At 43.7% G+C, this 72,089-nt stretch overlaps 2 protein-coding genes across 2 annotated transcripts; both read right to left on the reverse strand.

The window, feature by feature from the left end:
- Window positions 1-448: 448 nt before the first annotated feature.
- gsg1l (gsg1-like) lies at window positions 449-41,576 on the reverse strand. Its single transcript, XM_085404771.1, has 5 exons — window positions 39,018-41,576; window positions 20,858-20,905; window positions 7,868-8,020; window positions 4,798-4,909; window positions 449-1,965 (listed from the first exon to the last, which is right to left on the reverse strand). The coding sequence occupies exons 1-5, from the start codon at window positions 39,352-39,354 to the stop codon at window positions 1,605-1,607; spliced, it is 1,011 nt and encodes a 336-aa protein (XP_085260897.1). The 5' UTR covers window positions 39,355-41,576; the 3' UTR covers window positions 449-1,604.
- A 7,941-nt stretch (window positions 41,577-49,517) lies between these two features.
- Window positions 49,518-52,817, reverse strand: LOC146672235 (uncharacterized). Its single transcript, XM_085405370.1, has 2 exons — window positions 52,160-52,817; window positions 49,518-52,090 (listed from the first exon to the last, which is right to left on the reverse strand). Exons 1-2 carry the CDS (start codon window positions 52,815-52,817, stop codon window positions 49,518-49,520), a joined length of 3,231 nt encoding a protein of 1,076 aa, XP_085261496.1.
- Window positions 52,818-72,089: the final 19,272 nt, after the last annotated feature.

The following is a 72,089-nucleotide window of genomic DNA, read 5'->3' on the forward strand; positions in this document are numbered from 1 at the left end:
CGCAGGAAGGAGTGAACTCAAAATATTATGTTTTGCATATTTAGCGTGGCTGTTTCTGCTCATTGGACCCTACTACAGCAGCTTTGCATGACTTAGCCCCGCCCATCATAGATCTGAAACAAACTTTTAAACCAAAAAAAGAAGATTTGAACAACAGGTGGGCGGGGCTTCTGTATTAGGAATACCTCCTCTCTGTCTTCAAAAACCAACAGGTGGTGTCACAGTAACTACGTTCATCTTTATACTGCCTGTGGTGTAAAGTGTGTTCACAGCCCAGCACCCACAACAAAGAAAGTGATAAGAAATCAGTAATTAAGTAACATATTTGTTACATTTTTAAAAAAAATGTAACAAATAATGAGTAGTAATTATTCTAAAACTGCATCAGTTGTGTCTGTTGAAAACAATTTTAAGACAAGAAAGTTGTGTAACATATTTGCGTTTTTTAAAATATTTTAATGACTATTTGAATATTTAAAAATCACGACCATCCCAACTGCAAAGCGATCGCACTCCATCGAAGTGGACTCGGGGGACAAACATGCTCGAGCACGTCAGCAGTACAACTCTGTCTGATATGACAAGTAGCATATGTGGCTAATGTTAGCTAAATTAGATATTGATGTTCCTCTACGGTGGCCCTGAGGTGCAAAACATACACATACACACACAAAAATTAACTGTGAATAAATTATCGTTACTGCTGAACAAACCACAAATAACGTTTATACTGTGTATAGTCCAATAACAGGGTATGCAGCTGTTCATACATTTCATAGCAACAGTTTGATAATATTCATTTTTCTTGGATTTTTTTTAAAAAAAAAAGTTCCACGAACAGTCATGTTTGACCATCTCCTTCAGGAGGGATGCGGCGTAATCAGAAATCTAGTTTTAAACACAATTACATTTGATTCTTAATTAATTTGATATAAATGATTAATAAATTATTCATGATGTTTTTTTAATTATTATAATTTTAATGTAATTCTTTAATTCCTCCCAAGAATCTTTTATTTAATAAATAAATAAATAAATATATATTTTTTATTTTATTTTATTTTACATGGATAATATTAAACAGTTGGCGGACACATAATTGTGTTTGCCAGAAAGTCCAAGAAGGATGTTCAAGGGTGTTTGCTGGTAACAAAGCAGAAACCTTAATGAAAACATTCTTGTATTTTCTGAAATACTTCTGTGTTTTGGACTTCAGGGCCACAGTAATTTCCGCTTCTTGCTACAAGGGTCGCTATTCAGCAAAGGCTTTCACCATTTTTCAAAACTGTGACGATGTATTGATGTTAAAATACTACACACAGCACCTCAAAATAAGCAGGAGAACGCCTACTTTCACCCACAGTCTATTTCTCACACTTTACACTGACTTTCACTTCACACACAGCGAGAACATTTGTATTTTCTTTTTGTAATCCATGTTTAATCTGCCTTTTAGTTGTCCTCTTAAAACAGAAAATAAGTTCTGCCTCTGCTTTCAGTTACAGTGGACAAACTAGCGGCCGGGTCCACATGTGAAGGTGCAGTTCACCTCATCGTGTAGCCACGCCCACAACCCAGTCAATCCCCTCATTCCAATGTGTGACTCAGCACTGCTCCTCCGCCAGTGAGTCCGTGTTCTCCCCCAAGTCTATTGAGGCAGACCCCGCTCTCATCTTCCCGCGTCCCGGTCCGGGACCTGGACCGGGGCCCGCACCGGGCCCCCCGACAACAAGCCCGGCTCTGGTGCCGCTGTGGCCGGGGTAGACCTCCACGGTGCTGGAGATGGACTGGAGTGAACGGTCCCGGAAGTAGTGGAAAGCTTCCTGGTCCAGGTAGTTCTGCTCCTCACGCAGGCCCTGCTCGAAGAGCTTCCGCTTGTGTCTGAACTCGATCACAGTCTTGGTGTAGGAGTTGAGGGTGGTGACGGAGGCGGCCATGCAGCAGGTGAAGGATCCCCACGCCATGCTGAGTGGAATAAGAGAGAAGAAATCAATAAGTATGAAATATATCTTTGGAACAATGTAATTAGAATTTTGAAAGCTTGAAAGAAGAAGGCAACGGGACTTATGTAGGTCACATAGATTGGGCCTGTGGTTTTACCCTTAACCTCCAGTGACGGTAACTACCCACACCCCTTTTCAAACCGTGGGTTATGTGACGACTCGCATAGTCAGGAGTGGGCCAACCATCATCTGGACCACATAGACAGAAACAACGCCCACTAGGAGTCGATAGGAACCCTTGACCTTTTGTGTCTAAAGAACCGTCTTGGATGAGAGGTGAAACATCTTCACCTTCTACCAACACAAACTACCATGAACCGAATGACTGAGAACTTGCACACTTATAGATTTTTTTGCTCCTATTTAAAATAAAATAATCTTTCGATTCAGCACAAACAAATAAGGGCATCGTTTGTTCATCAAAGCTCAGTCCCCCAGCCTCCAGGTCTGCTGGGGAACACCGATGTGTTCCCAAATCGACCGCGAAATGTAATTCTGAGTTTTTCCATCTTCATTCCTTCAAATGTTAGCAGGACGATGATCGATGCTCAGCTACCTCAGAGTGTGTGGTGACTCTGGAGAGCCTAATGTTGAGCAAACAGTGTGGGAAATAAATGCTCTACAGCACAAAAAAAACAGGCAGAGGTCTTTAAACACGCTGAGCAAGAAAACCACGAGATAAAACAAAATGACGCATAAAATCCATCACTTTTTATCTTGGGACAACAGGAATCCATAGTGTGATGTAATTTGGATAATACACTATAAACTCAATCACTTTTCCTTCTCTTTTGTAGGATTATGTTTATAACTGAACCATTACTGTTCCTCAGAGGAAGCAGAGAAACTGTTTAAAGGCAAAACCAAATAAACAATATGAAATTACAGCAATAAATCTTCACGTATAGCACCGCAGTGAAGCATATAACAAGTCACCGCAACGTAAAACATATAAATTACCCTCAGTCGATGACACCGTTTCTTTATTTCTTTTGTTTACTGATTACATTTCAGTTTTACACCCGATTACTGTTGGAGCTACAAGCTTATTATAGTCAACGTTTTAGTTCGTTAACATTTAATATTACAGTCTGACAAATCTTTGATATGTTTATTAAGTATAAAATGAATATTTGGCATATGTCCTCCAAACACAGTAATCATTAAAAAGACTAAAACTAACACTGAACTAATAAAAATGAATTTGAAACCTCTGTAGAAACTAACTGAAACTAAATTGAATTTTCACACCAAGCACCAGACGTTTATTTTTAAGCGTTTTAAAAGGACATCGCTTTACATCCAGCTAGCACCTGTCAGTCAAAAAGGCCACGCCCCCAACTTTAAGCCTCAACAATTTTGTTTTTGTTTTGTGTGTGTGTCTGTGTTTGTTTTTTTGTTTTAAATCAGACTGTAAACATGTTTGTTTCGCTGTAGTTGGACATTTTAACATGGGAGTCTATGGGGACTTGCTCCTAAAGCCCCTGCTGGGCACTAGAGGAACTGCAGTTTTTACTGCCTCCCTGAGTTTTGTTTCTCACCAAATCCCTCCTGAGCATGTCTGCTCCATCAGCCACACACCGTACCTCCACAAGCTCCGCTGCCTTTTCTCAGGGGATTTTTCTTTGTCTTTAAATATGATTCAAATGAAAACCAAAGAACCAGAGGTAGATGTGGTGGGGTTATTAAAAAATATCCAAAATAATTTGGACTATAATGTCTTTAACAACATAAATGAAACAGACTCCTCTTACTGCAAAGCATAAAGAAGATCCTCACAGTAGAGGCGTAACAGGGGTTACGCTCAGTCCTGATGAGTTTGTCTGAACGTGACACAGAGGTTGTTTCCCCGTGAAAAAACACTCGGCCTTTTCTGTGTCTTCAGCACAAACTGTTCTAAAAGCACAGAGCTAGAAAACCTGCCAGCGACCTCCTGCCAGCAGATGAAGAGCTGCTTTGTTTGTGTTTTTTTCCCGTCTTCATATTAAGCGTTTTCTCTTATTTCTATAACACTGCTCGTGCTAAAATCAAATTAAGGTTATTGCTTTCAGTGGAGCTTTAAGCAGAAAGTTTGAGTGCACATCAAGCGTCCATCATCGTTTCATTCATCCTGAAGGAGCGTTTTGGCCTTCTGTTCCAGCAGAGGTTAATCCTCATCCTCCTTTCCACTTTAACGATCCTGAATGGCTCCCTCGTGGTGGTAAATGGAGGCTTTCGCTTAAATGACTAACACTGAAAATCTTTCTATTAACAGGAGCAGGTGTTCTCGTTCCAGGTGTTTCCCTCCTTCTGTCCTGCTTTACTCGTGTTTGGATGAAATCCATGTTTGTGCTTCTTTATTTCTGCTCATCTGTATCACTTATGCACCTCTTTATAAAAGGCACAGTCGCTTCTTCTCTCTGTTCAAAAAAGGACTTTGTTGGAACTCAGCAGCTGCAGCTCAGCTTTCAGCAGAGAGCAAAGACAATTATTAACAGCAGCTCCCTGCGTACCTGCAGACCACCTGCTGACAGGCTGCTGTACACCTCCACCAACAGTCATTACAACGAGGTATTTGGAGACGTGATGCGTCTGTCTGTGAACATCTATGTGTCATTTTGTTGAATTCTTACATAAATATGGACTCTGTGGCCTGTCAGACACATTCCATTCTTCATATCAAATATTTGGCAGCCATAACATGAAGAACTTTAACATCTTTGACAGACAGTCATTAAACGTTATTATGGACACAGGTTTAATGTTGGGGTGACGCTAGTTAGGGGTTAATGTGTGTGGGGGGCTGTGGACTGACCAGAAGGACCATCCATAGTCCCAGCTGTGAGGCCTCCAGTCTTCAGGACCCAGACTGACTGTGATCTGGAACACCTGGGTGTACATCATGTGGGCCACCATACCCAGAAGACCTGCAGCGCGCACACACGCGCGCACACACACACACACACACACACACACACACACACACACACACACACACACACACACACATGAACAAATTCATTATGGAAACCATTAAAAAGGGGCTTTTAAGACACAAACCGATCAAAACATAATATTGGAGCCAAATTTACACACCGTACAGCACAGTCAGTGCCCCTGTGCAGCCATGGTAGCAGCCTGATACTGTTGCTTAAATATAATATGAAACTGATCTGCATGTGCTGTAACAACCCCCTCTGAGCAGGCTCTTGGTGACAGTGGGGAGGAAAAACTCCCTTTGAGCAGGAAGAATGCGTTCAGGCGGATCTGGTTCTGTGAAGCCGCTGAGACTGATTTCGGTGAAATGTGGAGACCTTAATTTTTAATGACTGAATCTCAGTCTGTAAACACATTTCAACATTAAATGTAATCTGATTACAATCAGTAGGTACATTTTAGTTCAGTTTTAGAGTCTCAAAGTCATTTCAGCCTCATCTTCACTCAGATACTCATCTCTGAGGTTCAGCTGTGACAGACATTTTTCCATCCCTGTGATTGATTACAACACGACCAATGATTGATCACTGATCAGTGTGTTATGTGTCTAAAGCTTTACAGGATCAGGAGCAGGAGAACGACTGTGTGTCAGCTGCATCACTGCCCACAGAGTCAGACAAATGAACACTACAGACTTTATTCTAAGCTGATAATAAACCTGTGACATAAGTGCTGTCTCCGTCCTTCCATACTGGGGACTAAATGATCATAAAAGTGCTCTTGTTAAGGACAGAAAATAACAATCTAATGTCCAGTGTTTGACTTTAATGTTCAGGAACTTTATAAATGACGAAATGAGGGTCAGACAGGCGCTTCACATTTATCCATCAGTAAATCAAGTAACAGCATGATTTATTCTAAGGCTTTTTCTGGGGGGGCTAATTGAGTTTTTAAAAACTTTTCTGGACGCATAAACACATTTAAGCATCACCATTAGACAAAATGTCTTTAACACATTAAATATTCCTGTTTTAATGAGTCCTCTTTAGTCCCAGGTCAGTTCAAACCCTGTGAGGACGGCTTGGAGACACATTAGTGTGTTTTCTTGCTCTTACATAACAACAGAAACCCTCAGCACGAGACAGTCTGCCACCATAATTACCACAAAGCAAAAACAACAGTAAATCACTGCAGCCCAACAGTAATGAATCAGAACACATGTAATGATCATAATTAGTCATTATACAGAATCAATTGAATCAATGGGCGCGCTCGGAAACATCCAATCAATTACAGAGAGCGACACAATCAGTCAGCAGAATTACAACAAAGTCAAAACGCCGCGGCGCAAACGAGTCGATGTGACATTAACAAAGGCGTTATACATCACAATCACGTGTGTGTGTGTGTGTGTGTGGGGGGGGGTTTATGCTCCATATTCATCAGCTTTAAGACACCCACCATTACTTTTTATTTATTTATTAGTAAATCAAAGCTGTTTGTTGATGTCTTCACTTTTAATACTCCATATTTGTATTCCTGAACTCCACTGGAGCAGATTTGCACGAGTCACAGTTTAAATTTTCAGCTTCCTCTGATTGGCTGGCCCTTGTATACGAAGAAGGTTGAAGAAGAAGGTTGGCTGGGTGGGAGGGGAAAGGCGGAGCCTGGTAAAACAGGCGGGAGCCCTCATCAGGTGGCTGGGTTCAGGCCAACCGCTATAGGTGGCATCCAATCAGGACGCCACCTGGGTGCTCTCAGACAGCGAGTAGGCCTTTGGGTAGAGCCACAACTTGCTGGTGAGATTATGTATTGCATTTAGCACGAAGAAGTGGAAAACTTTTTAGGGAAACTTAATTTGTGGCAGTGATAAATAGTTTATGTGGCTCACAGTGGGGTGGGGGCTCTTTGCAGAAGTTTGTTTTGGGCTCCTGAGAATGCAGGGCTCAGGTGTGGAGTATACACGTTGGTCTCCTTAGATGTAGCTGCAGGTCTGAAAAGTGAAGCCGATGTAAAAGTGCTTTAAACCTGCATTCCATTTAGTGCCCACCAGGGGGCGACCTCTGTGGCTGTAAAAAGTCTGAGGCAAAATGACCCTGGCTTCTTTTCTCTGTGACCTCTGTTGCTTATTTTAGGTCAAACTGAACAAATCATCAAGTGTCTTTTGTAAATGATCAGAGCTAATGATGTGTGATTGACAGCTCCACAGACAGATCCGGCCCTCGCTGGCTACGCCTGGTTTTTGGAGTACGTGAGCAGAGGGAAGGCCTGGATTTTTATCTCTGCTGTGTAATAGTTTTCAAAATGTCAATTACCTTTCCCTGGTGGAGAATGAGCATGAGGTTTTTACATAATTCAGAGCAGAAGTGTCACTTGTGATATGAAGTGATTAAGGGAGCGTGCTTCAGAGGTTTGCTGCATAAATGCTGTAAAATGTGCCGCTGTCCTCTGAGAGGAGCAGAGTGACGGACGCATCGCCAGCTTCTTGTGTAAGAGGTTTAACGTAAATTGGGGAAAAAATCCCTGGCACCGCCACATCCGAGGCTGCCATGGGATAACCTCTGACCCTGGACGACCTCACAAATCTGCCTCAGGCTCTGTCCGCTCTGCTGCTGATTCTCACAGCAATACTCAGAATATATGTAAATGATGCCCAGTGGTGTTTAAAGGATGTTCCTGATGCCAAATTTCACTGGACACGAATCATCTTTTGCCAGGAAAATCAACAGAGAAGAAGAAGTGAAGAATAAAAAAAGAGAAAAAATGAGGAGAGGGACTAAGAGACAAAAAACTAAAGAGTTAGATGAGGGAAAAGAGAAAAAGCAGGAAGAGGAAGCAGAAGAAGAATTAGAACGGAGGAGGAAGAAGCAGAAGAAGAAGCAGAAGAAGAAGCAGAAGAAGAAGAAGAAACGCAAGAAGAAGAATAGGAAAGGAAACTTGCATCTTACCGGACAGCACGGTGAAAACGGCGGCGAAGGCGTTGAGTTTGAGTCCGTCGATGACGTTGCTGGAGTGGAAAAGCTCGAGACACATGAGGCTGAAGCCGACCACCAGCAGCAGGATGTAGAGCACCTCGGACACCACGGACAACCACAGCACGCCTACAGACACCAACAGACCGCTCAGTCAGACAGACCTCACATAGATGCGTCCCGGACTTCTGAAGCTACGAGGGCTCAAAACGCTGGAGAGAAACTTTGTCTCCCATTTGTTCCAACTTCAGCCATTCATTCATCTGCTGTCCAATAAGCCACAAACCTGTGATGAAACTTTGATGAATTCTCGGATAATGACACATCTCTCCTCTGTAGTGAGGACAATGCACTTAGAGCTCAAAACAAGGTGAGGTTATTTGTTTCTCATCATCCCAGAGGAGGACAGGAAGGTGTTTGAGCCCTCTGGTCATAGACAGGGAAAAAAACCCTGCAGAGCTCAGAGAGACATTATAAAGGATGATGAACAGCTGTTACAACCCCGCTGTACCGTATGACATTTTTAAAGCACAGAAGAGATGTCATCCTGTAGCAGAAGCTGCCCTTGGGGTCCGCTCTCACTACCACGCTTCTTTTCTCCACACGTATTATTTCTAAAAAGGCAAAAAGCTCCTCACGACACAGAATTAAACAGGATTATCTGCTCCTCTCCGCTCTGCTCTGCTGAGGATGAAGAGGAGGTAAAATTACAACCTCCAGGCTGAATTTTCAATTTGAATGTCAGTGAGTTTTGGTGCGGCGCTTCAAAACCCCCAAACTGGGAATATTGATCACTAATTTTGTCTTTGCTCTTTTCTCTAGGCAAGGTGGCAACCAACTACTGTTTCCTCTGCATCAGGATGCTAACCTTTCATCCATGTCATCGTCTCCACGTGGACATATTTCTTCCAAACGGTCTAAAAATCATTTCCGACTCCTTAATGAATCTTAACGAGCATCTTTAACTTCAAACAACTGCAAAGGAGAAGCCAGACTGTGTATTTCATGTGGTAGCACTGCTTTAAAGTCAGGGAACGACACTTCCATCCACTTTAGCCAATACAGATCTTTTGAATATTGGCACCATGGAGATAAAGAGGAAGAGTCTGTGTGTCTCTGCTTAGACTGCTGTCAGATAAGCAGGAGAAACCTGTTCGCATTCCAGCACAACAAATTTAGTTTGTTTGTTTTGTTGTTTAGAAGTAAACAACAGTTATCGGGTGCACTGACATCACAGTTCACACGAGCAGTGACACAGATAAGGTGGAGCTCAGTCATGTGGAATGATCTCAGACTAAATCAATCCACATCAAAAGGAAGGAGGTGGCGTGGGCATCTGACTAAAGTGCCTCCTGGATGCCTCCTAGGTCAAGTGTTCCTGGGAGGAGGTCCTGGGACAGACCCAGGACGTCTCTGCTGCAATGGGGACCTGATAATTGGTAAAGGATGGATGGATGGCTAGGGTAGACAGACAGGTGGAAAAGGTGGAGGGATGCATGAACGCATGAATAAAAATACCTGATGGTCAAACTAAAAGAGCACCTGACTGACTCATATGACATCTGCTATTGAAGCGGAAACCAGAATCTAGCCAGCTTTATTAAGCATCTAAAGATGTTATTACCTGAAAATATAATAAAATATATAAAGAATAAATTGAACCTAAATGCACCGGTGCTTTATATGTCACGAGCTGGTGCTGCGAGACTCGTTGGGCACAGATGCCGAAGGACGCCTTGTGCTTGTGGAGATACGAGCAGGTTTGACGGCTCAGCAGAATCTGACACCCCGGAAATGAGAACAGGATGAATATCTCCCAGTACGAGCAAGGCCAGCGTGCCCTGTGTCAGTTATCAGTTCAGCGCACAAAGTGTCTTCTACTCATGTGAGTTTCTCCCAATGTGAAGTGTAAGTGCTGAGAGGAGGAAAATGAAGCACATGTGCAGCGACAGCCCAACGCTGACACAAAGAAGCAGCTCGGAAACTTTCTCTCTCATCAGCCACACGAGCAGATTTTATTCAGATGCTTCCGAGCTCGTCCTGCATCAATCCGCTTATTTAATCACATCAAACTCCCAGCGAGAGATGAAAGATGACAAGAGACGCTGCTCTGACTCGAAACCCTGTAACCGGCGTGACCCCGCAGGTCGCACGAATTTGACTCCACGCTCTCTGATTTCTTATTAGCCGCCGCTGTAATTTCCACACAGTCGATACAAACAAATTCCAGAGGTATAACCGCCTGCGGGGGAATTCAGAGTGCAACAATATTGACCAAAAACAATTTTCTCCCCTGTTTCTGTCTTATTGAATATGCACAAGTAGACTGAGCAGACTTCATTAGACTGAAGGCAGAAAATAAAATGTGCTGTGAAGGACTAAACCAACACTTCCTGATAACAGGAAGGAAGCAGCTCATCAGACCAAGTCTCATGTAAATGATATAATTACACCTTTAATTACTCTGTGCGCGCGAGTGTGTGTGTTTTCCTGAGCTTGTCAGTGGTGTGTGAAGTCAACAGTTTCTTGGGTTAATACATTTCATTTTTTGGGTTTTAGAGTTTTAAAAAACATTTTCATGTCATCAAATGCAAATTCTGATGAATTAATGCTGCTGTAACAGTTTAACCTGATACTCGATACTTGGTTTTACCTGCTGTCACCCCAGCAGGTAGGTTTGAGTGTTCCAAAGGGATTTGTGTCTTCTCCTGGGATCAAACTGGGTTTCAGTTTTATCACATTTTAGGAGTTGAAAGTGTCCAAATTTGGATGAGAGGGTGGAGTGCTAAGTGTTCGGCCAACACTAACTAGCTTAGTTATCCATAGACTGTATGGGAGCAGGACACAGACAGACAGGCCTGCTCAGTAACTTCCAAATTAATTCCTGAAATTCCTAGAAACTGGAGACTTTTGGATGGCCTGTGAGCACAGTACCAGGACCAGCTACAACTATAACCACCCGCTTCACCATCCAGCTGTCAGCCATTAAGGCCATGCCCTTTATTTCAAGCATCGAGTTTCCACGAACGGTAAAATTATCAGTAATGACCAAACATTTAATGTAAACATTTAATGACCTTTTGTACAAGGGTGTAAAAATATCTGTTTCTGCCATTGGTGGAGACTGACCAGTGACTGAGTTTCTGACCAGTTATCTAATCATATTACCTCTAATTTGGCTAATATTTAAGACAGTTGAAAAATCAGGTTCATTTATTAAATGTATCCAGGTTTTGGAAAATGACATTTTTTCCCTATTTTGCCTCAGTGCAGACTTTCAGCTTTCATTCAAGACATTTACCCAAAGTGCTCCACTACCTGTTCGGGCATTGTAGCCGTTTTTATAAACAAGTCCCCATTTTTAGAGGACCAAAAGTAATTGGACAATAGCCAAGCAGTTTCACTGCCAAGCGAGACCAAGTCCCTCATTATTCCATGACAAATTAAGCAGATTAAAGATCTGGAGCTGGCTTCAAGTGTTCACCGGAACTCTGAATCCAACGTCCAAAGAGATATCAGTGGAAGAAAACAAGGCCATTAGTAAGCTGAAAGAACAAAAATAAGTCTCTCAAAGATGCAGGAAAACCTTTAGATGTGACACACTCAACAAACTGGTTAATTCTTAAAAATAAAAATAAAATGCATTAGTCAGCTCATACTGAAAAGAAAAAACTTTTACAACAACATGCAAACCATGGATTAGACTCAAGATCAGGCAAGTCAGAAAACATCTAAAGAGTCGGCAGAGTTCTGGAAAAATGAAAGAAATCTTTGGAAAGATGAAGAAATTATGATGAAATTATAGCAGAATGATGGAACAAGAAGAGAACGGAGAACATCATCTGAAGCAGAGCACATCATATGGCGGAGGTAGTGTTATGGCACTGGACTGTGTGGCTGCCAATGGCACCGGGTCACTGGTGCCTATTGATCACCGACTGCTGATAGAAGCAGCAGAGCTCAACTTCCTGTTCAGATTCAGCCAAAGCTGATCAGGCAGAGCCTCACAGTGCAGATAATTACCCAAAGCAAAAGCAACTCAAGACTTTCCCAAGGAAACGAAATGAGATTTGATGGCCCAGTTAGCTTCCTGATCTCAACCCACCAGCTTTTCAGTTATTAGTTACAAAACTGAAAGCTGAGAGACGCAAAAAGATGCAGCAGCTAAGGCTGCAAATTTACATTTTTTTTTGGAATTTAGTGCAAACGTTCGCACAAAATAAGTCTTGGGACCAAAGACGATAACTACCCACACCTTTCTGACAAATGTAACTTGGCAAATAAGATGAGAGCAGACAACGAAGGGTCTCATGAAAAGTTAAAAGTCTGTTTGCATATGAAAATAAACAGAAGTGGCCCAACAGCTGAACCTCTTTAAACTCCAGGATGTCAGACTCATCTTACATCGTGGATCAGATGCAGCACACTTTGATGTTAAGTGTCAGTTTAAAGAAGTTTAGCTACACATTTGATCCTTCAGATATTTTAATATAAAACATTTCTATAGCAGATAGAAAAAAAACATTTTAATCTATAATCGAATAACTTTTGTGTAGCATAAAAATACAGTTAGAGTCCAAAGCTTATTCCTTTCGATGTCCAGTGAGGCTGAACTGGAGTCTTTGCTGGGTTGATTCTGGACCCCGAGCCTCATGTTTGACACCCCTGCTGTAATCTTTTCCTATGGTACGCACGTCTGAGTCCCAGTCACAGTTTTCATAATTCCCTGTTCCAAAGAGTTTATATTAGTTTACAGCACCCATGCAGTCACCACTGATAGCCAGCTACATGTTCGCGCATCATCTGTATGTTTGATCTTAATGACACACACAGATGTAAAGAAAAATAAATGGCGTTTGTCATGTCATCTCTCAAGTGGGTCTGGTTCTGCTGGAGTGGGCGGGACTTGAATCCTGGCTTCGATTTGCTCTCGCTGACTCTTTCCGTCTAATCAAATTAAGAGTTGTTTTTTTTGTTTCACTTTTCATTAAGAGCAGACTTGGATCTGACTGAGGAGCAGCTGCGTGTTATAAAACCCAGCAGCAGGCATGTCGGGCCCAAAGGAAGGCAGATTAACATATCGTATCCTTGTGTGGGAAGCAAGGTCACCCCGCTCAATACATCATATCATCCACCTCTGCTCCATGCATCACTCCTGCTCTTCCAGATGGCATTAACAGATGAAACCATCGCAGAACTTTCATTATTAACTACCTGCTCTGCATGAAGCAGAGAATTAGAGGCAACGCCCCACATGCACCAAAATATTCCCTTTCTTCTGGATGCTCAAATATTCCTTTCATTCGCTGCAGGATATAAACAACATGAAATAATCTGCTCTTATCTGCAGTTAGGATGAATCTTGATGAGCTGCAATATTCCCTCATTATTCAGCATCCTCTTCTTAATATATTCTGCACTTCATTTGGGTTTAAAAAGAGTTTAACGTTATACAAGAGGACCTTCTCATGAGGTAAGCCTTTCATGTTCTGGTCAGGTTACAGTCGGCAAAAGCAAACTTTGGAAACGTTGCTTAAAATCTGTCTAAAATTTTGATGTGAACATACGGCCACATCCTCACCTTTGTTAGGCGACAGGCTCCAATAACTTCCATAAATCACCAGTGACACCACACAGGAAAAGACTCAGCCTGTTTCATATCAATTAATAAGTGTCACTTTGCCTCTTCCCCCTCCTTTGTCAATATAATAACGATGACGGCCTCAGGATGCTTCGAATGAATCTCAGAATCTTAAAATCCGAAGACCCAGTTTAGAGATGTATTCCACTATTTTCCTCATTTTCCCATTTCTTTCTTCAACTCATAGATCAACTATGACTTTCCTTAGATATATACTATCTACAGATGTGCTCCATTATATTTCAATTCCAGCTGTGACAGCAAACTTCTCATTGCATTTTTCGGTGGTGGGAACTGGTCTTACACTGGTCCCAGTTTCTAACTAATCAGTGCTGTAATGGTGCTGGTATTGCTGGTTTAACTAAAGTGCCTCTAGAAGCCTCTTGGTATCGCATCATGGCTGCAGTTTGACAGTTATTTAGAAGCTCTTGTCTAAATATTTGGAGAAAAGAGACATAACTTTTATTTTGATCTACCAAATACTGCAGTTCCTTTAATGTCCACTAGAGGCTCCAGCAGTAAATCTGCAAAAACTGTTTTAGTCACTTTAGTTCATTTCTTAAATTTCTTTCCTTTTTTAGGGGTGCGGCCTCTTGGCAAGACCCTGAACTGGACCTCTGGACCGTGTTTGTGCTGTTGGAGCCTTTTGGAGCATTTTTAATGACATCATCTGTCCAATAATATGGCCGCTGTGAGGTGACTAACAGGCTGTCCAAGGAGTCTGAGCTCCAGTTATAGTGAGTAAAATTTCATGAATTTAACTGGATGTTGATTAGCACCAGGTAGCAGGTATCTGTGTCTATTTGCTGCACCCATACGTCCAAGGATCTGACACGCTACTCACGACAGCTAACATTAGCCACCCTCTGGTCCAAATACAGAACTTCGGTATTTTAAAAACAGAAAAATATTAAATTGTTCGGGGAAAACGTGAAAGATGAAGTTTAAAAGTATCCAAGGACTAAAGTCCAACCTTTATATACAGTCTATATATTTAACTGTCATCTCCTGCTACGTTTGGTAAACTGAACATATAAATAAATACACACTCTTTCCTCTGCAATGACGGCGGTAATGACTGGAATCTTCTAATCACAAGTTTTAAAGTGCTTTGAGTTGTTTTTATAATTAGACAGAGGGGTTTGTGGTAAATGCAGTTTAAAAAGCAAAACAAAAATGCAGCTATGTTACTTTTGGAAGATTGCATCAATCTTACCTGCATGGTACCACAAACTTCAGCACCAGTTGTAATTACAGAAAGGGGTCAAAGGTTAGTCCACGTGACCTTATTTAAGGTAGCATGTCCCAACTCTCCGCATACTTCCTGTAGAACGAGCTTTGGAAAGGCAGTTGCAGCTCTACAGTCTGGCCGAGCAGATGTCACAGTTTATGTGGGACATTTTTATTCAGCCTCCTTGTCTGATGTATTCAGCCGATGTCCCACATTTTGATCGGCTTCAAAGGAATTTCACTTTCCTGCAGTGAGTTTTATTTCCTGATGGATGTGAAGGAAGCAGTAAAGTAGAAGTTAACCTGGGTTTTGCAGCTTAACAGTGAAAGTTGCAGATCACCATGATTCCAGATGGATACGATGGAAGATACCACAAAGACAGTCAAGTGAGCAGGAATACTGAGACACTGAGTTTTGTCCGCTGACCTGACAGAGATAATTGGAAGCAGGAGATGGCCGTTAGAACATTTATGGAAGGCTTCCAAGCTTGAGGTCCATAGGGTACATCTCAAGGAATCAATTTTCTCACTTAATGACAGGATAAAAAAATGGCAGAAATGAATATTTTGCTAATCTAATAGCTTAAAAAAAGAAAAATCCCAGAGTATTGTTTGATACGATTAAGAACATTGTCTCTCCTGATATTCCTCATGTACCAGTCTATACTAAATCTGATTGTAATGACTTTTTAAACTATTTTGTTAATAAGGTCGCTGCCGTCAGGTCGAATATTTCTCCATCATCCTCTCAGTATCACACGTGCTTACCTCTGATACCTGCTCCTCTTTTACTCCTGTTACCTTACAGGACATCAGTGTCTGCTTGGTCAGATGAAACTGACTTCAAGCCACCTTGATGTACTTCTTCGTTAGTGTGTTTAACTCTATTGGCTCCTGCATTCTGGAAATAATTAATACTTCTCTTTATACTGGCTCAGTTTCCAGCTATTTTAAACAAGCTATTGTTGAACTAATGTTAAAGAAACCTAATTTGGACCCATCTCTTCCAAGCAGTTACAGGTATTTTCCAGTCCGGGTTCTGCAAATTATACTCCACTGAAACCGCTTTGCTTAAAGTGTCTCTGATGGCAGCAGAGTCAGGAGAGTACAGCGTTCTGGTTCTGTTGGATCTCAGCTCTGCTTTTGATACTGTTGATCACAGCATCCTGATAAATAGGCTGAAGGACTCGTTTGGGATCACTGGTGTTGTTTTAAATGGTTTATGTCGTATCTATCTGAGAGATCCTTTACTGTCTGTATGAATAATGTGTTGTCTGAAACATCAGTTCTGCCTTCTGGGGCACCTCAAGGATCCGTTTTAGGTCCGATTCTCTTTTTGCTGTATATCCTCCCTCTAGGCCAAATTATCAGACGTTACATATTTCTTATCATCTCTATGCTGATGACATTCAGTTATACTGTTCTTTCAAAGCTTCTGAGTTTTATAAATTGTCGTCTTTAAATAATTGTCTGTCTGAGATCAAACAGTGGTTAAATGACAGTTTCCTCCAGTTAAATGCAGATAAAACAGAAACCTTGATTATTGCACCTGATCACATGCTCTCAGAAAATAAGCAGCACTTCAGTTTTTTTAGACCCTTCATTTCAGTCGCGTCTCAGAAACGTATATTTGACGGTTCAATGTCTCTTGAGAAACACTAAACAACTTGTCCGGAACTGTTTTTATCATCTAAGAAACATTTCTAAACTCAGACGTGTGTCAAAGGCAGAACTTGAGATGATTCATGCTTTTATCTCTTCTCGTTTGGATTATTGTAACGGTCTTTTTACTTGTCTCAACAAATCAGCTCTGGATCGCCTTCAGTCTGTACAGAATGCAGCGGCAAGACTTTTAACTGGCACAAACAAGAGGTCACACATTGCTCCAGTTTTGGCTTCTCTTCATTGGTTGCCTGTAAATTTTAGGGGTAATTTTAAAATTTTAGTTGTAACTTTTAGAGCTCTGCACGGTGAAGCTCCCCAGTATATCTCTGACCTGCTGAAACCTCATGCTTCATCCCGAGCACTTAGGTCGTCAGGTCAGAGGCTACTGGTACTAGGTTTAAAACACGTGGGGATCGGGCTTTTCAGGCTGTGGGACTCCCTGCTGTTGTCGTTACGCGGTCTAGACTCCATCGACTCCTTTAAAAAGCAGCTGAAGACATTTTTATGCAAACATTTTTTTTCACTGTTTTATATTATTTTATTTGTATTTCTGAATTTATTCTGAAGCACTTTGTGATTTTTATCTGTGAAATATGCTATATAATTCTATTGGCAAGATGGCGGCGCGCACAGACGCAGCGGCCCGGAGCTCCTACACTTTTGTACTTTTGGTGGTACTGTGTATTATTTCACACAGTCTGGGGTTACTTCAATACAACAGAGATGATCTACTACAACTAAGCCGTGGAGATCTTCAACTAACATCCGAGTATCTCATCCCCCCGGAGATCGTTAAGCAACCCCCGGGGCTACCCGCAACAGCAAGCCGCAGGAGGAGACGTTGCGAGCGGAGGCAGAAGAGAGGCAGGCGGGGAGGCCTGTGGGCACGGCTAAAGACTGGTCCGTTTAAACCACCACTCCCGATCATATTCCTCTCCAACGCCCGTTCAATCCGTTACAAACTGGATGAAATACGACTGCAGATCGCCACTCGACGGACTTTTAATAACTGCTCGTGCATGATTTTCACTGAAACCTGGCTGGACAGCGCCATTCCCGATGCGGCTATTGATCTAGCAGGCCGCACCGCCTATCGAGCCGACAGGTCTGCGGACTCGGGTAAGAAGACTGGCGGGGGGCTGTGCATCTATATTAACAACTTTTGGTGCACGAACGTCACGGTAACGGAAAAACTGTGCAGTACAGAGGTAGAACTGTTGGTGTTAAAGTGCCGTCCATTCTATCTCCCTCGGGAATTTTCTGCCGTTTACATCTGCGCTGTTTACATTCCACCAGATGCTAATGCTAAGCTAGCGTTAGCACAATTGAGCAGCAGCATCAATAACAGCCTGGTAGCACACCCGGACAGTGTCTTTATTGCGGCTGGGGATTTTAACCACGCAGACCTGAAATCTGTACTTCACAATTTCCACCGTAATGTGAAGTGTGCTACCAGAGGAGATAGAACGTTGGACCAGGTGTACACCAACATGGCGAATGCGTACAGAGCCCAGGCTTATCCCCACCTGGGTCTGTCAGACCATCTCTCCCTTCTGCTACACCCAATATACACACAAAAGATCAAGAGCACTGGGATTACAACCAAAACCGTGAGAACATGGCCGCAGGATGCTATTCCGATGCTTCAGGACTGTTTCCACTGCACAGACTGGGATGTATTCAAGGTGCAGGACACTGACAATCGTGTCGCATTGGACAGTTACACCTCCACTGTCTTGGACTACATCTGTTTCTGTGTGGACAATGTAACAACTTGGAAACGATTCCGTGTGTTCCCTAATAATCCACCCTGGATGACACACGGAGTTCAACAACTTATTCGAACAAGGAACAACGCTTTCAAATCCGGGGACCAGGAGGCATACAGTGCTGCCAGGGCCAACCTGAGAAGAGGCATCAAGACTGCCAAGCAGCAGCACAGGAGGCGTATCGAGGCCAGGTTTGAGAACAACACAAACCGAAGGCAGGTCTGGGAGGGCATCAGGGCTATCACGGACTACAAAAGGAGAACACCATCACCCTCAACCGACAGTTCTACTCTGGCTGAGGATCTAAATCTCTTTTATGCCCGTTTTGATAGGGAGAACACCGACCCTGTCCTGTCCCCTCTCCCCTCAACCGATCCTGCTCCAGTCCTGAGCACTCATGAGCTGAGGCGTGTGTTCCGGAGCATTAACACCAGGAAGGCGGCCGGGCCGGATGGAGTGCTGGGCCGGGTGCTAAAAGACTGTGCTGCGGACCTGGCGGACGTCTTCACCTCTATATATAACACCTCGTTGTCCTGTTCACTGGTACCATCATGTTTCAAAGCAGCAACCATCGTTCCCATCCCAAAACAGTCAAATGTCACATGTCTGAACGATTTCAGACCTGTGGCACTCACCCCCATTCCCGCCAAATGCCTGGAGAGACTGGTCATTAAACACATCAGAGCTGCTTTTCCACCATCCCTGGACTCGCACCAGTTTGCATACAGGGAGAACCGGTCAACCGAGGATGCGATCGCCACAGTGCTGCACACATTACTGAAGCACTTGGAACACAGGAACACCTATGCACGGCTCCTCTTTGTAGACTACAGCTCGGCTTTTAATACCATCCGGCCATACAAACTCCGTCCCAAACTCCACCAACTGGGACTTAACTCCTCTCTGTGCAACTGGATTGTGGACTTCCTCACTAACCGTAGACAGAGTGTCAGAGTGGGTAAGAACACCTCTTCCACCCTTGTGGTCAACACCGGTGCCCCTCAGGGGTGTGTTCTGAGCCCTCTGCTATACACTCTCTTCACCCATGACTGTATTTCCTCCTGCGCGTCCAATCTCATTGTTAAGTTTGCAGATGACACTACAGTGCTCGGACTTATATCCAACAATGATGAGACAAACTATAGGACAGAGGTGCAACAACTAGAGTCATGGTGCCACGACAATAACTTGGTCTTAAACACCAAAAAGACCAAGGAGATCATTGTAGATTTCCGGAAGAAGGGTCATAATAACCATCTGCCTCTCTTCATTGGCAGTGAGGCGGTGGAGAGGGTGAGCAGTTTTAAATTCTTGGGGGTAACTGTGACCGAGGACCTGTCCTGGGGCAACCATATCACCTCAGTTGTACGGAAGGCCCAACAGCGCCTCTACTACCTGAGGAGACTGCGGAGCGCACACATTCCCAGATCTCTGATGTTGAACTTCTACAACTGTGCCATCAGCAGCGTTCTGACGTATGGATTTCTAGTGTGGTTCCCCAGCTGCACCAAGGCCGATCAGCAAGCACTCCAGCGGGTGGTGAAAGAAGCTGGCAGAATTATTGGAACAAGTCTGCCAGAGATCAGCAATATCTTCCCCACTCGCTGTCTGAGGAGGGTGCACAGTATCCTGCGGGACCAACATCACCCTGCGCGCCACCTTTTCCATCTGCTGCCCTCAGGGAGAAGGTACAGGTCTATACAGGCCAGAACATCCAGACTGGCCAACAGCCTGTATCCACAGGCTGTGAGGCTCCTGAACTCTCTGCCCCCCTCTCACGGACAATAACCATATCCAACTTCTTAATAGCAATGAACTGGTCTGCATTGGTGCATCATATCTTTATTCTCTTCCCCCTCCTGCCCCCCCTTTCTTAAATAGATAACTATCATATCTGATATCATATCTCACAGTACAATAATATTGAATGGGTTGCATTGTTGTACTTTGTCATGTTTCTCAGGTCTTTGTCTGAATTTCTACGAACACTACTTGTTATGTTCTCATGTTATTGTTAAGGATTGTCTTATTGCATTGGAGTCACACTGGGTTAAATATGTACACTTGGGTTTTAAGGGGTATTTATTATTTTCTTCTTCTTCTTCTTTTTTTTTTTCTTTTTTTTGGGGGTTGTATTGAAGCCCCAAACGCAATTTCATTGTTCTTGACAATGACAATAAATAAATACTAACTACTAACTAACTACTAAATAAATTTTACTTACTTACTACTTAGTAGTTAAAAGAAGTTTAACAGTTTCAGTGATATAAAAAGGGAATAAAGAGTATATGCAGGAAGAAGAAAGAAACTTCAGCTTTTATCTCCAGAGAGAGTTGGAAAAGTCTCCTTCAGATTAAAATCACAAGGTAAACACCAAACCTGTAACCTCCACTGTGAGTTTATTTCAAGTTTGATATGTCAAAATGACCATGCAGCGTTGGTGACGTGTCCCACACAAACACGCTTGTTATTGTCATTTTAGATGTGAACTCATAACACACAAGGGCACAGCAAAAACGAAAGTGTGTGTGTGTGTGTGTGTGTGTGTGTGTGTGTGTGTGTGTGTGTGTGTGTGTGTGTTTGGTTTTTTTCCCTTGGCCCAGTGAACAGGTGGGGAGCGGCAGGGAGTGGCGAAGCTGCCTAATGACCATCATCACTCACCTCTCTCCGATGCCGGGGCCAAATCAATGAAGCTCCGACACTTCTCACCTGAGAGGAGAGAGAAAGGGAGAGGAAGGAGAGAGGGAGATGTAGATGTAAAGAGGGAAGAAGAGGTGGAGGAAACAAGGTGAATCGAGTTGGGAATACAGGGGGGGGGGGGGGGGGGGGGAGCAGGTGCAGAGGATGAGGCGATTAGTGGGCAGGAGACAAGGATGGAAATGAATGCATAGGGGGGAGAGAAAAGGATAAAATGAACGTTAGTGTGGCGGACTGATACGAACTGAAACCACGTCAGGCTCACAAATAAAGACACAGTGACTCAAGATGATCCTCTGCACACTGCTGCACACTGCCAGGCATTATTAAGTTGTTTTAAAAGCTGTATTAGTCACATTCATTTGCTTTTGTTCCATCGCATTAAACAAAAGATGTTTACAGCACAGAGCTGGAGTCAGGATGAAAATCCCAAAGCAGAGAACTCAGTTAAATGATTAGAACGATCTGTTGATCCATTCTCTGACAAAAATCTGAGTCATGGTCACGAGGGCAGAGACATCCACCCATCTCCACAGTCACCTCCTCCACCATTTCTAAGGGGACACCAAGGTGTCGCCAAGACACCCGATCTCTCCGGCAGTCTGACAAAACATCGCCTAGATGTCCTCCATTGTTGTGTTATGTCATGGGGTTTTTCGAATGTATGTTTGTCACAGTTTCAGATCATCAAACAAATTCAAATATTAGACAAAGATAACAAATGTAAACACAAAATGCAGTTTCTAAATTATGGTGTTTGTTATTAAAAGGAAAATAATCCAAACCTACGTGTCCCTGTGTGAAAAACCGATTGTCACCGACCCATCATTACATAAATTAGCTGTGATGTATCACATCTTTGGAAAGCTGAATTCAGTTTCTAGCCACACCCAGGCCTGATCACTGTCATACCTGTTCACAATCAAGAAATCACTTAAATAGGACCTGCCTGACGAGGTGGAGCAGACCAAAAGATCCTCAAAAGCCAGACATCACGCCGGGATCCAAGGAAATTCAGGTACACATGAGAAACAAAGTAACTGAGATTTCTCAGACTGGAAAAGGTTATAAAGCCATTTCTAAAGCAGAGGGACTCCAGCAAACCGCAGTGAGAGCCAATTTCCACAAATGGCAAGAACATGGAACAGTGGTGAACCTTCCCAGGATTGGCCAGCTGAAGAGAATTACCCTAAGAGCGCAGCGACGACTCATCCAAGAGGTGACAAAAGAACTGCAGGCCAGAGTTCATGACTCCACCGTAAGAAAGAGACCTGGCAAAAATGGCCTGCATGGCAGAAAACCAATGCTGAGCAAAAGGAACATAAAGAAAAATATCTGGATGATCCCCAAAACTTTTGGGAAAATATTCTGTAGACTGACGAGACAAAAGCTGAAGTTTTTGGAAGGTGTGTGTCCCATTACACCAAACCATAATACACCAGCAAGTCCACCTCTGACTAGGCCGATCCAGAGTCTTCATTTTGCTTTTCTTAAGCCACTCAAAGTCCTGACCCGAATCCGATTGAGATGCTGTGACATGACCTTTGAAGGCGGCTCATGTGTGGCTGAACTATAACAATTCTGCAAAGCTGAATGGGCCAAAATTCCTCCACAGCTGTAAAAGACTCGTTGCTTCTTATCATGACTTAAAACTGGTAACAGCAGGTGGTTAGTTTGTGATATTACTCATTGCTCTGACCTAGATTTACTGCTCTTGTATTAAGGTTTGTCTCAGTGGCAGGTGGGTCACATATTAGCCTTAACACTTTGCATATGACTGGGTAGCATTAGCAATTTATATCCAACAGCATTTTTAGTTTATGTGTTTTTGAGTACAGTTTTTAAGGAAGTGCTTCGCTTTCTCTTGTACAGTGGGGCAAAAAAGTATTTAGTCAGCCACCGATTGTGCAAGTTCCCCCACCTAAAATGATGACAGAGGTCAGTAATTTGCACCAGAGGTACACTTCAACTGTGAGAGACAGAATGTGAAAAAAAAAAATCCATGAATCCACATGGTAGGATTTGTAAAGAATTTATTCGTAAATCAGGGTGGAAAATAAGTATTTGGTCACCTCAAACAAGGAAAATCTCTGGCTCTCACAGACCTGTAATGTCTTCTGTAAGAAGCTTTTCTGTCCCCCACTGTTACCTGGTAAAGACCTATAGTAAACGTTTGACCTCTGTTATTGCCAACAAAGGTTATGTTACAAAGTATTGAGTTGTATTTTTGTTATTGACCAAATACTTATTTTCCACCCTAATTTACAAATAAATTCTTTACAAATCCTACCATGTGGATTCATGGATTTTTTTTTTTTCACATTCTGTCTCTCACAGTTGAAGTGTACCTCTGGTGCAAATTACTGACCTCTGTCATCATTTTAAGTGGGGGAACTTGCACAATCGGTGGCTGACTAAATACTTTTTTGCCCCACTGTATTTAGATCAGAGTGAGGATTTTGGACAGGTTGGGCTCCATGGGATGTTCTGGGATTATTGAGAGTCAGAAAGAAGTGGGAACGGTCATTGGCTGACTAATTGTCAATTACAAGTTTGTCATGTGATTAAACTTCTCTTGCTCGTGGTTGCTAACCTTCATAACTTTGTGATGTGGAGCGATACTGAATGTGTAAAAAAAGAAAAAGTGTGACTCTTTCTCAGATTGTTCTAGTTTCAGTTTCGAGTGTCCTCTTGGCTTCATTATATTTCTTCCTGGCACACTCGGGCCTCGGTGAGTTCATCAGAGCTCACGGGACCCTGCAGGTCACAGATCAGCAGCCACAACACGAGCTATAATTCAGCCCGTGCAGTGTCACGGGCAGCAGGCGGGCCCATCTATAACCAGCCCAAACACCGACGCCCACACACGCACAGAGCCATACTCGCTGAACAGCAGATGAAGACACACTCTGATCACACTGATGCTGAGGACGATTTAGGTTTCCTGTGGTGAAAGAAAAAGAACAGAAACTCAATGTCAGTCCTGCAGAAACTCTCTGAGATTCTGGAAGTCCCGTTAGCTCAACAGTGCATTCAGAAGAATAGCTTTTATGTCTAATTGGTACTTTTATTCTACAGTTTCAGCTCACATGATTCCTGTTAATCTACTGTTGCATCACCTATGGGCAGTTATTCTAACCTAGAGAGCAATCGGTGTTTGGCCTAAATGTGGGCTGCATTCAGACTTGGCTGACAGCTATGATTCAGGGTCGGTCTGGCTGACTAAATTTATCCATAGCTTCAGCCAGAGGTGTGGACTCGAGTCACATGACTTGGACTCGAGTCAGACTCGAGTCATTAATTTTATGACTTTAGACTTGACTTGAAATAATGTTCTAAGACTTGTGACTTGACTTGGACTTTTACACCAATGACTTGGGACTTGAATTGGACTTGAACCTGTTTACTTGAAAAGACTTGATATTTTACCCCAAATATAAAATTTAACACGCATATTATATAGAGATTGAAAATGTAACGTCATTCACGGGTAGAACCGCAAAGGATTCTGGGAACTCGTGGCAAGCGGTACTAGCGCACGCAGGCTTTCAATTAAAATCAGTTATACAGCGATAAAAAAGAAACACAAAAATGTCAAGAAGCTGTTGTATTATTAACTGCAATAGCCGGTCGCATGACAGCCACGGGAAGCCGACGGGTAAAGAGATCGGTTGTTATCGGATTACGTCGTTGAAGAGAAATTGTTCGAGCCATGTTTCCGAAGTAATAAAGAGGCGACTGGATTGCAGCCATTCAAAGACCAATTATAACGTCCCAGAACACTCCAGCTCACAGGTTAGTCTGCTCCAAGCATTTCCACACAGGTCAGTCTGCTGTTGTAGTTAATGCGTCATTTTTCTTAACATAATTGGTGATATAGGTTACAAGCAAGTCTGGCGCTGAACAGAAATTGTCGCCCTATGCTCCTTTATTTATTGTGTTTATTGTGCATAAATAGTGAATTGTCCTGACACAATATTGCGTTTCGCTTCTGTTATTATGGTACATTGACAAAAACATATACTTTTATTCACAGGATAAAACTGTTGTTTTGTATCACTAATTGCCCAGTGCGATTACAGCATACAGTATTATTGTCACTGCTACATTTCTGTGATGCTACCAGAAATTATTTCCACTGCTAATTAATTACCGTTGAGCTCAAAGGTTATATTAATAAACGGTTAACGAATGTGTATTTATGACGACGATTTGTGAGACTGGTAAACTTATGATACGTACGATGGTCTTTACTTTCTACACGGTGCATTTCAAGGTCCTGTACCCATCCGTCGGTAAACTGTACCTGGGCTTGTTGCAGTGACCGGAAGTTACTAAACTTCATGAGTGTATGCACTCACTCCAAGAACCGTATGATTATAAATATGCTACGATGAGATAGCTGACTTCATCTAACTAGCAAATGTTTTCCAGGCTACGTTGGTGATGCAGTTTTTTTTTTTAAATGATATTTTAAAAAAAATATCATTTATTTATGTATGATATTTTTGTCATGCGATTTTAAAGCCGGTCCTACAAGCGCATCCAAGAATAACATGCAGCTTATCTCAGAACTGTCGGTGAAAATTATTCTTGGAGCTAGGTTTAATTGAGCTGCATTTTAAAGAGGTGCAATTTCACAATTTGTGTATATTTTCTAAGTTCACTATTTTGTCATGTGTTGAGAAAAACACAGATTTAAAAATTACATGGTCTAATATTTACATTTAGCATATAACTGCAACATGCTTTTTTTCGTTTTTTTTTTTTAAGACTCGAAAGGACTTGAAATTCAAAATTTCAGACTTGTGACTTTACTTGGACTTTTACACCAGTGACTTGAGACTCGACTCTGACTTGCCTGACATTACTTGAGACTTGACTTGAGACTTGAGGATAAAGACTTGAGACTTACTTGAGACTTGCAAAACAATGACTTGGTCCCACCTCTGGCTTCAGCTCACATGGACCAAATTTCAGGTGTTCTTTGGCAACTGGGTCACCTCTTAACCATGAAACACTTACCCCTGTCAAGCCCATCTCATGACTGATGGGCCATTTCCGCTTCTCCTATAACAGAGTGAAAACGCTGCTGGAAATGAGCCGAATGACCCTTAACCCACTCCTTCCTGTTACCTGTTCTCCACCTGGTGCTTGTATTCTTCCTTCCTCTGTTCTCCCCTGGCTTCCTGTTGGGAACTAAACTGAAATAAGAATAAATGTATGACTGTAGCTAAAATCAGCTCTTTGATTGTTTCCTCTAAGCGCCTGTTTGACAGAATCTGAAGAGGATGGTCATATTTCATCTTTTCAAGGTTAAATGTGAATTTGCTCACACCTTGGTGAACTGAAGTGAAGCTGTGATGCAGCCAAAAGGTGAGCGTCTCAGCGTCTGATTAGGACATGAATCTAAAATGTAATTAAAGAGTGAGCGGGCTCGTCTGTGACCTGATGACAGGACTAACAGCACAATCAGTATTCTTACGCCTTCCTGCTGCACACAGAAGCCCGCGCTGCTCTAAAATGTCAATTATCAAAAAAAAAAAAAGAGAGAAAATCACGCTCGCAGTCTATCAGGCTGTAATGAAACAGATCCATTTAAAGAAGCTTCAGGTATCTTCTCTTGTAATTTTGGTTCACAGTCCCGGCTCTCACTTTTGCACCACTCTTTCATTATTCTCCCTTCCTGCAGCTCTGCAGACTGTTTAATCAATGATCCGATGTCATTTGGGGGTTAATTGCAGCTGTAATGAGTATGAATGCTTTTGTGAAACAACACCTAATGTGCCATTACTTCTACATTTAAAACAGACCGTATAAAACGTCAGATTGAGAATGAACTTGAAGAACATAAAGGCTCCAGTCTCATTTGTGCTGATCCAACACCGCAGTTCAAAACTGGACGTGCAGAGTGATCGATGGACGTGATTGAGAAACTGAGGAACGCTGCACAGTCACACAATTATGACTTGCGTTAAAGCACGTCCTCCTCTATCTCTAATTGGATCATAAATTTCTAAATTAACACCACGTTTTATTCAACAAGACTTCAAACCAGCGACTGAGACCATAAACCCATCAGGAAAGTGTTTACTGGGCCCACAGAGCGAGGCAACGGACCAGTGGAAGCCCGAGGAGTTGCAGCATGGTGGTTAACTCCGTTGCCTCACAGCAAGAACATCAACCATGTGGCTGTGTTCACTTTTTCCAGTGTTTGCTCTGCAGGTACTCCGACGTCCTCCCAGTCCAAAGACATACATTTAGTGGGTTTAGGTTAACTGGTGACTCTGAAGTACCCATAGGGTGTGACTGACTGGCTGTCTGTGTTGACTGGTGAGTGGCAGTGTGCAAGCTTAATGTTGTGAAGGACGGTGCTTTGAACTGAAACTACAACTTCTACCTAAACCTAATTAACTAACTGTGAGCACCGAAATCAGGAGCAAAAGGAAAACACAAGGTTACACAAATAAACCCAAGAGTCAGGACACTTTGTCTGCAATGGTGAGACGCCTGCAGCATCTGACAGAACATCAGTATTTCACACATTGCTCCATGCCAGAGTCCTCAGCAGCCATCCTGAGCCGTCTCGCTTGTAACTGAATAACTTTTGTGCTCACAGATATGAAAACATCATCAGTCACATCAGCTCCAAAGGTTTGGTGGATTTGCCTCAAAGCAACATTTTAAATACTTTTTTGTTCTACAGGTTATACTTCTACGTCACAGTCACACAGCTTCACTGAAGGCTCCATCCACGGCAACAACACAATCAGCATCTCCAGCTCCGCCCACCAGAGCACAACTAATAGTCTGATTCACGTTATGGGTCCGGGAAGGAAGAACGGTACTTTTACCTTCATCGTCACTACAATAATGAGTAAATATGTCTGCACAAACCTCTGCTGTGCATCTTTGATAATGTGCCTAATCATTTTCAAATGCAACCTCCTTCAGCAGTGATGGTTTCCTGTGTGACTTCATCAGTCTGTCACATCACTGTGGAGGAGTTTTGGCCCACTCTTCTTTATAGCGTCGATCAGATCATTGAGGTTTGCAACATTCATTTATGCACAGAAAAGACTGAAAAGATCTCAGTCAGGCTGAGGTCTGGATCACTGCAGCTCCTCCTTTTTTTAAGTTGGAAATGTGCTGCTGTGCTCGGGATCGTCGTCCTGTTGATGACCCAGTTTGCTTTAGCTGTGGGACACAGCCTCACATTTGGCTCTAGAACACTTTGGTGAGGTCACAGTACACTCAGTGACTGCAAGGTGCCCAAATCATGATCGGTCCACCGCTGTGGTGAAGGCTGGGTTTGAACTTCATTGGTCCTGATGTCTTGTTGGTAGTTCAGATGCTGCCATGCTGTTTATAGAGAGAAGAGGTTTTCTCCTGCATCCCTTCCACACAGCCATACTTGTTCCCACATAGCAAGCAGGTCTAGCCCGGATCTGGAATCAAGCCGGCACTGCTGGCTGAATTCTGGCATGTAAAGACATATGTCATCCAGATATGGGCCAGGCCTGGCATCAAGCTGGCACTTCTGATTGACCACTGTCATGGCAGAGTGTATGTCGACCAGATATGGGCCAGGTCTGGCAATGATGCCACTGCTTATGTGATGGCATGCCATATCTGGCCCGATTGTGGTTTAGTGTATGTGGCCCAGGCCCATAGAAAACAGGTCTTCCCCAGATCCGGCATCAAGCTGGCACTTCTAACCGCAATGATGCCATTGTTTATGTTCCTATTTTTGTTAAAAGACCCAAATGCCATGTTGCAATACTATACTGCTATGGTAGCCAACGTTTCAAATGCAGGTTTGACAGGTTTGTGTACACTTTATCCAAAACCTAGTGACGGTTTACTCATCTTTGCCAGTGGGTGGCGGTAGCTCAGGAGGTAAAGCAGGTCACCTACTGATCGGAAGGTTAGTGGTTCGATCACTGGCTCCTCCAGTCTGCATGTTAAGAGTGTGAATGTGTATGAATGTAGTTAGGAAGCACTCCGTGTAGGGAAAGTGTGTGAATGTGGTATGTTGTATAGAGTACTTTGAGTAATCCGGGAGACTAGAAAAGCGCTATATAAAAGTCAGTCTGAACAGAGTCTCATCATGTTACTTTTGCACTGTTTTGCATGTTCTGGCACATGTTGTTATTACATGGCTTGATTAAGATACACATTAGGCTGACATCTGGGGCCAGAGCTGAAACTGTTCTGGGCCAGCACACAACTTACACATGGTCCACATACTGCAAAGAATGACGGCCCTTTGGTGGCCCAGATCAGGTTTGCCAGAGGTAGTCCACACATGGGCCAGCACAGGACCACCAGTGTGTCTTCAACTGGCCTTGTGCTGACCCACGTGTGGCCCAGATCTGGCAAACCTGATCTGGGCCACACATGGGCCGTCATTCTTTGCAGTATGTGGACCATGTGTAAGCACATTATGTGGGCCAGATCCGGGCCATACCAATTTTGCTATGTGGGTTCAGTCTTTTTCTAACTGTGCTGTCCTGAACCATTAGCCTAGCCTGAAGAGTCTTTGATGGAGCTCTTGGGTTTGTTTGCAGTTTCTCTGAGTATTACGCACTCTGGTCTTGGGGTGAAACAGGTTCTTCCTTCTACAATATAATAAAAAGAGAAAAGACATGAAACAGGCTGTTAAAAGGCTCAAACAGTGACAGTGAGGATTTCACAGAAAGGTCACGTCGATGTAAATTGAACTTTTTTGCAAATTAAAGCCTCTTTTTGGAGCGACCGACTCTGTTCTCATTACTGCTGTCACTGCGAGATGAGCTCCTTAGGAGTCTGTTTGCCAGTCGTGCCAGATTGAAGTGATGTAATGAAGTGAATAAGCCTCGCTGAAGCTTTCATGACGCCATGGCTGCATGCTTTCACTTAACCTCTTATTGCCTGGGTGGAATACAGCATGTCTGGATTCAGATGCGATATCAAATCATAGTCAAAGAAGGTTTAAAAGTTCAGTGAAGTCTGGATTGACGGCGAGACTCCAACATGAGTCTCCCAGCAGGGTGTTTGAGGAGAGAACAGGGACAGTGAGGAGCAGCACAGTGAGACTGATGAAGAGAAGCAGTAAAGTCGTACGCATCGATCAGCCCGAGCGGGCTTCAGTAACTCTGAGATTGGCCCCTTCTGAAGCAGTCCAAAGCTCTGAGACGATGGCTGTTTTTAAAGGAAAAAATCCCACTGAATCATTTATTTCCCTCCATGTGTCATTTTTCACAGTGGCTCCAAAGTACGGACCTTTCATAGGAAAGCAGACTGATAAATAATTACTGTGAAGTGCTTGGATAAGTTTCACACAAGCAGAAAAGCTTGAATCATTAATTCAATTATTAATCTATTTTTAATAATAAGCTGCTGTAATATACGGACCAGCTGTGCAACAGGTCACATATAGCTCCAGCTCCAATGGCTGATGGCCACGTATTCCAATAATGGGCTCAGCGTATGTGCAGCCATCAAACACACCGAAATGGCTTGTTTCAGGTAGAGGATGAATTGGCCCACTTTCTAATAGAGCTACACTGAGCTCAGCGGGTCCGCTTTACAACAATTACAAATATTTTTTTGAACAAAAGAAAATATTAAAAGAAAATTTTATTTTACTAAGTAATACTAATAACACACAACAGCATATTCAGTACTGGTGAACTTAAGGCCCATATGTCTGTTAAAGTATCATCAGAGATAAGGATCGGCGTGATCATTTTAAAAGTGGATCCTATTTTCAAGTCCAAGGTGTGCTGAATGCAAAAAACAGATAAAGATGTTGAAACACTTCTTCTAAGAAATTCATGACATTGCGATGAATAAATAAAATACTGCTGTTTTTGTGTTTTGTGTGCAGCTTCATCAGGAAGTTGCATAACTCACATACATTTGTAGAATTATATTATATCGTGGACTCTAGTAGCTTAAAAGCAGGATCCATAAGCTGTAGACAGGCAAGCAGAACTTCAATCCCAAACAGGAAGCTCCAACAGAACAAAAACAAACACTTGAGTTGGCTGAGGTGAAGCCTATCAGACAGCTAGCAGCTCCAGCTGCCTGTGTCACCATTAACCTGTCAGTCCAAAAGCCCACGCCCATAATAATGCAAACTTTATACAGAGGAATTCACCCTCGTACAGCTGTTATAAATGGAGAAATTATCTGTAGAGACCAAAACTGTTTCTGTATCAGGCTGTAAACGTGTTTATTTCTGCTGTGAAGTTGGACATTTGAACATGGGAGTCTATGGGGACTGACCTCTGCTGGACACTAGAGGTACTGCAGCTTTTGGCGCTTCTCTGTTGACTTCTTGAGCTTTCAGTGAACAACACGAGCAGCAACACAGAGCCCAAAACTGATAAAAGTGGTGTCAAAATATTATAGAGAATATTACTGCAAACAAAGGTAACCGAGAGTCTGCTTAAATCTGTGACAGACAGTGTCATATTTATACAGTAATTATGTATAACGTACATGTAATTTTAAGTCCTAACATCTTTGGAGGTTAATCAATGTTAATTAGTGATGCTCTCGGTGTCTCCATCACCTCCCCAGGATGATCTCATTCGTAATCCTCAAAGGTGATGCTAATAATTATTTCTGTAAAAACAAACAAGCAGAGCGAAGTCAGAGAAGAAAAAGGAATCGATGGCTGAGAGAGGGAGTCACACTGTAAAATTTTATTATCATAACTCTCCGCTCAGCGATGCCAGAATGCCTTTTTATCCAGCACTGTTGGGCGAACCACACTGTAATAAAGATACAGGCCTTTAGCTCGCAGACCAATCACACTGAAAGGAGAAATTACCAGTTACTAACAGGCAATTCATAGTGAGTTATATTCAAACAGATGTTTGATTTTTTTAAAACAAAAACTCAGAAAAAATCCCATCAACAGCACAGTGAACACAGTCTGTGTGCAGACCGGGAAATAATCGATAGGGCTGGGCGATATGGCCTAAAATTCACATTGCGATATAATTTGAAGCATGTGCGGTAACGATATATATCGCGATATATTCTTTTCTTCTGTATAGCGTGTTTTCCACACTATAAGGACTTAAAATCCTTTAATTTTCTCAAAAATCGAGAGTGTGCCTTATGTATGAATTCTGGTTGTGCTTACTGACCTCGAACCGATTTTGGCTGCAGAAATCTGTTAAAAAATGTTTTAGTACAACTTTGGTAAGCTGCACTGCTTGATGGATTGTCAGAGCATTACGGCTGCCGTAGTGAGGAGCTTCGCGGAGTAATCTGGGTCCAAAACTCCGTCTGCTTCAGGTCCCAAAGTCAAACGAACACTAAGAGTTAAAAACGGTCTAAATTCCACCTGGTAAAGCAGCAACGCTTTACCAGGTGTAACAATTAAGTTTAACATCCAGGCATCCATGAAAACAGAATTTATTAAATTTAACGGAGTTAGAAGTTAGCAGGAAGTTAGCTCGCTAGCTTCCACCTAAACATTTCATATCATGTTCTGACTGAGATTTTTGAAACTAATTCAAACGTACAGCTCTGCTGCCACTTCCAACATAAATGAAGACAGAAAACTAAACAGCAGTGGCGTTTGTAGGGTTACTGAAGTTGGACTACCTGGTATATAATGTTGTGCTACGTGATTGCTAGCGACACAGCTATGTTAGCATAACATTAGCACAGTGAAGCTGGAGGATGAACGCCAACTTTTTTCCACTCGCTAAAAGTTAACGTGAGGGATTCTGGTGGTCAGGGACAAATGCAATCGCATAGCAGGATGCTATACATGGGCCAAACTTCAGTCAGGAGAACAACTGAGATTATTCATCCACAATACGAGGTTAGTTATTAATATACTGCAACAACACGGGAACAGAGCAGCTGCGAGAGAATTCCACATTAATGAATCAATGTTACCGAAGTGGAGGAAGCGCAGTTTTTGGCTTTCCCCATATTTCAAAAGTGCTTCATCTCTTTGTTATGACTGTCGCCCGCCATAATTTGCAGATGATAATGGTTGTAGCCGCTGCGATGCTTTTGACCAAAACAGGTGCAGCTTGATGACATCATCAACATGCGCTATCGCGATAGAGCGGTATAGTCAAAATCTCTGTCGTTGGCCAAATTTATATCGTTTCTATCGTATATCGTTTATATCGCCCACCCCTACTTTACAGATGATTTGTGTTTTTAAAGACAGTTTTTGTCCTCTTTTAATTTTCTTGGACGGTGCTCCGACAGCACAAACACAGTCCAGAGGTCCAGTTCAGGGACTCCAGTTAGCTGAGGTGAAGCCGAGCAGACAGCTAGCAGCTACAGCCGCCTGTGTCGCCACCCACTAACCAGAGCTGCCATGCTCCTAAATTTATGCCTTAACAAAATCCAAATAGATGCATTATAAAAACATTTCCCCCGTACGGCTGTGATGTACTAAAAACAATGAGCCATTACTGATGTTTGACTTCATACTAGACTCTAACCTCAGTCTCGTGTGACAGTTCTACATTTAACCCCATTCATCCGCCTGGAGGTTCCCACTGGACTCATGTTAACATACACAAAGTGCAATTGAAATTGTAGAAGTGCAAACACCTCATACCAAAACAATGCACCTTGAACCCACACAGAAGAAATGATTTTTACTCCTGCTTTGGTTAGCATTAACCTGATGTTAGCAACAGCTAATGCGCTACACGTGCAGACAACAGGAAACACTTGGATAAAGTACAGCAATCTTTTCCCTCTCAGGGACCGGAGCAGGCTTGTTATAATGACCCAGTGACACTGATGTTATTGCACTTAGTCTAAAGGTTCTGCAGCACATCTCAGCCACACAGCAAAGCTTCATCCCAGCCTTTTCATTAAACTGTCTGGAATCACTGCAGCAACCTTCATGGTGGGAAAACATGTTAGGTTTAGGAATTATGATCCACAGCCCCCCAGTACTACCACACATTAACAGGTTTAAGTCCTCTTTATCATTAACAACACAGGGAGAGCCAAAGAATGAGCCAAGATTAGTTTTATATGCATCACCAATCAGCAGCTCGAATCTGTGAGGAAAAAAGGCAAAAATCCACAACCCTTTGGTCCAAACATCAACTTTATCATCCAGGCCAAGCTGCAAATCAGCAAGTGCTGCGTCACGCCAAAGAAGTCATCCAGACAAATAAACTATACGTATACTTGTTTTATCACAGTCGAGACAGCCAGCATCTCCAGTATTCTGAATTTGTTCCAGAACTGAGGAAACAGCTGAATAAAACATTGGGCTTGGCAGGAAATCCACCATATTTTTGCTGCTGGGCTTTTCTGTAGAGTTCATCATCACTGGGACAGAAGAACACACACACACACACACACACACACACACACACACACACACACACACACACACACACACACACACACACACACACACTCCGGCTCTTCCCAAAGCTCCGCGCTGTCACAGGTGTTTGTGTACCTGATCTCAGGTAACACTCTCTTTGGTCTGTTACGCATCAGGTTAAATGAGGAGGCGGGTATGATGTTGAATCTTTATCAGCTGATAATTAAACAGCTGGTGTTTGGAGTTGCTTTCATGATTATTCAGCCTCTGCAGCACATGTATAATATCTGCATATTAATGTGGATTGTTTACATGGTTTGATTAAAGTCGGCACACGCTCAGTTCAGCCATCAGGACTAGTAAGAGTGACAGGCGCTGTAAACATTTTTAAAAAGTGCAAATACAAATTATCAGCGGTCTTCAACTCAGTTTGAATCCAATCACCTCAACTGGCATTCCTCAACCTAACCAAGAAGTTTTAGCGCCCAGCGCCTCAGTCACACCAGCCTACAGACCGGTCGGTGCACGGTGTTGGACAAAAAAACTTCCTCACGATTGTTTCGGTTGCTTGTAGGTTGCCATGGTTACCCACAGTTTTCATGGAAGACACCAGCTTTCCTGGAAAGCCGTGGAGGCCAGGCCAGGCAGCTGGACACTTAAGCAGGACCCAGTTCAGATGGTGTTTGGATGGTTCACAGAGAGTTGCTTCGAAGACAGTTTAAAAGAATCGTGAATGTAATCTCAGAGAATGGTGCTGGTTTGTTCTCCAGGAACTGTTTGAGGTTTGTAAGGAGGGTCTGCAGGCAGGTGAGGCAAGAAGGTAAGACTCCTTGAAAGAATCCTTAACAGGGAAGTATTGACTCGGAGAAGACAGGTGAGCAAGTTCAGGTAAGTTTCAAGACCAAAGTGGGAATCAGACTTTACCCCAAGACCCAAACACTACAAACTGATTCCAGTGACACCAACTACATGCACAATGTTAATGAGACTAAAAAAACCTGATGCAAGCTGGAAATGGAAACTGTCGCCTTCAAAATAAAAGCTGCGTTTTTCGAAACTTATTCATTGAGAGTCCGCTGGGGAGTGTTTCCTTGCAAGCTCCTGCTGAGGTTGGTGCACCACACTCTTTGCAACCAGTTTCACCCAGCAGCAACAGAGCAGTTGGCAAATACACATGTATCGATAGCAACAAAATTTAATCAGGCAAAAAGAAAGTGAAAAACAAAGCAGAGCAAAGAGAAATCTTAGTGCAAATCCCAAAGTTTTCAAAGACAACAAATAATTTAGACTGGATGTTGGGATTGATCTAAAATACAAACAGATGAATGCATAAAATCTTTGATGAAAATGCAGCTTTGGGTTTAAGTCTAATAAAATGTGCATTCCTGTTGGTGAGAGCAGGGCCGAGAGCAAAAATATAAACACCCTGTTAAACAAAAAAGGTGCTGCTCCATCAGCAGCTTCTGTTCCAGTGTTGGTCTCAGTGTAAACATCCTGTAGATTTAATGAAGAGCTGGAACATACCGATCCTTTCAGAATGTGAGGGGGGAATTTAACAAGCTTAAGCTTCGGGGCGTGACGGGATGTGTGTTTGTTCAATACTTGATGTGCTGGACGGGAGACTTTCTTAGTTTTGTACTTACTGAGATCTGAGCTGTCAGAGCTCAGTTTGAGTCGATGTATTAACAGAAACTTTAGAGCAGATCAACAGATTCAACCTTCCTGAGGCCGAATCTGCAACACTCCTGGTCACACCGTGCAAGGCCGCTAAACAGCCACTAGATGGAGCTCAAACTGACTGCAGATGTTAGGATAAGTGAAGCCAGATAAAAAAGTTATCCTGGGTATGTTGAAGTTTGTAGCACAGCCCCCAGATATCCAGTCTGTCACAGAGGAGAGACCTCTGACATCAAATAATGCAAAGAAAGAGCTCAAAATTAAAACTAACTAAAAAAAAAGCTTGTGTCTAAATAAACTCATAAATAACTTATTTTAAGTCATGCTTGAGGAGATATGAGCGTTTAAGTCTCAGTTACATAATATATATGAATATGGTTTAATGTATTAAACATGAATAATAGTTTTTAGGTGCTGTGATGTTTGGAAATGCTCCCCTGGTCTCAGCTTTCCTGTCCTCCACCTTCCTATCGCAATAAAAGCTAAAAGACCACAATAAAAACACAAGTGGGCGCTACAGCAAGAGCTTAAATACGAGTTTCTCGTTTTTGCTTCTGCAGAATTAAAGGATCCCTCCCATGTGGGTTACTGGTGGTCATCAGTCAGGACTTAAGGCCTCAGGCTGAGCATTTTATTTCCTATTTGCCGCTGATGTGAAAATTCTCACAGAGAAATAAGGTTAAAAATGCATTCACATTCTGAACAATGGCGCGTGCCACTGATGCAAATAATGATTCTTTACAGGATTTTAGAAAATCTGCTGTTTTTTTACACTTTAACTTCACAGATGCTGCTGCTCCTGCATGGTGTGGACTTTAAATGTGGAGAAGAAGGAAAGCTCATAATATCAGTTAGACACACACACACACACACACACACCTACCTCTGTGTCCCTGGGATGTTTATTTACTCTCACAGAGTTACAGCGCACAGATCCACACACAGACTGTTTTGTCCTCTTCACTCCCACTCGTCTCTGCACAGAACAGATCCTGTTTGTTTGTTTGTCTACAGCTTCTCACATGGGACAAAATATCAGAAACACTTACAGGACCCACAGAGGCAAAGCTCACTGTAGACTTCACAGCTAAAGCTCCAAGTAATGGGGATCAATCCGCAGCTGAAAGTAGTCCCTGACAAGCAGAGGTTTCTCCTGTTTGGTCAAAAACTGCACCGTGGAGCAGTTTTAGGAAGTTCATCACAAAGATGGAAACAGAGAAGGAAAGTCAGAAAGTAAAGGGACACTGGCTGAGGTAGAAACAGTTTTCTTAATAAGAGTCCTGACAGATGTGGAAATGTCTGTGAGGGAGCCACAATAAGTCTCACCGGATTATATAAATACTAAGAACAATGCTTCAGAGTTATTGCCTCTTTTGGCAGAGGATACATTAGACCATCCTTTATTGAAAGGTAAGGAGGTGACACCACCCCACAGTTCAAAGCCGTCCACCATCAGAGCATTCACAAAAACAATCTGATCAGTGATCTCTGTTTTTCATCCTCTGCCATCTTTCATTCAAAAGACCAGAAGTTAACTTTGAGTTATTAAAACCTGCTTGTTATGAAGTTTGTTTCCCCTGTGAAGCACTTTGTTTGGCAGCTTTAGAACTAACCAGAACTGGACCAAGTAAAGCGCTATACAAATACAGGCCATTTACCATTCAACAGGAAGCCAGCTTCAGCAGCTGATAACAAAGTTCAGGAAACAAACTGCTGGAACTATAAATCCAAAAACACAGGAGAGGAAATCCAGGAGATTGGAGAGGGCAGCACCTCCTCAACACACCGTTTGGATAACACGGTTACAGCAAAAAGTCCCACTGGTATGAGCTTCTATGTGAGGGCGTCCAGCACATCACCTGAGCGCCTCCTCACTGTGGACTGAGGGAAAATAAGTGATTTGAAGACCTGAACTTTTAATTTTTGAGTTTTCCATTAAACGTCTCATCAGCAGGAAGAGAAAATGTGAGCAGAGAGCCTCATGTGTTATTTATTTATTTATTTTTACCTTTATTTAACCAGGAGGTTCACAAAGAAACCCAGCCAAGACAGCAGCCATGATGCAAACATGCTAAAAATGCACCAATTACAACAGAAAATTCAAGATTTACAACAATTTATACAAAATACAAACACCCACAACAAAACCCACCAGAGACCTCACAAGAAAAACATTCACATCTCCTTCACTGCACTCCTTATGATGCTTTTCAATTCAGCAGCAGGTATGCTGAATGTGTTTAAGCTGAGATCTTTCTGCTTTTCTGAGGAACTAACCAGAGCAGAGAAGAGTATGGAGGTAAACGGGGCCGTTCTTTTCAGAGTTCCAGCTTCAGTCATATTCATCACCCAGCTCTCCACATTTATCCAAAACAGTGTGAATACATCATGTTTGCACAGAGCAGACCCACACCAGCATCATCCACCATCACATGAAAGGTTAAAGTCTCAGTGCAGCCACACTCTCTGGTCCTAACTGATGAATTTCCATCTAGGATTGCTTGACTTCAGACGTGGTTTGGAGTGAAGATTTTGTGCTCCTTTCTGGCACTAACAAATTCCCTGAATTCTGTCAACTTTTATCTTTATGACAAGAAGCACAGACCGAAGAAAAAGCATAAAAATATTTATTTTCAATGTAAATCTAAAAATGTTTCATTTGTTGTCCTGTTATTGAGGGAAACGGAGATTTAGAAGCTCAATTTCTGCTTGAAAAATGAGAGCGCATTGACTTAAATTGTCCACATCGATCAGCGTGCAATGAGTGAGAGCAGTGTCCTCTGAACGCACCACATCCTATCATTTTAAAATTCTGTCCAAAGACTAAACAAACATCAGTGCGGCTCAAACTCGAAGTGAAAACAGGTTTTACGCACAAACATTTTCCTTTGGTTGTGCGTAAAAATGACGTGGCTGGCGTGTTAGCTTTAATTTCAGGGGGACATTGTCTGACCTGTTACTGCAGGTGAGCTAAAAAATAAAATAAATAAAAACTGAAGTGAAGAGGGAAAAGTATTCCACATACTTCACACTCATCTTAAAGCCGACACTGCTCTAGTTTTATTTTCTCTTAACAACTTTAAGCGACCCCAGAATCGCCCCAGCCTCTCGGACTGATGGACCCACCTGACTCGTGGATGTTCTCCTCGCAGGAGTACCAGATGCCCGTATGGAAGCGGCGGAAGAGGAAGCGGTCGTCCCCGGTCTCCCAGCTGTAGTGCACTTTGTTCTGGTCCGTCTCGTTCACGCCGTAGTCGATGCAGTTGTGGTGCCGCTGCTTGCTGCAGTTGGGCTTGGGGACGCGCTGGGTGCCCTCGCACCAGTACGTGGTGATGAAGGCGGTGGTGGAGAAGAACAGGGCCACCAGGTTCAGACCCACCGACAGCAGCGCGCGGCATTTCCGCGTCGTCTTCATGATCTCGGAGCGAGCGGCCGCGTCCCCGCAGGCAGCGAGAAAGTTCATCCAAGAAGGAGAGCGAGGAGGTCAGACGAGGAAGAGCGGCATGGCGCTGCGAGGACGCACAGAGAATTACGCGCGTGTCCTCAGTGAGGAGCTCCGGACCCAGAATTTAAATCTTCCATCAGCGTCACAACTGAGAGCTTCCGGCGTCGGAGAGGAGACGGGGAGCTGCTCCTCCGTCACAGAGCAGGAGGCTCACTGAGGAGACGTGATGCTGAGAGCGGAGCACCTCTCTCTCTCCTGCTCTCCCTCCCTGCGTGTGCGTCATCACAGTGACCGGTCACCCAGACAGCTCACACCTCAGCCACACCTACTCCCGTTTTCCCTTTTAGAAATCAGTCATTTTGGATCTTTTGGTATTAAATCTGTGACTCTTTATGGGGGTGTTGAATCCATCACAAAGAAACCCAGCTCAAATATGACAGCAGGTAATACGATATCATTTTGTTTGATGCTACCTGCATCTCCTCTCCACCTTCAAGGTGTCCTGCGAAAGTCAAAAATCTAATTTTAGTCTCATTTCAGAGACAAAGGGTCACAGATCCCAACAGACTCAATAAACTGATAAACTTTTAATGACAACGTGCATTAGGAGCTTGGAGAGGTGAGGCTCCAGTTTGGGACCACTGTGTTTCGCACTTTTGTGAATTTTTTCCTTTGGCTTATTTTGTTAATTTACTCTCCTAGTTTAATCTAATCTGTTTTGTTTATTTATTTAAATTATTTTATTTATTCATTCATTTTGCTTTGACTTGACCTTCCTGGTTGACACTAGAAGGTAAAAACTGCGTAAACATTTGGTTTAAGCTCTAACAAGCGCCTTTGGTTTGAGGTTAAAAAAAGTTTTGGCAAAAGGGCACCGATTCCCACCTCAGCCGCAGGAACAGCTCGACAACCAACTCACAGTTAGTATTACTGTAACGTTATAGAAGTGAGAACCCAACTGTGACAGCCACTAACACAATGACCCAGTCAGGCAGTGAGTGTATGTAAACACAGTGCTACTGGGTCAATCCAAAACAAAATCCATCATAAATGGAAAAAACCCAAAGATGAGCTGATTTTTTATTATAAAAACTTTTGCATATCAAATGAAGCCAAGTTAAGTTTTACCTGCATATAAATGATGAGTGTAAGAGCCCCCATAAAAACATCTGCAAGGTTAAAATTTGATGCTTTTTAAGTACAGTAGATGCCCACGTGAAATTTCCAGGACTGAAAAACACTTTTAGGCTCTGTTACAAACTGTGAATGTCATCAAATCAGTTTTTCTCCACGTGTCACAATGCAAAGGCAAAATCTCATTTCTCTGAACATCAGTTTCAGCATCAGATTAAATATTATAATTTCACTAAGCGGAAGCATTGGTACCCTGGATATTTGCTCTGTTTTCTGATCATTTACTGTAGAAAACAAGAAGAGTATTCTGGGTAAACCTTAAAGATTCCCTCGTGGGGCGGATGTCTGCTCAGAACATGTTAGTCTAACATGTTCTGAGCAGACACCCGGCAAAAAGCAGAGCTTTAATGTGCTCTAGAGCACATTTAAGCTCTGCTTTTTGCCTACATTTGGATACCAGACTCAACTTCTAACCTTACTTTCTGTTTAACTGAGTCCTTACAGCGTCAGTCACAACCTTCCCTGGAAGAAGAATCTCAGCGACTTTGGTGATCAGACTTTTTCTCCAGAGTGACGAGCCTGACTCGTTTCACTCAGGATGAATTCTAATAACTGGGACCATCATCGGGTTGTATTGTTCCAGTTTATGACCAAATACCAGCAAAGTTTCATTTGAGTTTGTTGCAAATAAAAATGTATCCACCAAAGAGACAGGATGACAAACAGTTCAAGAACACAAGGAGCCGCAGTCAGACATCAAAAACCCAGAAACAGTAAAAACACATCACAGAGTTCGATTCATCTAACTTCTATTGATCCTCTTGTTCTTAACTAATTGTGAGCACTTTGGTCAACTTTGTTGCTTTTAAATGTGATAAAGAAAACTGATATTGATTGATATTGATCTTCTTGTGATTCCAGCATTTAGTTCAGTCTTTCTTCAGTTTTGATTATTCTTCATGATTTCTTTTGACAGTTTCACTTGTAAAATTATTTGTCTTGGTTTCAGTCCTACTGCTGATGATTGTGTGTACCTCCGGTAAGTCCATGTGACGACACTCCTACTTTAGTCATTGTGTGTTAATTGTGTGTTAATTGCTTGAATTAAGAAGGTTTTGTTTCCATTTGTTAGTTTCTCATTTTGTTTTTGCTGTTTTTCTTTATTTCTAAGTTCTTTAAAGTTACTCCTTTTGCACGATAGTTTGTGTCCACATCTACATATCCATCTACTAGTTGCTTTAGAAATTCCTCACAGTGTCTCATTATATGCAGATTGATCTCCACAGTTAAACAAAAACTGTTGGCAGCAGCTCAAGTAAAACAAAACCCTTTGATTCTCTGAGTTGAGACAGGAGAAAGAGAGGACAATGACCATGTTTGCAGTAAAAAGTTCAAAGTGATGCTCTGATTCAGCAGGGCGTGAAGAGAGAGGCTGGAGGGGAAAAACACCAGCTACAGGAGATAAACAGCCACCATGTGACCGAGCAGTGGTGAAGACTTGGTTTAAACACAAAAACAACTTGATTAGACTGAGAGAACGATCACAGCCAGGGTTAAAATAACTACCTTCTAAGGTTACAGGACCATCATCGTCATGGTAACAGCAATAAAAACCTCAGGTTTTTGTGCTTTTTCTTTAATTGTCCATCTGAGAAAAACATCCCTAAATCCAGTCAGTAACAGCTGTGAAGCCGTGAGGCCACATGCACATCCATGCCCTCTGCAGATAGCGCACACTTGGGTATTTTGGCTGGGACTGCTCGTCACACCTTATCAGTCACAGGCTGCCAGAAATGAGAAAGATGCTGCTGACATCAGAGAGACATGTATAAGATGCTTTGTGATGTTAGTGAACTGGGTTAAAGCAATATTAGAATGAACAATCCTCTTAAGGATTGATTAATTATAAATTTGGAGGTGTTTGGTTTTCTGGTTCTGACAGTCGAGTAAGTCTGTGTGTTCTTTATGAACTTGGTAAGGTTTGGGCACCAAAGACTACTTGGTTATGTTCAGAAAAAGATGTTGGCTTGGCTTCAAAGGCACTAAACAAGAAAATAAGCTTACCAGTTGCTTCTAAATGTGATCCTGGGGTACTGTGATACCCTTTTAAGTATGCTCATGACAAGCTGAGCATGAGAAGCTTTCAGTGTTGGTGCCATGACACATGGACACAGAAGGACACTTTGAGACACCAACAGTTTCGATGGTACAGCAGAGTTTAACACTTTGGGAATGAAAATGGGCCGTCCCTTCACTTCATCACCAGACCACAGAGGGATTTGAAACTGCAACAAGGACTGGAAATTTTACTTTTATCCAAGCAGCAAAAAACTTAAACCAACACAGAAGTGCCAAAAAACCCTGCAGTTCCTTGCATGTCCACTAGGGGTTCCAGCAGTAAGTCAGTCCCTATAGACCAGGGGTCGGCAACCTGCGGCTCTTTAGTCCTTATACTGCGGCTCCGCGTGGTTTGGGAAAATAAATTAAGTATTTAGCTGAAGTGTATTTTATTTATGTTAGTTCTTTTTTTAATAGTTCTAAATTGGAAGATTATTGTAATATTGAAATATAAAAATAAAATTATATTCTGTTATTTTTTCATCGATCAAAATAAGCGTCACACTCGCCGGTGTACCCGAGATGGCACAGACGTTAAGGCGGCGAGGCGTGATTGCGGGTGCCGCTCAGGTGCGTCCGCCTCCCTTGCAGCGCCGCTGCAGACCACGCCCCGACACATACGTTAACCAGGTAAAATACATATTTAGGCTGAATGTTTTTTTCTTCAATTATTTTTTAAGAGTCAGGTGAAGGCTCCAAAAGCTCAAAGGCAATATAAGGATGGCGGCTCACAGCAGTTTTTGTTTGCTGGATCATTTTAAGTTCAGCTTTCCTTTTGTTATATTTCTTTAAGAGTTCAAAATGTGCTCATTACATAAATAAAATGTAATTTTCTCTGTAGCACTTCATGGATTTCATAAGCAACACACCTTAGTTGTTCACAAAAAGCATAAAGGTAAGAAACAATATATACAGTGTTATCTTCATTTTAGATGTCAAAAAGTATTTGCGTCTCCCAGTGTTTTCTTTTGCGTGGAAACCTGCTCCAAATGGCTCTTTGGGTGTTAAAGGCTGCAGACCCCTGCAATAGACAGAAATGTTTTGGTCTCTATAGATAATTTCCCCCATTATAACAGTTGTACAGGGGGAGGGCTTTTCTTATAATTCACCTGCTTAAAGCTTGCGTTATTAGGGGTGTGGCATCTTTTACTGACGGGTGGATGGTGGCTGTAGCTGCAAGCTGCCTGCAAGGATTGACATTTTACTCTAAACTGTAAAGCGTTGTTATTTGTTATTTTACTGTAGAGGATGTGCAAAGGGGTGTTACAACTGCAGTGTGTGCTGTGCATCAGATGGAGGAGTTGTACAGAGATAGCCACAGGCAGGGATGATTTTCAGTGTATTGTTCAGCATTGTTCTTATCTTGGACAACATCTGCCTCTCTGACACCACCCTAAAGAAGTTTAACCCAGTCCAGGGGGGGAGGACGGTAACTTGTGGTGCCCTTGTGTTGCTGATCACCTTCTCAGATACACAATGTTGAAGTGAAAAAACATGACTCTCCCAGTGCTTGCCAGCTGGTCCAGATGGGTGTAGACACGATTGAGCAGGTAGATGATGGTGTCCGAGCTTCAAGGCGTGCTGGTAAGCAAACTAAAGGGGGTCTTCATGACGTGGTAGGTCAGTGCCACAGGTCTGTAATCCTGGGGGCCACTGGGACGTGACGTCTTTGTTACAAGAACAAGCCATGATGTCATCCTCAGCAATGGGACCCTCTGCAGACTCCACAAAGCTGGAGGCACAGACCTTGAGGACACTGGGACTCACCCCGTCCGGTCCAGCAGACTTGTCTGAGTGGATTCTTCTCATTTATCTCTGAACCTGGTCATGAGTGAAAGTGACAGGTGGGGGAGGGGTGTCAGGACTTGGTGAGGTGGTGAGTAACTCAGTGGGGGGGGGGGGGGGGGGGGGGGGAGCATTCACTGCAGTGCAGACTGTTGAAGAACACATTCAACTCATTTGCTGTGTGCCGACCAATTATCTGACCAATAATATGGTTGCTGTGCAGTTACCATAGTAACAGGCCATCCAAACAGATCTGAGCCAAAGTTTTGGTTCTAACTGGATTAACTGGCAGTTCTCTGGGTCTTCAGTATGACCAGTAAGTGTCAGATAAGTGACTGAGCCCATAACCTCAGCAGGATTCTGGGCTGAAGCCTGTTTTCCCATACACTTCTGTAGATATCACCCCCATGTGGCCATTAAAAAGGAGGCGGGTTTAAGCCACTTCCAAGCAAACCCAGAAGCTACTTCAGTCACTTCCTTAATGAGTCCATAAGCCAACACAGTGTGAGACTTGCAGAGTCCAGGGTGGCATCCTGGTGGTTACTAGCTGCCTGCTACTGGTGAAAACAGTAGATACAGATGTGTTAACTAAACTGAAGCTCCACCCATTTCAGATTTTATATTTTATCGTGGTTTTACCTGGTGACTGCTTCTTTAAATGCATCATTTTATGGAAAACGGCGCTGGTCATGTTTAAAAACAGAAGGGGGTGGAGCTGAGCCTCGTCTCTACGTCACCTGACGTCTTCTATATAACATGCGTCGTTAATCACGCTGTCACGATAAAAACATCACTGGGGCTCGTAAAACGCCGCGTGCACAAACAGCCTGCAGGGTCGTTTTTTACGGGAGGGCAGTTATGTGAAGGCTTGTGGCATTAGATATTGTTTTTCATCTGCACAGCATTCGTGACTTTTCTATAAGGCTTGATAAAGATTGAAGTGTCCTGCAGCCTACCAGGGCTTCGTGGTTTTTACTTTATGCAAGTCTAAGAAGATTTATCAGTCTCACCCTACAGAGAAGACAGTGCAAGCTTTGAACTCAAAATCAACCTGTCAGGTTATGGCAACGCTGAGGTTATGGTGCCAAGGAGACGATGAGTATTTCAGGCTGTATACAGTACGTGAAAGAAGGGAAATTGCCTCTCTGCTGTTTGTTTGTGCAGGTGTGACCTGCTCGATGAATATGTAGAAACCGAGCGTCCCTCCTTATCGATCAGCCGAGCAGAGCGCTCACGTCTCCGGCTGCGAAAATCACCAGCGACAAGGCCGAGCCGCCCACCGCTCCGATCCATCACCGCTCATTTTATGGCTCCCACCTCCGGATCAATACAGCCGGCAAGTGTGTGAGTATGTGTGTGTGTTATATATGTGATGTGTGGAAGCTGAGGCCGATTCAGACTGACAGAGAACCTCAGGAGAGTCAATAAACAGAGCAGAACAGGGTGCACTGATAAATGTGTTATAATGCTGTTGGATTTATCCGCAGTCAGATCTGAACACTTAAAATATTAACGCTTGGTTCATCGAGACCAACCAGCTCACTTATAACTCCAGTACAAACTGGAAAAAGTCCAAACTGGAGAAGTCCTGATATCAGAGCAGAGGAAACCAAGAAACGAGCTTTCATGGTGTCATTGTGCCTTTTGTTTGTGTTTGTTTGTGTTTTTATTTGTCTTTAGTCTCCCATAATCCCCTGTTTTATTTTTCAGATGCTTCCAGTCTCGGGTCATTTTGCATTTGGGGGTTGAGTTAGAGGTTAGAAGCAGGAATTCAGCTTTATCTGTATCTGATGATACACCTGCTAAAACTAAGACAAAAAGACAAACACTAAACATCAGCAATGTTTGGAGGGTTAGTGAAGTTGGGCTAATTACACAACTAAACACTCATAATGGTGTTTGGTGTCTGTGTGTCATTATGTCTGTAAACTCGACATTTAAAAAGTTATAAAAAGTCATATAATAAGCTCAAGTTGTTCAGGTACAGTTAATAACTGTTCTCTGCTCCTGCGTCATTGTAATGGGCTAAGTTTCCATTCAGCTTAAACACTCCCAAGAAAATCTCCAGGACTCAGACGATTGGATTCCAGAAGTTTTTACTGGGCACTTTTGTGAAACTGTAAACACAATACAATGAAATATACTGTAAACACAATACAATGAAATATACTGTAAACACAATACAATGAAATATATGAAATGTATTATAGATGCAATAAGCTCAAAGCATCTGGCTAATTATCACAGCTTGACAGCCTAGCCGCATAGCTTATATGAGACACAATAAAGTTAACCGAATAACAGACAACGGTTCAAAACGCTTCACCGCTTAATTGTACAAAATGAATTATACTCACAGACTATGCCTTAGCGAAGAGAAAAGGATTAATCCTGTAACGGCGGAGCTGGCGGTTGAATGAGCCCACACGCTAATATCCCGAGTCACACAGTAGATTCACTTCCTGACTCTCAGCGTAAACTGCTCTCGTGTTGTCATGGTTACGAAAATACACACACCGCTCTAAGCTACGATAGCGAGATAAAGAGAACACAAAGAACACATTTCTGGGGGCATAACACTCCCCGCTTGGGGTCTTTAAGAGCCCACATCAATTGGCAGAGTCAGACTTTGGAGAAAGAAGCAGAACTACTTCTGTAATGGGACGAGAGAATCCTCTTCTATTTCCATCTTTAACGACCTCCACTTCGACTCTCCGGACCAGACCGTCCTTCCCTGGAAAGGCTTTCGTGATGATGCCCATGGGCCACTCATTTCTCTCTGCCCGATCATCCTTTAAGAGAACTACGTCCCCTTCTTGAAGATTCGGCTGTTTCCCTTGCCACTTGTGTCGAAGTTGCAGTGTTTTGAGGTATTCACGCCTCCATCTGTTCCAAAACATGTCTGCCAGGCCCTGAACTTGTTTCCACTCCTCCCTGAAGAGATCTGCTTCCTCGAACTTGCCTGACGGCAAAGGAGGCGCGGAGCCTGTTTTGAGAGTCAGGAGCATGGCTGGTGTGAGGATGCAGGGCGACTCGGGGTCGGATGACACTGGAATGATCGGCCTTGCGTTCATAATTGCTGCTACCTCGGCCATAAGCGTGGTCAGAACCTCGTGCGTCAGGCGAGACTTTCTCTGTTCAAGCAGCATGCAGTCCAAGATACGGCGGGCAATGCCGATCATCCTCTCCCATGCGCCACCCATATGGGATGCATGGGGTGGGTTAAACACCCAGGTGCAGCTCTGTTTACTGAGGTACTTCTCCACCCTGTCGAACCCTGAGTTTTCCTTGTCCATCCCCAGCTCACGGGAAGCGCCGACGAAGTTAGTTCCGCAGTCCGAGCGTATCTGCTTCGCGGGGCCCCTGACCGCAAAGAATCTCCTCAAGGCGTTAATAAAGCTGCTGGCACTCATGGCTTCGATCACCTCAATGTGCACTGCCCTGGAACACATACACGAGAACATCACCGCCCATCGCTTGGAGTTCGAAACTCCTCCTCTTGTGCGGCGTGAAACGATGCCCCACGGTCCAAAGACATCGACACCTATGTAGGTGAAGGGAGGTGCTACTTGTAACCGTTCTGCCGGCAGGGCTGCCATCCGTTGATGTTCGGCCTTCCCTCGCAGCTTCTTACAAGTGATGCATCCGTAGAGCAGACTGCTGATACAGCGTTTGGCTCCCACGAGCCAAAAACCTGCGGCCCGAACGGCACCTTCAGTAAGATGTCTCCCCTGGTGTTTTACTGCTTCGTGATAGTGGGACACAAGCAGAGTTGCGAGGTGATGCCGGCCAGGAATGATGATGGGATGAGTCTCGTTCATGCCTAAGCCTGACTGCTCGATCCGACCTCCTACCCTGAGTAGTCGATCCTGGTCCATAATGGGATGCAATCTCCACAAGCTGCTGGAAGATGGTATGTCGACTCCAGAACCGATACACTTGAGCTCTTCCGCGTAGCACTCACCCTGGACACTCTTTACGATGCACACTTTGGCTTTCAGCAGCTCCTCTTCTGTAGGACGACAGATGTGCCAGCCTCGACATTCGCCCTGCGTCGAGCGAGCGAAGGAGCTAGCTACGTGGATCAAATGTGCAATGGCTGCATGGAGTGTGCTGAACTTGGAGAAGCGTTCAAAGCGTTGAGGGCGTACCACGCCTTTAGCAACATGGGTGAGTTTCGTTGTCACCTGTGGACGCACTTCGGCATCGATGTCGGGGTCGACAAGATTGTACGTCTCTTGAAGCTCGGATGGATGCCCTGATGCGTCGCAAAGAAAGGCTGGTCCTTTGAGCCATGGTGTACTGCTGAGCAGGGCTGATGCTACAGCTCTTGACCCAACGTCAGCTGGGTTAAGATGCGTTGGAACGTACTTCCACTGGCCGGGACAGGGTGACTGAAGGATACGTTGGACCCTATTGTGTACGTAGACATAAAATCTCCTTGACTGGTTATGGATGTATCCCAGTACGACCTTACTGTCTGTGTAGTAGGTGATGTTGTCATACGTTGTGTCCATCTCTGTGACTATCATCTCGGCGATCTCGACGGCGAGCACAGCAGCACAAAGTTCAAGTCTAGGGACAGTTAGGCTAGGTTGGGGAGCCAACTTCGATTTCCCAAAGACAAACCCAATCTCAGTTTGTCCCTGCTTGCCAGTTACCCTGATGTAGGCTACGGCCGCTATTGCTCTGACGGATGCGTCGGCAAAGACGCAGAGTTCTCTCCTTAGGGCTCCTGTGGTGGAGAGGGACGTATAAGGCCGTGGTATTTGGAGCCCCTCCAGGTCTTGAAGAGACTGTTTCCATCTAGTCCACTCGGTCTCCATGTCTTTGGGAAGGGGTGCGTCCCAATCTTCCGCTTGCAAGGTGAGTTCTCTTAGGATCCGTCTTCCATCAACTGTGATGGGTGCTAGAAACCCTAGGGGGTCGTATAGACTGTTCACGGTCGAGAGTACCCCTCTGCGGGTGAACGGCTTCTGATCGATCTCGATCTGGAACGTGAAAGTGTCCGTGCGCATGTTCCAGAACAGTCCCAGGCTACGCTGGATAGGCAGATCATCGATGGAGAGATCCAGGCCATTGAAATCCTGAGAGCGATCCTGGGAGGGGAATGCTCTGATGACCGCGGAACAATTTGATGCAACCTAATGCAGCCTGAGGTTGGAAGCCGCGAGCATCTTCTGCGCTCGCTGGAGAACTGCGATGCCTTCTTCCTCTGTACTGAAAGACTTTAAGGCATCGTCGACGTAGAAATCGCGGTCGACGAATCTCCTAGCATCGCTGCCGTAGTCGGCCTCTGCTGCCTTAGCCGCCCGCCGCAGGCAATACACTGCGACGGCAGGCGAGGGGCTGTTACCAAAGAGATGCACCCGCATCCTGTAATCCACGACGTCAGAGGTAGGGTCATTGTCTCTATACCACAGGAAGCGGAGAAAATCCCGGTGGTCTTCTTTCACGATGAAGCAGTGGAACATGTGCTCGATGTCGGCGGTGATCGCAACCTGTTCCTTCCTAAACCTCATAAGAACACCTAGTAGGCTGTTATTAAGATCGGGACCACTGAGTAAGACATCGTTGAGCGATACTCCCTCATAGGATGCACTGCTGTCGAAGACCACGCGGATCTTGTCCGGCTTCCGGGGGTGGTACACGCCGAACAGGGGCAAGTACCAACGCTCCTGACCGGGTTGCAAGGGAGGGGCAGCTTCTGCGTGCGCCTTCTTGAGCGTCTTCTCCATAAACTCTAGGAAGTCGGCTTTCATCCGTGGTCGTTTTTCCAGTGAGCGCCGAAGTGAGACGAGGCGTTCGAGAGCCTGTTTCCTGTTGTTAGGGAGTCGCTGCCTCGGTGACCTAAACGGCAAAGGTGCGACCCAACTGTTGGAGCTGTCTTGGCAACACTCGGCTTCCATTATCCTTAGAAACTCCAAATCTTCCCTGGATGGAGCAAGTTTGTGGTCGTTGGGAGTGCGAGCGAAGACGGTTTGCCCCAAATTGTCTCCGATTAGCGTCGTCGGGGTTCGCGCTGGATGTTGTTGATAGTCACGTGCTTGTTCAAACACCTCTGTTACTTTCATCTGGTTGTTACATGGCTGGAGATGGCTTGTACGACCGTTCCCTAGAACGGCTGTTTTGTAGCTTCTCACCTCCGGTGGTCTGTGAGCACCTCCGAGGCACACGTCTCCGACGATGACCCATCCCAGGTCAAGCCTTTGGGCGAAGGGAGCATCTCCTGGGCCGCTTATTTGCTCTCGGACCTTGTGGACCCGTAAGATATCTCTGCCCAGTAAGAGAAGAATGCTGGCGTCTGGGTCCGGAGGTGGTATCTTGTCAGCGATGCGTTTTAGGTGGGTATGATGATAGGCCACACCGGGGGTGGGAATCTCCGCGCGGATGTTGGGAATTTGGTTACACTCGAGGAGTGTAGGCAGAGAGATACTCAGTTTCTCGTCCAACGGCTCTACGGTGTAGCCGCTGGCTCTCCTTCCTGATGTCTCCGTACGTCCCGCGCAGGTCTTTAGTGTGTATGAGTATGAGCGCCCGGAGATCTTGAAGGCTTCGAAGAACTCTGACCGCGCGAGGGAGCGATTACTCTGCTCATCCAATATAGCGTACATTCTCTTGGCTTCCTCTCTTCGTCCGTTTGGGAACACCCTGACGAGACAGATCTTAGCACACGCTCTAGCACTCAGACCTTCCCCACATACCTGTGTGCACGTTGCGTTGACCTCCTGGTTATCAGCTTTGTCCTCCTCCCCGCTATCCTCTGAGATGGAGGGGAACGATTTAGATTTCCAGGTAGGTGGGTGAGGGTGGAGGGCTGTCACGTGGGCAGCGCTACCACACTCGGTGCATGTTATCTTGGCTGTGCAGTTCTTTGCAAAGTGTTCTGTTGACGAGCAACAGCGAAAGCAGACGTAGTGTTCTTTCAGAAGCTGTTTGCGATCATCTAAGCTCTTCTCGCGGAAACCTCTGCATTTCCTCAGAGGATGGGGTTTTTTGTGCAGGGGGCAATGTTTATTCGGGTCAATACGTTCCCTGCTTTCCTTAGACTCGAACTTGGCAGTGCCTGAGACTTGTGTTTTGTGGGTGTGAACGGACGTCTTCGTGGGCCTCTCCCATTTATTCATTCTCTCGTTTGGGGGGCTTGGCGTGAAGAGGTTGAAACTTGGGTCCGTACGTGCTTTCGCCTCGGTGCGGATGAAGTTCACCAACACGGAGAAAGGTGGGAAGCTGACGAAATGTTCTTGTTTGTATCTCGTCCCGTGGTATAGCCACTTTTCTTGTATGCTGTATGGAAGTTTCTCGATGATGGGCTTAATTCCTCTGGAGGTATCCAAGTACGACATGCCCGCGAGGTAGCCATCTTCTTTAGCGGCTTGTAGCTCTGACAACAGGTCGGCTAGATCCCGGAGTCTCCGTGGATCTTTTGTCGTGAGCTTTGGGAAGCTTTCTAGTTTGCTGAACAGAGCTTGTTCGACGGCTTCTGGGGAGCCATATAGTTCGTCGAGGCGCCCCCATGCTGAGCACAGTCCAATAGTTGGATTCCTGATGTTGACCGTTTTTATTCTTCTTACCTGCTCTGTTGACTCCTTTCCCAGGTGTCTGGTTAGGAGGTCGAGTTCTTCTGCAGCAGACAGGTCTAGATTGGCAATGGCGTTCTGGAATGATGTTTTCCAGGCCCAATAGTTTATTGGCTGGTCGTCATATGCGGTGAGACCTGAAGTCACCAAGTGGTTACGAGCGAGATATTTGATGAGGTCAGTGGTTGTAGAATGGTCGTAATCACCTCCGTAGAGTGTCCCGTGGATGGGCTGATGCGTGGGAAACGTAGAATCTCGTTTGGGGTTCTGCTGTAGGAGTGGAGTTGGAGGGGGGTAGAAGGGTGACTTGGAGCTCTGTCGTGTTGGTGCGTCGCTTCTCCAGGGGCCCTGAAGAGCTTGGTGTGGCGTAATAGCAGCAGGAGCGGCAGCTTGGGTCTGAGCCGCGTTATGCGGGTGAGTGACTGGCTGAGAAGGGGGAAGGTTATTTTCTGTAGCCGATAGACCCTTGGCGCTCAGGCTGGCCTGTTCGGAGACAAAGGCGGCTACGCGCTGGTCTTTGACAGACTGGCGGACCAGGCTGTTAACTTCGCTGCGTACTTCGAGACCCATATCCTGCAGACCAGCTACTAGGGAGTTCGCCTCAGCAACGGCGGCATCCCTTTCTTTTTCATCGATTAGTGCGTCGAGGCTGGCTTGAATACGTGCTTGCTCCACTTTAAGCTCGATTTCCCTCTTTGAATGTGCCGCTCTAGCTTGCGCGGCTTCAGCCTTTGCTTTTGCCATGGCGATGGCTATGCTAATTTTTGAGCCAGACGACGTGCCGGATGAGCGACTGCTCCTTGAGCGCACACACTCTGACTGGTTGTCTCCATTTCCTTTGTCAGCATTGCTACGTTGTGACATTGCGTGTCGTTGGGTCTCCAGTATCGGGAGATGTGGGCTGCGGCGAAGTTTTCCGAGGCTATATTGGAGGCTGCTTATCTCTCGATAATGAGTAGCTCCGTACAGCGGCGATCCTCGTATCCCTATTAGCTGCGTTGCAGTCTTTTCACTGTAATGGGCTAAGTTTCCATTCAGCTTAAACACTCCCAAGAAAATCTCCAGGACTCAGACGATTGGATTCCAGAAGTTTTTACTGGGCACTTTTGTGAAACTGTAAACACAATACAATGAAATATACTGTAAACACAATACAATGAAATATACTGTAAACACAATACAATGAAATATATGAAATGTATTATAGATGCAATAAGCTCAAAGCATCTGGCTAATTATCACAGCTTGACAGCCTAGCCGCATAGCTTATATGAGACACAATAAAGTTAACCGAATAACAGACAACGGTTCAAAACGCTTCACCGCTTAATTGTACAAAATGAATTATACTCACAGACTATGCCTTAGCGAAGAGAAAAGGATTAATCCTGTAACGGCGGAGCTGGCGGTTGAATGAGCCCACACGCTAATATCCCGAGTCACACAGTAGATTCACTTCCTGACTCTCAGCGTAAACTGCTCTCGTGTTGTCATGGTTACGAAAATACACACACCGCTCTAAGCTACGATAGCGAGATAAAGAGAACACAAAGAACACATTTCTGGGGGCATAACAGTCATGTTTATGTAATCAAAGTCAGTCATGCTGCCGTTATCTGGTTTTTACTGCACTGTCAACTTTTTAAAGTACAAAAGGACAAAAGAAAACAAAATGAATATACTGAAAGTTATAGCAAACACTCCCCAGAGAGAGAGCCGCCTTAGCCAAGCTGCAGAGTTATTATTATAATTAAGTTCATGTTTCTGGTTTAAACGCACAAACGCCATCACGTGGCAGAAATAAGATCCTGAGAAACGTTCAAACTTCAGCCAGCAGAGAGTCTGAGGTCACAACATGAGGTTAGTCATTAATGGTTTGCATCACTCTGCTGATCCTCAGCTTCATGTCCACACCGAACAATCAGTCAGCCTGGCACCAAATATTTGAATGCTTTTCTAAAGTGTTTAAATATTTAGTGTCTGGGACACTGTGAACCCTTGGGCAGCAGTTACTTTACTCAAAGATGAGCTTCACATGAGCAGTGCGAGCCGAAGAGCCGAGAATGAGACTGAAGAGTTGGTAGAAAGCAGGAAAGCCCCACAGGAGACCACTGGACACAAACCGGGTAATCTAACATCATCCCTGCAAGTCCTGTTAAATGTTTACATCACAGTAAGAGTAGAAAACATGGTGACTGTGACCTCAGTGCTTTAAACACACACTGAGAGGATGAAATATATTTTAGTTTCTGCTTTTACGTCAGCACATGATTCGGTTTGAATCAATCTTTGAATCATTTCATCTGTGCAAGGACCAAATCCCCTCCCTGGCCTGAAAACACACACCTGCACTCTCTTACACACACACACACACACACACACACACACACACACACACACACACACACACACACACACACACACACACACACACACAGTCACATATAAATGCAGTGCTGCTGGATTGATGTCTCTGACTAGATTTCCCATTGGATGTATGGGACCATCTGTGGGTTCGCCCAGGCTTTGTTTGCCGTCTGAAATGAATCCTGGCACCAGCGAGTTGATCACGATGGCCGAGTTAACACAACTCCCTCCAGCGGCGGCGTGTAACACGATACACCCCTGATATCCACACACCACCCAAAGTTATCTTCAAGTGTGCACCCAGAATCTTAAATGTGAGGAAATTCAAATTCAGGAATCTTTTATGCCTCGTTCCAGTTTTCTTGGATCAACTTTTGCCGTTTACCTGACTGCTGATAACGAGGCCTGATGCAGTCAGCAAGGCTACTGATTTTTGGAAAGCAGGTATAGTGGAAACTCTGAAGTAGCTAACCCTAACACAACAAATCATTTGTAATTTAGCAACATGAAGGGCAAACAAGTGCAAGTTTCTGCTTAAACAATTGGACTGGTCATTTCTGAAACGTCAGTGCTCAGTGTCTTAGTTACACACAAGGAGTCCTGATTTTAATCTCAACCCTGATCTGGCAGAAACTGCGCAGAGAAGAAGAACGAGATGGAAAACAAAAAACTAAAGCACGTGTAAAGCAATCCACTCGTTGTGCGTCACTTGTGGGCATTACAGGCTCCAGCTGTGCAGGTAATTCTCCCGCGTGTCAATCAGCTCCTCTTTGCTCTCATTGGTTTGTCGGATCAATCACTTCCCTCACAGCTGAGGAGAAGTTTGATTCAGGACCGGACAAATCCGAGTCATCAGACATGTTTTCTGAATGTTGCTGAATGTTATTGACTTTCTGTGGTCTCGGGGATGAAGGGCACTCAACCCTGTGAGGGCCAAGTCATCACAGGTGCTAACACGAACCCTGCCCTCGCTCTGAGTTTATTAACTGGAGTGCAAACAGATGTTTGCAGAAAAGACTGAAAAGAAATTAGACATTTAAAATGATACGTCTTTACGCCTTGGCTGAAAAGACTCTGGAGGACAACTTAATAAAACATGACATATTCTTATTGCCGAGGGTGAGTGTTCAGGTTAGGGTTAGGGCTGACATCAGCACCAATGAGAGAGTCTCTCTGCTTGAAACTTTCACCTTGTGCCTCCGTACATCTCCAACTTTTCTTCTTGGGTCTATTAAGCAGGGCCAAGGATGCTCTTACGTCAAAGCACCAGTGTCCAAAGACACCTTGTGGATAATGAGATGCGAGCAGCAGTGATAAAATGGTAATAAAGGTACCAAGACATCACAGACTGCATCCCGAATTCCCATTTTGGAATCTCTAGAAGACGTTTAGAACATCACCAAAACATGAACGTAAAGGCATCAACATAGAGCATGTCTTTAATCTCGTTCACACAATCACACACACATTCGTACAAGAGCTTTTTTATACGCATGAGCACGTTGTCTAACATTTGGGGAGGTGAAAACCCACAAAGGCACCAGAGGAACTTAAAAAACAAACAAAAAAAAAGAGGAAGTGAAGAGAAAAGTAATGACTGATTAAAATATACGCCACAAGTTAACAGACAAAAGTGATGTATTCTTATCCACAGAACTCATCTGAGGTCTGACTGCAGGTAAATAGACCTCATGGGAAATATTCTGGTCAACATCTGGATCCCTGTAGGAGATGTCAGAGGTGGAAAAATGCACTCAGCACCTCTGCTCATATCTATCTGCCGCTCAGAGATGCGATGCGGTAAACACCCGGTCGGACGTTCGGCTCGTGGCTGAGTGCCGTCGCCAGCTCAAAGTGACCTTGGATGAAACTCGGCTCTGTGAAGTAAAGTGGATGTTGTAGTTAATCACAGTCGGTGGTTCAGGTCAGAGACTCGGATCAATAAAACTTTATTTTTGTGTCAACTTTACAAGTGACTGACAAGCTGGTAAGATCATCTAAATGCAGGTGCAGCGCTGAGGTCAGCGGAGAGCCGAGATTTAGAGCTGAGATCTTTGGGACTCGAGTACGGATTTACTTCTCATTAGACGTTTGTTTTATATTCAGTTTGCGTCGGAGCAGAAATGAACCGTGTTTAGAGTTCTGAACCAAAGCGTTTGCTAAACCTGATGCCATTGGCCTTTTTGAGCTCCAAATTGATCTTTTTCTTGACTTTTTCTCTGACCGGTGTCCTATCCATGTAGATATGTGGGAATGTTGAGTTGGTAGAGGCCCGAATTCTTCATTCGAGGCTTAAACTGGAGGCCAAAGATCGAGTTTCACGCTTTGTGCTGCTATGGCCTGGCTCGTGCACGATCTCTAGAGGCCAATTTGGACAGCTGGGACGATCCCCAGTGAGGTGTTTAAGCGTCGCACGATGTTCTGACCAGAAACATAGTCAATCTGAACAGGTTTCACTTTTCACAACTACTGAACCGTAATAAACTTATGTGGCTGCTGCCACTTACGGCGATCCTCCTTCCATAATCGTTTAAGTTGGTTGTTCCCATGTTTCAGCCCCGAGTAACTGTAATAAATAAAAATCAATAAAACCCACTGAAGGTAGTGAAAATGAAATTTATTTATTTTTTAAAAGACAGTGTGAACACATCTGGAGTGGGCTGAGCAGAGTATCTTTGCCTAATTACCCCAAAATTATCTGAGCGTAATGTATGAACACAGCTCTGGTTTCTTGGGTTAAAACTGGGACACTTTCTCCCCCACTATAGTCTCTTAAGGTGGACTGCCATGTTGTTTTTCATGTACCTGAACACGAATCTATAGACTGAAAGTCATGAATATTTCACAGACTGCTGTGAGACTGCATTGCAGCGAGTTAATGTGAACAGACTGGCCATAAAGCGATACGGGGCTGGCGGTGGGTTTACTCCCCGCTGCAGCTCCTCCTCACACCTGTATTTACCTCAGTCAATCATCTTGTGGGACACGCTTGTCCAAGGAAAAAAAAAAGAAAGGAGGGAAGGAGACAGAGCAGCAGTTTGCAGTGAAAATAACCTGCGAATCAATTCCACGCTCAGCAGATTTCACCTGGTTCTGTTTTTCCAATTATGTGTCTGGATGGGAGAGTGTGAGGAGATGTTTATTCTGACCAGTAAATGACATTTATGCAAATGGCCTCAGGACGGATTGCTGACGCAGGTGTGTGTGTGTGTGTGTGTGTGTGTGTGTGTGTGTGTGTGTGTGTGTGTGTGTGTGTGTGTGTGTGTGAATACAGGTGCATTACCAATTATGCTGCCTCTCGGTGTTGTGGTGGGATTAAGTGACAGAGCAGCAGAGTCTGAATTCTGCATGACACTGGAGCCGCTTTCCTACCACTAATCAGCTGCAGGCCGGAGCTTTCCTCCGTGTAATACAGAGTGAAGAATCACATGTCAATTTTATGAGTGTCTCCAAAGAGTAGTAGTAGTACGATATTCTTTCAAAGTGTACAAAGACAGAATAAAAGGTGGAGGTAACCACTGTGATGCCTAAAGTCTCATTATGAAGCCTCGCGATGAGCATTTCCACCTTTATCATCTTGATATTTAAAAACCGGATGTGATTGGTTTTCCTTGGACTCTTGCGCTCTGGGGGCCTCTGGATGTCTGGAGCCTGGATCTCCTCCATATCTGCTTCATAATATTCAATATTTAGTATTTACTGTCATATACACATAGATTATTGTGATTATGTTGTTTATTATATTGCTCTCTTTTTTTGCTTCTTTTTTCTTTTTTCTCAACAGGTGATCCAGGTGATTGATATGTATTTTATCACCGACCTGGTATTTTCTGCCTTCCAAGCAGAATGTGATGGTGAACAGTGTCAAAGGCCGACGCGGGGCCCGGGATCAGCAGAACAGAACTACCTTCACTAAGTGGTGGAAATGAGCATCTGGGAGGATGTTCAAGCTCAGCCTTTGAGAGAGGGTGAGAAACTCAGTCATCTGGGTGGGGGTCAAAGTAGAGCTTCAGACCGAGGATATGCTTGAGAGATTTCGTCTCTCTGCTGCCTGTCTGAAGGAGGGGACCGTGGAGAGGACGGTCTGGACATCTGCAGCCTTGATGGACTGGACCCTGAGCAGCTGCAGTAAACTAACGTATAGCATAAATCTTGTACCCGTGTAAAGCTTCAGGTCACCTCATTGCTTTTGCAAGTTTGACTCCATGTCCTTCCCGAACTAATGCTATGCTCGATGAGTACACGGTCACGTTTGTGCTCTTTTCATTTGGAGCAGAAACCTGGCAGACACATGATGTGAGGCTTAGTCTGACCTGTTGAAGACTGGTTTCACATTTTGAGGTTAGGAAATCAGTGTGACCAGATGCTAACTTCTTAAACTGCAGAGCAGTTGTGTGAATGCAGCTATATTCACTCTGTGTGAGTTTGCAGTCGACTGCTCATTCCCAGTTTTTCCTGATTTCCCCTTGGTAAAGAGTTGTGGCTGACCTGCAGCTCATTATACCCTCAGCTGAACCTGCTCTCCATGCTTCTCTCCTTCCTAATCTAATGGGACTCTCTGTCTATCAGTCTCTGGCAGCCGTCTGCATCAGGGTTCCACCTAAATGACTTCCTGAAGTCCACTGCCAGCATTTTCATTATCTTAAGACATTATCTCGGACAGATTCTAAGCCAAAAGTTTTCTAAAAATTACAAATCTGTTTCTAGCAGAAGTTTTTATTCTTGCCAGAGGGGAAAAAGCCTCTAAATCTGAAAAGAAAACATAATATATTAATGCACGTATCAGTATAACTAAGGGGCTGCGCAAGGACAAGCTAAATGTGAGCTGCTGTGGTCGATTTAAAACTGCCTGAACAACAGATGACGTGGATGCTTTGAGTTGGTTCCACGTCAGTTTTATTGACTAAATGTGTCTTATGTAACCTTTTTGTCATGTGTTAAATCAGCCAATGTCTGAGCAGGATAGGCCTGTGTGACCTGCTGTGTAGTCTAATCGTCCTCTTGTCCCCCCGTGGGATCGCCAGTAACTGATTGGATTGGGCAGCAGAGGAGGTTAACGTGCACCTGTGATGGCAGAACAACGTGCGGCCCAAAGGCAACAACTCACTCGACTGTGTGAGAGAGAGAAGGACTCACACAGGGAGTTTATTACAGTTGTTAATTTGTTACAACGTCTGATGAAGTTGTGCGCCCCCATGTGGGCACGCCCAGACACGTCCGTGTCAGCTATACGAGCAGGAGGAAGACTCAAACCAGAATGAATATCATGTGAGCTTAAAATCGCCATTGGCAACGTCTGTCTGATTTATGTGTGAGGAGCTCCAACAGAAGATCTCTGCTACATTTCTGTTGTCTTCTGCTCCTCGCATCAACACAGAGCACCAGCCTAATGGCTGGTGTGATTAGGATGAAGGAGACAAAGACAGGAAGTAACGTGAGAACACACAAAGTAAGTAACACTTCAAAATAAAACAGCACTTGCAATAACTTAAAACCGTACGTGGATTATACCGACTGTGTTTACAGTGATGTGTGAGGACCTAGAAAGGCATCATTTAGGCAGGAAGGATTCAACAAAAGGAGCTGTTGATGCTGTCCATGGCCGGGAAAACATGAAACGAAGAGGAAGACTACTGAGGCTGCTATAAATACACTAAGGGATGACTGGGCAGAGGAGACACAGCTGAAGTAAAGCTAAATGCAAAGCACCAGAGATGAAGAAAGAGAGAAGAAAGAGTCTAACATTTGACTACAGGACACAAGAAACACAAAAAGTTAAAATAGACTAAAATATGTACTAATATACAAACCTCAGGCAGCCCAGGGTTCATGACAAAAACTACATACAGACTACAAAGAACATGGCATTTAGATTATTTTAATACTGATTATTCTACTAAATCCTGCCTTACCATCAAAACTCCTCACATCCTGGGATTGCTATGGGAGCTGCTGGAAAGCAATCGCTCACATCCCACAGAAATCACAGGGAGGATGGAGAAGCTTACCTCTTTCGTGTGAGGAAAATACTTGTAATATTATGGTTCATATTGTGTCAGGTATGTGGAGAAATACGAAAAACTAAAGACATTTTTTAAATGTCTCTGCTGGCTCTGTGGGCGGCTCAGCAGGAGGAGTGGGTTAGAAAACAGACGGTGTCCCTCAATTGTTCCTGCTTCAGGGTCCATGTAGACAAAAGAAAGGTTAACGTGCTCGTATAGTGACGCAAACACCGTGGTGTCAGTGTAACTCCGGCAATCAGTCCGTCCACGTAGCCCGACTTCAGAGAGCTCAGCAGGCCTGCGCTTGTATTTCAAACCACTCAAGTCGTAATTTAATTTCACACCTGCTCCTGCCTTCGTGGGACCCGGGCGAGCTGTCTCTCAGCTGGAATGAGACGCGAATGGTGTCAGCACCTGCCACGACGTCTCGGCTCAGCTCGCTCCGACCGAATCATCTGAAAAATGGTGCTGGAGTGGCGAGCATCCCTGAAAGACCGGAGCAGGGCTGAGAACTCAGTGAGTGCAGCCTGTGGAGGAGAGATATTGAGAGCCTTAAAGCACTTAATCAGAACTATCAGATATCTTCTTCTTTCTCTTTTGTTTTGGCCTCTGGGTGTTTTTCATTTATGCTCTAGAACCTGCAACAACATATTTTGTCACCTTTGCATTTGTTTGGAAAGTCTTTCTATTTATATTATAACGCATATCTAAAGATGGCCATAAATTCATATCTGCATAGAGGAGACGCTGAGTTGGAGTCAAATTTCATGGCTTTGAGTTTAAAATACATAGAGAAGAGAAATCTATCTTAAACTGCCTGCTGTTTCTGCAATCTCCTGATATGATGTGAGTCAAAAGACAAACAACATTAACCTTAATGCACAGGTGTGAAAGGCTCGGGGGCCAGAATCGGCCAGAGAAATCCTCCAACCAAGCCCCTTGGACAGCTTTGAATAATGTGAAGGAGGACCTATGAAATGCATAGTTTCACCTACGAGGGTTCTTTCATCCTATATCACAATAATTAAAAGACAAAAAAGTTTCTATTTTTCATTTTTATCTACTATAGAAATTCTGTTTTCTACAATAAAGTAAAGCAGTCTGGCCAATGAGCTACCAGAACTTTTTCTGTATTTTTACACATTGCTTTCTTACGATTTAAACCCAGAGAGTCGTGCTTACAGATTTCTTTAATTAAATAAATCAGCATGAGATCTGCTGTTGAAATTGCACTTCTTTTCCTTATATTAAGATATCTGAGGGATTCAATGTGTAATTAAACTTCTTTTTTACTGACAGATCAGTCCCTGTCTTAGTATCAAACACTGCAAGGGACACAAGGGAATTAATCCGTTCACTGTCTCTTTGAGGATTTCTCTGTATTTTTGGGGGGTGCTTAAAAGGGTCACGCTCAGTGGAGCCGTTTGGAGCACGATGACCTGACCATCATATGTTTGAAACCTTCTTATTTTTCCTGTAAAAGGACCTGAAGTAGAGCTCGGCTGCTCTTTCACACTGTACAGCTTACTGTGTTCTTTTAATCTGAAGGAGGGTGAAGCTTCTGCAGCATAAAGGACGAGGATAACTCGTTTATAACTGTCTATCTATATTTTGTAAGACTAACAGAAGTTTAATGATATATTAAAGTCAGGAAATATGATTTTATGTTTATGTTGTAATGTTGCTGTGATGGGGCTCTTTGTTTCAGATACACTGCAGTCATTAACTTGCATGTAACACTACAGTATGAATGCTCATGGTCACTTTATTAGGTACACCTTGCTAGTTGGCCCGACAAGCTGCTGAAAACGATACTCTGAGATTGTGAGACACATCACGAGCGACGTGATTGCTTCAGGTGTGTGGAGGCAGCAGGTGGGAACTCAGGCAGAGTCCTGTTTCTGTGCCATAACCAAACCACACCCACACACACACACAGGACAGATAGAAAGTGGTGATTCAGCCGGCGAGGACAGAGGGACAGAGGCACTGTGACAGATGGACGTTGTCAGCAACAGTACTCAGGTGGGCTGTGGTGCTTAAACAAAGCTCATCTGATACCAGCACCTCCAGCAGCAGCCTGAGCTGCTGATACAGGCAGGGTGGATGCTGTGGTGATTTTTACACTACACTCTGACCCCACCACCTGAGACTCATCAGACCAGGAAGCATTTGTCCATCTTCTGTTGTCCACTTTTGCTGAGTCCGTGTGAACTATAGCCTCAGTTTCCTGTTCTTGCCACTAAGTGTGGTCTTCCACAAGCCCTGGAGATGGCTGAGACACCCAGACGCTGAGTGACCTTACTTCCCCACTCTGATGCACTTTGAAGTTCATCAGTGCATCCTGACCATGCATTGCTGCCATGCGATTGGCTGATTAGATTGATGAGAAGATGAAGCGGTGTACCTAGTAAAATGACCCTGGGTGTAATCTCAAAGCTGCATTATCCAATAACTTCGATTCCATCGAGCCCATCTTTGCCCAGAGTTGTCCAGATGTGTGACTGATAAGCTCAGAGCATCTCTCAGCTCGACAGCCGTCCAAAAGATTTTAAACCAGCAGAACTTTGAACAGACGGCAGTGAGCTTTTCATCCATCATCAGAGCGAGGTCATAATGTCCCCACGGCGCGGCGGCCTTCCACACAATCAATGGAGATTTTAAGAAGCTTTTCTTCACGCAGCTTTTGTTTTGTATCATCGATTGGCAAAACTTACATGAGCGTGCGAGATAAAAGGAGACAGAGTGTGACACCCGAGCATGAAGGCTAAAGCCGTAAATCTGCAGACGCCTCTTGGTGCGCACGGAAAGTCGGCCATTATAGTGGAGGCAGACGTAATTGATGGTCGCAGGTCTGGAGGAGAGCGAGCGAGGGAAAGTGACAGACGAGGGACAGACGGCAGGAGCGAGGAGGCAGATAGATCGTCCTTCTGTTCTCACTTTCAGTCTCTGCAGAGCTCTGCGGGCGGATAAGACAAAAGACGTCTTCACCTTCAGCATCAAAAGCGCTTTTCTTTGAGTGTCTGAATGCTGCTGAAGTCAAACAGGAGCAGCTGGCAGCCTGAAAACAGAAGTTAAATCTAAAGACAGTACTTCTTACAAATAAACACATCCTTGAGCTCTTTGAAACCTGAGACTCTTCACTTATTTATGCCTCCTGGTTGGAGGTTTTCTTCTTATTGGCGCACTGCAGTGTTTCTCTAGCCTTAAACGGGATTATGTTTCTTCTCTGCAGGCTAACGTTTTATCATTTGTTACTGGACTGAAAAACATGAGTGCATATTTTCAGTCACTAACATTACAGCCATTGTCACACAGATCAGACTGTGGATTGTGAGCTCGTCCGTTTGCTGTTGCACGTGGCTGCCTGCTGTCCTTCGTGCTTGTCCTCTTCACTTTTGGATTCCTGTTTTGTTTTTGTGGACTGGGTTTCTCTGGGTTTTATTTATTTATTTAGCAGCTATTAAAGGCTCGAATTTTGATCCTCTGTCCAGTTCATGGACTATAAAAACCCCATCTGAGGTACTTTACCGCTTCTCTCATACTCTTATATAGACTCGATCAATATGTTGACCAGGAAACCAACAACAGTCTTTACCACATTTTGATTTAACTTTTTTATTATCAGAATACAGCTTATCACCAAAACACCTTTTTAAAATGTAGGGCTACTGTATAATATGGCCATTGGCCCTAAATTGCTGTGTGGTGTAAGTTGAGTAATTACTCTTATTCTGGTTGTTCACTGCTTAAAATTACTTCCAGTATGAATATTTCTTCTTCACTGGGAAAACTTGGATCGTTATCCTCGTATCCTGCTGTATCCACTGGTAAGTCACTATGATTACATCGTCATTCAGGAATAATACTGTTATAAATTGCTACTGTTTCTGTCTGTGTGAGCTCTTTAGTTGAGCCCACTCATGTTTTTGTGTTTCCTTCTTTCATTTAGGGTTTTACTTCCTTTTGTCTAGATTAAGTTCAGCTGAGTCTCGTTACCCTCCTGTGTGTGCACTTCACTCTTTGTTAATCATGAGTGGATTCCTAACGTACTCCCTGGCTCGTCTTCAGCCCTCTTAATAAAACTTTGAGCTTCTTGTTCATTCATGTCCTGCATTTCGGTTCTCGACACCAGGCTGGTTCTCAACGACTTTACTGTTGCCTTCGTAGAAGCTCCGTCACTTTGGGTCACAATGAGTAAAAATTTAGGTCAGTTTGAAACCATGTTTCAAAGTGGAGGATGATCCGTGTATGAAAGCCTCTCATCGTCTACCAACATGTCAATCACAAGCTGTCAGTCACTGCTAACAGTCTTCTGCACGTCCAGCTTTTTGTAACCATGACAGCGATGGTAAGAAGGCTGATCAGAGCTGTAAAACGCCGTCTGTTGTACTGTCTGTGAGAGGAAACGAACTAGTCGCTGTACTCAGACAATAAATACACATCAGGTAACGACGGGAGAGGAAACAGGTGAAAAACAGCTGAGACCACAAGAAAGCAGAACAGATCAAAGAAAATAGAAATATTAAATTATCAAATTATCCTCACAACAGGCACAGAGAAATGACAAGCCCCTGGGTTTAAGACCCAGTGACACTGACACCAGCAATCAAAGCTGAAACTGAACCTCCAACTGAAGCTTACAGCAGTTTTTGCGACACGCTCAGAGGTCAGGTCGAAGAAGAAGAAGAGTTCTTAACTAAAAACAGAAACGACTAAAATACAGGTCGGTTAAAAGTTTCAAATCCTACAATATTATCTGACCTTTTGACCTCTACTCCGACCTTGGATTTGACCTTTCTGTGCTGCAAAGTGAATTTAAATGTTCTCTAAGAGAATATTAAGCTTTTCATGCATGAATTGTGACAACCTCAATCAGGATTTTTAGGCACGAAAAGATGAATAAAGTACTTAAGAAGAAAATCCTGATTGAAGTTGTCACAATTCATGCATGTCAGGGTTAAATAACAATAATTACAATGAAACGTGTCATATAGTAACATTAAACAACCAGTGGGTGGCAGGTATGGAGTGACATCAGTGCCCAATGTAGTGGTTTATGTGCAAGGATCCCATCAACACTGACACAAACACAAGAAAACAGCCTTTGAATAGCTGCACCGCAGTGACCACTGAGTGAAAGGGTTAAATGGGGGTATGTTTAGTTTTGTATGCTGGTGAACGTGCGGTGACTCAGTGAAACGCAGCTCATCCTCTGTGTTCCTCTGGAGTGCAGATGTGGAGATTTCCATAAAGTGATGAAACCAGCACATCATAATATTCCAGGTAACTGATGAAACTGGTGTTTCTCCGTGTTATAACATCCATCCTAAACACAACATATTGACCTGGCCTCTCGGGCTCTGAGCGAATGCAGTGAAGCTTTTCTGTGAAATGAGTTGGATAAACTGTGCTGTCATCTCGTGCCTGTATGTGTTTTAATATTATTTGACAGAACGCCTGAGAGATTCAGTCACTGCTGAATTGTTGCAATTCTTTCTGTTACATACAGGAACACATTTCCACCTTAAACTGCAGAAAAAGGTACAACTTCCTGCATGAAAAACAGACAAAATGCAGGAAATGAAGCTTCTGATGCTCTAAATGTGGAAGACATCAGACTGCCCCCAAAGTTCAACAAAACCTCCGTCCAAGTACAAAGTCACGTGTGATGCATGACTGTGTGAGTAATGCTTTCCTTTTAATCATGTAGCTTTATTCTCAGTTTAACTATTTAAACGTTCCTTCCTTCAGTCTCTTTTCTTGCTCCACCACAGAAAGCTGTATTTGTATAAATGCAGATTTGGACATTGGTGCTGAAAGCTGTGCGTCAGCTAAACTGCCAGTTCCTGTGAGAAAACTCACTCGAGAAAGTCTCATTCCTTAAATCCTTTGAGCCTTGATTGAAATTCACAGGGACCATTACCGCCTGAGGGTCTCTTCCAATTCAGAATGAGAGCTCCCCCCACCACCACCACCGGAGACCCCGCCCTGAGTCGGCGCCATCCTTCTTTTCTGAGGGCCCGTCTGTCATGTGTCAGGATTAGTCAGCCGGAGAGGTGGACCTTGTTATTGAAAAGCACGCCTGTCTCGCTTGCTCTGCCTCCGCCCGACTACCTGATCTCCAGGAGAAGGAAATGTCCAATTTCTTTGATATTTTACTTTGTAATGAAAGTGTCAGAGGGGATGTGAGAAGGAGGAGATGCACCATAAATCCCCACCTTTGGAGAACAGGGTGGAGTGTAACCATGTCTGTGCTGGTCCGGCTGCTCGGTGAGTCCATGTTTTATTCACAGTTCATGTTCACTTCTCTGGGTTTTGACGTCGATGAGGACGGGCCTTCAGCTGGCAGGTAAAGAAGGACGTTCAGACTGTATGTGGGAGTTTTTTACTCCTTCAAACTGTACTTTATTACATCCATTGCTTTCAGAAAGAAGAGAGTCGAGGAGCAGTTTTATTGGGCATTAAGAATAAAAAAAGTGGGTTCTTCATGAAATTCGTGATTGCAGAACCTGATCTGTGGAGTTTGTGTTTATATATGTGCACACAAACAAACTTTATCCCCATATCTCATTTAAAAAAACAAAAACAACTCAAGAACATGTAATGGACAAAAAAGTGAAACCAGAGAAACCCCGAGAGAGGCCCAGAGAGGCCCTGGGGCACCGATTCGTCCCTGGGCTCCTCTCTCACCCCAGTAACAACCTACAGACCAGAGCTGAAGAAGCCGGCTGCTAATTCATTAATTCATCAACTGACAGAACATGAAACGGCAGCTGATGAGTTATTTTTCAATTAATTTGATAGCAGCTTCTCCAGCTGTGCACTCAGCATATTTAGTTTGTTGATTACTGGGCAGAAAAAACAAAACAAAAAACATCTTTACAGTTTTTAACGAAGCAATGAAACACTAGTTTATAGCTAACTGTATAGCAAACATGTATTTACTTACACCGTTTATTTACACATTGGATCCTTGTGTAAATAAAGTGCAATTTTAAAACTATAGCTACGTTTTTCTACAAGAAGTTCAAGAAGTTTAAAATTGTAATAAATAAATGTGCAACATTACAGAAAAAGGTGAAATAGAAATAGAAAGATTATTATTGTTATCATTAATAATAACAATAATAATAATACTGTGGGCTCATTGTAAAAAACTGATTTTTTTAGTAAATAAAAATGAAAACTTACTGAATTACTTTGGTGAAGTCTTTATCATCTGTAAAACTTATTAAAATGCATTAAAAGCCCCCTCTCACATTTTGTCTCGCAAGTTGTCCAGTGGGCCCGATTGGAGTCTTTACCGGGCCGATTTTGGCCCAGGGCCTTATGTTTCACAACCCTGCTGTAAATGATTGTGCTATATGTACAACTGTGTCCTTCCATTGTGTATGGCTCTATACCGGTCGACTGTGAACTTTTAACAAACAAACTCTAAATGACACCTGAGCTGTCAGGAGTGTTTCAACCAGGCAGGCAGGCGATTGGTCAATTTTAATTACAGGCCCCTCTGCCCCTATCTTTCTCCTGCAGATTGGACAGCTTCATTACCTGATGGGCAACAGTCAGTGTTCACTTTTAATTGTTTGTGTCGTTCCATCATGCCGATGTAAAACCAGGCTGGCATCAATGAATAATATGAGTTTGAGAAGAGAAGAGAAGAGAAGAGTGTTTGCATGAAGGATCAATAGCTAATCCTCAGCTTAATCTGGTGCCTTTGGTTTACGGGGTATCTGTCCTGCCTCTCTGCTGCCAGCTGCTTCCTTATGAGGAAAACAAGATCGTTTGTGTCTGACAAAAAGCTGCAGTGATTTAGGAGCTAATGCCTCCACCGGAGCAGTGTCTGCACACCGAGAGGAAGACAGAGGGACGGCTTATCTCAGCCTTAAAAAATGAACAACAGAGGGAGAGAGAGATACAGACACAGGTTTTAAAAGTTTCCCACATACAGTCACTCTGTAAGAAAGCTTCCCCGTCAGCCTGCTCACAACCTGGTGCCAAACGCTGCAGTTCCCCTGATGTCCACCAGAGGCTCCAGCAGTGAGTCCCCATAGACTCACATGTGTCCAGCAGAAATAAAGATGTTTACAGCCTGATGCTGATTTGGTCTCTATGGATAATTTCTCCTTTCATAACAACTTTTAAGTATTTTGTTATTAGTCACCTGCTTAAAGTTGCAGCCTGTCATTTTTTGAGTTTATTTAATAAAAAAAAGGATACTGTAGTCATTAATATACATAGAATAATAATATGTAATTACATCTTCCAACAGACTGCATTCCACAGACTATTGAAAATGCATAGAAGCAGGTTTGCAGGAGAAGAGAAGCCGTACTGTAGCTTGGATTATGCACTTGGATTGGGAGGGGTAAGAAAAATAGGATTACAGTCAGTTGTCTGCAATCTGCAATCCACTGACATTTAGATAAAAATGGCCTCTTTGACTGACAGGTGTCAGTCCCTGTTTTAGACCCTCAGCTTCATGTTTATTATTAACTTTAGATTTCTGTTTCATTTTACTGTTTGTGTCTTCTGAGTTTGTTGCTTTACTTTGATGCATCTTTTCTCTGGCGGTTTCTGTCTGTCTGATTGTCTTGAATTCCCTCCCAGATGAACTTAGTCCCGTCTCCCCTGTTATTTTTCACCGATCGTCTGATGTGCATGTGAAGTCAATGCAGGAGCTGACAGAGCAACATTCAAGAGCTACACCAGCTGGGAGGAGTGGAGGCGTGTTGTGTTTGGACGATGCAAGAATACAGTAAAATTACACCCACACCTCACCACAGCTGAGGTGAGTATCACCACCAGCCGGGTTTGAAGCTGCAGTAATTTCCAAGATGAAGCAGAAAATGAGAAGAAGGTACGGGAAGCAACCCGGACCCTTCACTATTATGAAATCTTCAGCTGACAGTTGTTGTCGAATAAAATTAAGGGGAAAAAAATTGTTCTCCATTAAAATGTTCTGCAAGATGGCATGCATGCCAATCGCAGTGGATTTATATTTGTGAAAGTTTTCCATTTAATACCAACTATTTAACTTCAGCGAGGCACAGCGGCACATTGGATGCTACTGAAGGAAAAAAGGCTCAAACATTTGTGTGCAGGAGTTTGTAAGATGATGTTCTGAGAATGCTGATTAGTAAAATTAGCTGCTCTTTTCCCCACACTGGTGAGATCCAACATCAAACTGACTTGTACTGGACAGCTGGCAGGTGAAAGAGTCTCTAAGCTTCGATCTGACTGCGCCTGACATTTGCATTCTCAGACAGAAGCCGTGATTATTATTGGCTTCGTACGGTGAATAACAATCCAAACAAGTGCCTAAAACTTCGGCGCAGTTCTGCACACGAGTCCACGCAGAGGCACTCATAAATTCTCCCACACATGTATCCCTCGCTCTTGCTTTTATAATATCTACGAGGCTATCTCGCCTCAGATTCGATTCCGAGCCAATGCTTCAGTGCTCAGACTCATCCTCTCCCTCCTCCATCAGCCTCCAGCTTCAGCTCCGAGGAATAACTCACTGCCCGCCGGCCCACGGTAATATCGGGCTGCCTATCGATTACACAGCCGGCCACAGAGAGATGGACTTCTTCAACAACAGGCAGACACAGAGGAGGCAGAGCGACACTGCGGTGTGAAGCTAATGAAGCACAGAAATGATCTGAACACAGTCCTGCCTCCGTCCTGCAGTGTCTTTTAAACATGCAGGATCACCTGGAAGCTTGTTTGCATGTCATCTCTGAGCTCCTGAGGCTTCATCAACCTCAGTGGGTGGGTGAACAAAGACAAATCAATGGAGGCTGTCATCATTTGACTTGCATCACATGACCCAGAAATTAGAACCAGAGACAAGTGATTGCTTTCAGGGTGGAAGCGCATTCACACTTCAGGCGTCCTCCACGTGCCACTTCACCTTGTTTCCATTTGATCCTGCAACACCACAAAGGCAAAATTAATTCAATTAAGCCTGAGATGTCCTGATGGATCAGCGACCTCCACTTTGTCTTTGTGCACACATAAATATATATACACTCCTCACATTCATTACAAACATACACACCCTCTCTGGAAATTAAATCAAGCTCCACTCTGATCATTAGCCTAACCAGCTGAAACCGGAGTGAAGGGAATAGCAACAGGCTGTCTTTCACGAACTGTCGAACTCGCTAGCTGCTTGTTAGCCTTCAGCTGTATTTACTCTGAGCTGTGTGAGGTCTGCTGCTGCTGGCAGGAAAATGAGACGGGGGGGGGGGGGGGAACAATCTTTCCATCACGCCGTGACTTTTGATCAAAAGTCGTGGAACATGAAAAAGGATGCTGCAATAACCGGCGTCCTACATCGAGAGGAGTGCGTGATGAATTTAAAGTTTAGGCCTCTAAACGGCTCAAGAAGCATAACAGAAAAGTTAAACATTTGTAAAAGCACATAAAAATAAAGATACAATAACAATTTGTGTCGATATTTTGGTGTTTCAGTCTAATGACGTCCTGCTTCACTTACATCGAAATCTATTTGGACCTTGGACTCAGAGCTCCAGGAAAGATGCAAATAAGCCTCAACTCCTCATCTTTAATGTGCTTAATCTGTCAGAGAATAATGAGGGAACAGGCCTCACCCGACCATTAGACAGTCTGCTGTCTGTGAACAGAACCACCGTGCATGAAAATGGCTGTACATCCTAAACAGACAGTCTAATGCTTTTGTTAAATCTCTTAAATTGAAGCTGAAAATCTGCACTTCAGTCACATCTTGAGTCTTTGATCTAAAGTCTCCTGTGGTGGTGTACAGAGACAAAGTTAGAAAAATATATATATCACCATCCAAACTCTGTAAATAACTCTGCAATAACTTCTGTGTTGATTTGGGTCCAATGCAATAAACGCAGCTCATTTCCTCGTCCTGCAGAAACATCATTAATTTGCAGGCTTGTTTGGTTCCACGTAAAGAATTAGTGTCATTTTCACCCTTTCTCTGTTTTTGGATTCTGCCCAAACTCCTGAGGGAAATATTCAGGTCTTTAGCTGTTAAATAATCTCCCATGTTCACCTGCTCATTTCTCTGTCTTCAGTTTGCTGCTAAGCAGGGAGTGAACAGCAGCCCTTTAGAAGCTTTTCTTTGAAAACAGCTGCCTGCTGCCAGAGTGAGACTTTTAAATTAACCCCATAAGGCCTTTTCTTTTCTTTTCTTTTCTTTTGAGTTTCCACCTGAAAAACATCCTTAACTCTGGTCAGAAACACCTCCGTGGCTGTTGGGCTGAATTTGATAACCTTGGGCTCTATATGGATAAAAGACTTTTGGTGTAAAGTAACTGATGTAACAACAGAGGAACATTTATTGTAAGTTAGCACGTTAAGGAATCATATCTAGTGATTTAAAGCTCACACATTATTCTAATGCTTCCTTACTTCCTGTCATGTTTCTCCTGTTTCTGCGGTGGATGGTCGTAATAAACATGACCATTGATTCAAATATTGAGGTCAGTGTAAAGCTCACACTTCAGACTGCTCTGAAGACTCAGTTTCACTAAGTTATTTCTACTATGGGTTGCTTATGATTAGAATAGAATTTCCCTATAATGGTTATTTTAGGCACAGAAGCCCCTCCCACCTTATGCTTAGTTGGCTAAAGTGGGAGGAGCTAAAAGGCAGACAGTATGAACTGAGGGGTTCTACCAATGCCCTGTACAAGACAAAGATGGATTATGTTGAGCTGTAAAGCATGTAAAGCTACTTTAATGGAGTCCAAGAATAAAATTATGGA

The sequence above is a fragment of the Rhamphochromis longiceps genome, linkage group LG4 (genome assembly GCF_057381845.1).
Source record: "Rhamphochromis longiceps isolate RC_006_pf linkage group LG4, R_longiceps_female_GT1.1, whole genome shotgun sequence".
Lineage (NCBI taxonomy): Eukaryota > Metazoa > Chordata > Actinopteri > Cichliformes > Cichlidae > Rhamphochromis > Rhamphochromis longiceps.

Excerpts from the sequence above, each read along its gene's own strand:
- gsg1l (XM_085404771.1), bottom strand. The coding sequence starts at position 39,354 with ATGAACTTTCTCGCTGCCTGCGGGGACGCGGCCGCTCGCTCCGAGATC. Across the intron at positions 8,021-20,857 it reads GGCCCCGGCATCGGAGAGAG|GCGTGCTGTGGTTGTCCGTG; the intron begins GTGAGTGATGAT and ends TGGTGTCTGTAG. Across the intron at positions 4,910-7,867 it reads CGTTTTCACCGTGCTGTCCG|GTCTTCTGGGTATGGTGGCC; the intron begins GTAAGATGCAAG and ends TGCGCGCTGCAG.
- LOC146672235 (XM_085405370.1), bottom strand. The coding sequence starts at position 52,817 with ATGTCACAACGTAGCAATGCTGACAAAGGAAATGGAGACAACCAGTCA. Across the intron at positions 52,091-52,159 it reads CCACGGGACACTCTACGGAG|GTCTCACCGCATATGACGAC; the intron begins GTGATTACGACC and ends TGGTGACTTCAG.